Source organism: Salvelinus alpinus, chromosome 16 (assembly GCF_045679555.1).
Source record: "Salvelinus alpinus chromosome 16, SLU_Salpinus.1, whole genome shotgun sequence".
Taxonomy (NCBI): Eukaryota; Metazoa; Chordata; class Actinopteri; order Salmoniformes; family Salmonidae; genus Salvelinus; species Salvelinus alpinus.
The window spans coordinates 54,500,832-54,572,920 of NC_092101.1; the positions used below are offsets into that span (position 1 = coordinate 54,500,832).

Sequence of the window (72,089 nt, forward strand, 5' to 3'; positions counted from 1 at the left end):
TGCATATACACCCTGGCCCTGATCTACTGTTGCTAGCCCCAATTCTGATTTGTGCTCTGATATCTGCTTCACTCTCATAAAAGCCTGGGTTTTCTGCATGTTAACACTAGAAGCTTATTACCTAAAATGGATCAATTGAAAGTGTGGGTTCACAGCTCCAATCCAGATGTGTTGGTCATTACTGAGACGTGGTTAAGAAAGAGTGTTTTGAATACTGATGTTAACCTTTCTGGATATAACCTTTTTCGGCAAGACAGATCTTCCAAAGGTGGGGGAGTGGCAATCTTTACCAAGGATCACCTTCAGTGCTCGGTTGTCTCCACCAAGTCTGTCCCTAAATAATTAGATTTGCTGGTTTTACGCCTTAAACTTTCAAATACCTCTTTGTTGAATATTGCTGGGTGTTATCGCCCACCATCAGCACCGGCCTGTAAATGCCCTGTAGCTCTCTCCTGGCCCCTTATACTAAATACACTAAGTCTGAATTTGTCCTGCTAGGTGACCTAAACTGAGACTAGCTTAAACCACCTGACCAAGTCCTAAAGCAATGGGACTCCCTAAATCTTTCGCAGATTATTACCAATCCCACAAGGTATGACTCCAAACACCCAGAAAAGGCTACTCTCCTCGATGTTATCCTCACAAATAATCCTGATAGGTATCAGTCTGGTGTTTTCTGTAATGACCTTAGTGATCACTGTTTTACAACCTGTGTTTGTAATGGCTGCTCCGGTGAAACGACCTGTCCTGATTTGTCATAGACGCATGCTAAACAACTTTAATGAGCCTTCCTTCATGACCTGGCCTCTGTAAACTGGTATAGAATCAGCTTGATCCCCTCTGTTGAAGACGCTTGGACCTTTAAAAAAATATTTTCTGTGGTATTGTTAACAAATACGTGCCCATGAAGAAAATAAGAATTTAAAACAAGTTCAGCCCCTGGTTCGCCCATGATCTGATAGAGTTACTCCAGCTCAAGAATTCCATTTGGCAAATCGCTCTGTACACGCATACTCAGGCTGACTGGCTCTCGTTCAGGCAAATGACAAATAAGTGTACTCAGACTATCCAGAAGGCCAAGGTTAGTTACTTTAAGGAGCACTTCTGTCTCTGTGGGTTTAACCCCAAGAAGTTCTGGAAAATGGTTAACGACGTGGAGAATAAACCCTCCTCCTCACAGCTTCCCCTGTCCAACATTTCCTCATCTTCCTTCTTATGTCTATTATCCCCGATGCTTCTCCCTCTATTTCCCCTGCCCCGCTACAAAATTTCTCCCTGCAGGCGGTCACTGAGTCCGAGGTATTAAAGGAGCTCCTTAAACTTGACCCCAAAAAATTATCTGGGTCAGATGGTTTAGACCCTTTCTTCTTTACATCGCCAAGCTTTTTTACATTTTTTTAACGTTTTTGTATTTTTTATTAAGCCCCTTTTTCTCCCCAATTTCGTGGTATCCAACTGTTAGTAGTTACTGTCTTGTCTCATCGCTACAACTCCCGCACGGACTCGGGAGAGGCGAAGGTCGAGAGCCATGCGTCCTCCGAAACACAACCCAACCAAGCCGCACTGCTTCTTAACACAGCGCGCATCCAACCCGGAAGCCAGCCGCACCAATGTGTCGGAGGAAACACCATACACCTGGCGACCGTGTCAGTGTGCACTGCACCCGGCCCGCCACAGGTGTCGCTAGTGCGCGATGAGACAAGGATATCCCTGCCAAACCCTCCCTAACCCGGACGACGCTAGGCCAATTGTGCGCTGCCCCACGGGCCTCCCGGTCACGGCCGGCTGCAACAGAGCCTGGGCTCGAACCCAGAGTCTCTGTTGGCACAGAGATGCAGTGCCTTAGACCACTGCACCACAAGGGAGGCCAAATCTCTGACCTTTTTAACATGTCTCTCCTCCTTCCCATTGCTTGGAAGGCATCCACGGTATGTCCTTCATTTAAAGGGGGAGATCAAGCTGCTTGTAACTGTTATAGGAATTTATCTATTTTGCTCTGTTTATCAAAAGTGTTGGAAAAACTTGTCAATAATCAACTGACTGGCTTTCTTGATGTCTATAGTATTCTCTCTGGTATGCAATCTGGTTTCCGCTCAGGTTATGTATGTGTCACTGCAACCTTAAAGGTCCTCAATGATGTCACCATTGCCCTTGATCCTATGCAATGTTGTGTTGCTATTTTTATTGACCAAAGCTTTTGATACGGTCGACCATTCCATTCTTGTGGGCCGGCTAAGGAGTATTGGTGTCTCTGAGGGTTCTTTGGCCTGGTTTGCTAACTACCTCTCTCAAAGAGTGCAGTTTATAAAGTCAAAACATCTGCTGTCTCATCCACTGCCTCTCACCAAGGGAGTACCCCAAGGCTTGATCCTAGGCCCCACTCTCTTCTCAGTTTACGTCAACAACATATCTCAGGCAGTAGGAAGCTCTCTCATCCATTTATATACAGATGATACAGTCTTATACTCAGCTGGCCCCTCCCCAGATTTTGTGTTAAACGTTCTACAACAAAGCTTTCTTCCTGTCCAACAAGCTTTCTCTACCCTTAACCTTGTTCTGAACACCTCCAAAACAAAGATCATGTGGTTTGGTAAGAAGAATGCCCCTCTCCCCACAGGTGTGATTACTACCTCTGAGGGTTTAGAGCTTGAGGTAGTCACCTCATACAAGTACTTGTGAGTATGGCTAGATGGTGCACTGTCCTTCTCTCAGCACATATCAAAGCTGCAGGCTAAAGTTAAATCTAGACTTGGTTTCCTCTATCGTAATCGCTCCTCTTTCACCCCAGCTGCCAAACTAACCCTGATTCAGATGTCCATCCCAACCATGCTAGATTACGGAGATTTAATTTATAGATTGGCATTTGGCCGTCAGATTGGCCACCAATTCTCCTTATAGGACACATCACTGGACTCTATACTCCTCTGTAAACTGGTCATTTCTGTATTGGTTGATGCTTATTTATAAATCCCTCTTAGGCCTCACTCCCCCCTATCTGAGATATCTACTGCAGCCCTCATCCTCCACATACAACACCCATTCTGCCAGTCACATTCTGTTAAAAGGTCCCCAAAGCACACACATCCCTGGGTCGCACCTCTTTTCAGTTCGCTGCAGCTAGCGACTGGAACGAGCTGCAACAAACACTCAAACTGGACCATTTCATCTACATCTCTTCATTCAAGACTCAATCATGGACACTCTTACTGACAGTTGTGGCTGCTTCGCGTGATGTATTGTTGTCTCTACCTTCTTGCCCTTTGTACTGTTATCTGTGCCCAATAATGTTTGTACCATGTTTTGTGCTGCTACCATGTTGTTCTGCTGCCATGTTGTGTTGCTACCATGTTGTTGTCATGTGGTGTCGCTATTATGCTGTGTTGTCATGTGTTGCTGCCTTGCTGTGTTGTTGTCTTAGGTCTCTCTTTATGTAGTGTTGTGCTGTCTCTCTTGTCGTGATGTGTATTTTGTCCCTTATTTTTAATCCCAGCCCAAGTCTCTTGTTGTGATGTGTGTTCTGTCCTATATCTATATTTTTATTTAATTCATTTTTAATCCCAGCCCCCATCGCTGCAGGAGGCCTGTACCGTCATTATAAATAAGAATTTGTACTTAATTGACTTGCCTAGTTAAATAAAGGTAAACTAAAAAGTTCACAATTTGAGGTCCATACAGAAATATTTAAATAAAAAACATCAATAACATAGGAATCACTACTAAGCTTATTGTATGACCTCTTATACACTATATTAGACCCAGCCTTTGGAACTGTGGTTTTCCTAGATATGGTTACTATATTGTGATCAATACATCAGATGGATCTGGATACTGCTTTCAAACACATTTCTGCAGCGTTAGTAAAGATGTGATCAATACATGTTGATTTCATTCCTGTGCTGTTTGTAACTACCCTGGTAGGTTGACTGATAACCTGAACCAGATTACAGGCACTGGTTACAGTTTGAAGCTTTTTCTTGAGTGGGCAGATTGACGAAAACCAGTCAATATTTAAATCACCCAGAAAATATACCTCTGTTGATATCACATACATTATCAAGCATTTCACACATATTATCCAGATACTGACTGTTAGCACTTGGTGGTCTATAGCAGCTTCCCACCAGAATGTGCTTTAGGTGAGGCAGATGAACCTGTAGACATATTACTTCAACAGTATTTAACATGAGATCCTGTCTAATCTTTACAGAAATGTGGTTCTGAATATTAACAGAAACACCTCCACCATTGGTATTTCTGTATTTTCTGTAAATGTTTTAACCTTGTATTGCTACCACTATAAAGGTTTTGTCTAAGTGAGTTTCAAAGATATCAAATAAAATAAAATCTCATTAGTTACATGCGTCAAATACAACAGGTGTAGTGAATTTCACCTTACAGTGAAATGCTTACCAACCAACAGTGCAGTTTAAAAAAAAATACAGATAAGAATAAGAGATAAAAGTGTAATTAAAGAGCAGCAGTAAATAACAATAGCGAGGCTATATACAGGGTATTACGGTACAGAGTCAATGTGGAGGCTATATACAGGGTATTACGGTACAGAGTCAATGTGGAGGCTATATACAGGGTATTACGGTACAGAGTCAATGTGGAGGCTATATACAGGATATTACGGTACAGAGTCAATGTGGAGGCTATATACAGGGTATTACGGTACAGAGTCAATGTGGAGGCTATATACAGGGTGTTACGGTACAGAGTCAATGTGGAGGCTATATACAGGGTATTACGGTACAGAGTCAATGTGGAGGCTATATACAGGGGGTACCGGTACAGAGTCAATGTGGAGGCTATATACATGGGGTACCGGTACAGAGTCAATGTGGAGGCTATATACAGGGGGTACCGGTACAGAGTCAATGTGGAGGCTATATACAGGGGGTACCGGTACAGAGTCAATGTGGAGGCTATATACAGAGGGTACCGGAGACAGATTATAGAAGGATTTTTAAGTCTTGAGACAAATGAGACATTGCTTGTGTATGTATGTGTGCCATTCAGAGGGTGAATGGGCAAGACAAAGATTTAAGTGCCTTTGAACGGGGTATGGTAGTAGGTGCCAGGTGTCAAGAACTGCACCACCCAAAGGACATCAGCCAACTTGACACCACTGTCGGAAGCATCGGAGTCAACATGTGCCAGCATCCCTGTGGAACACGCTTCCGACACCTAATGGAGTCGATGCCCCGACAAATTGAGGCTGTTCTGAGGGCAAAGAGGGGGTGTAACTCAATATTAGGAAGGTGTTTTTAATGTTTGGTATACTCAGTATATAATTCGTAGAAGGGATATTCAAGTATTTTGTCATAAGAATGTCAGTGAAGACGGAGTTCAATGTTAACATGATGAGAATGACAGTGAAGTGTTAACGTGATGATAATGACAGTGACGTGTCAACATGATGATAATGACAGTGAAGTGTCAACATGATGATAATGACAGTGAAGTGTTAACATGATGATAATGACAGAATTGTTAACATGATGATAATGACAGTGAAGTGTTAACATGATGATAATGACAGTGAAGTGTCAACATGATGATAATGACAATGAAGTGTCAACATGATGATAATGACAGTGAAGTGTTAACATGATGATAATGACAGTGAAGTGTCAACATGATGATAATGACAGTGAAGTGTCAACATGATGATAATGACAGTGAAGTGTCAACATGATGATAATGACAGTGAAGTGTCAACATGATGAGAGTGAAGTGTTAACATGATGACAGTGTCCACAGATACGATCACACAGAGACAGGGTTAAAAATGTATTATTTTATTTTGCATTATGTTGACACATCAAGTGTTTAATTATAATGTTTGTACTTTCCTTAACTTCCATTATAACAAAATAAACCAGGCAGCAAACAACTAAATACATCACCTTCAGAAAGTATTCACAGCCCTAGATTTATTTCCACATTTTGTCTTACATCCTGAATTGAAAATTTATTAAATAGAGATTTTTCACTATGAGGCTAATGGTGATTTTTAAAACAGTTACAGAGTTTAATAGCTGTGATAGGAGAAAACTGAGGATGGATCAACAACATTGTAGTTACTCCACAATACTAACCGAAATGACAGAGTGAAAAGAAGGAAGCCTGTACAGAATAAAACTATTCCAAAACATGCATCCTGTTTGCAACAAGGCACTAAAGTAATACTGAGAAAAATGTGGCAAAGAAATTAACTTTATGTCCTGAACAAAAAGTGTTATGTTTGGGGCAAATCCAACACATCGCTAAGTAAGTACTAATCTTCATATAATCAATATGTGTTATGCATAGTGGCGGTTGCATCATGTTATGGGTATGCTTGTCATCAGAAAGGTCTAGGAAAACATGGTTCAGTCTGCTTTCCAACAGACACTGGGAGACAAATTCACCTTTCAGCAGGACAATAACCTAAAACACAAGGCCAAATATATACTGGAGTTGTTTACCAAGACGACATTGAAGGTTCCTGAGTAACCTAGTTACAGTTTTGACTTAAAAGCTGCTTGAAAATCTATGGCAAGACGTTCCAGTGGCTGTCTAGCAATTATCAACAACCGACTTGACAGAGTTTGAATATTTTGTTTTTAAGAATGTGCAAATATTGTACAATCCAGGTGTGCAGAGCTCTTACAGACTTATTCAGAAATAATCACAGCTGTAATCGCTGCCAAAGGGGATTCTAACACGTATTGAATTAGGGGTGTGAATACTGATGTAAATTAAATATATCTTTATTTAATTTAATGCAATACCCCACAATTTTAGCAAATGTATGTAAAAGGGTGAAAAAAAATGATACATATTGAATCCATTTTGAATTCAGGCAGTAAAACAACAACATGTGGAATACATATAGGGATAGGAATACTTTCTGAAGGGACTGAACTTCCTGCCAAGACTGTTGTACACCTCACAAGATATTAAACCCTTCCTGTCAAGACTGTTGTACACCTCACAAGATATTAAACCCTTCCTGTCAAGACTGTTGTACACATCACAGGATATTAAACCCTTCCTGCCAAGACTGTTGTACACCTCACAGGATATTAAACCCTTCCTGCCAAGACTGTTGTACACATCACAGGATATTAAACCCTTCCTGTCAAGACTGTTGTACACCTCACAGGATATTAAACCCTTCCTGTCAAGACTGTTGTACACATCACAGGATATTAAACCAAAATGTTCTGCATGGCTTGGCAGGCTTTCAGGTGTATAGCATAATGAAAACCAAACCACAGTCACACCAAATCAAAACACCAACGAATAGAAATACTTCAGAGAATAACACACTGTCCAGAGCATTGATGTGGCACATCAATTCAGTGGTATTATTATAAAAACATTTTTCTCCCAAGTCAAAAATTCACATTATATGGGTCAGATTAACTGTGAAGTCAGATTAGGGTTGCAGAATTCTGATAACGTTCCCAAAATTCCCAGGTTTTCCAAAAACTCCTGGTTGGAGGATTCTTGATTTCCTCTTTATTCCCTCCTGATTCTGGGACTCTTCCAACTGGGATTTCTGGAAAAACCAAGGGATTTTTGGGAAAAGCATCCCCCCCCCCCCCTAAAAAATTATTTTGCAACTGTAAGTGAGAGTACAGCTACCAAACGACTAACAATTCACTGGAGCTTGGTAAAGCTAATTATTTACGTTGTGTCTGTAACCATGCATTAAAATAAAATAGAAAAAACTGAAAGCACTCCCGTCAGGGCTAAGAGAGTGCTCTGTTCTGTCCGGCATACAAAATGAATGAATCCCCAAAAAACATCTACGTATTGAACAGCTATTCAACACATTAGAAAGAGTGCTGGACTGCAGCCAAAAGTAGCAGGGAGATTTGCCAAAGAGGCAGCGGTACAGACGATGATGCAACTCCGTCATACAATAGGGGGACGCGTCCCAAATGGCACCCTATTCCCTATGTAGGGGCCCTGGTTAAAAGTAGTGCACTATGTAGGGAATAGGGTCCCACTTGCATAGCTTGTAGAAGAGCAGGAACACTGTATTGGTGTACTGGTTAGAATAGTCCTGTGCCTTAGACGACACCACGCTAATACGTCATATGAACACCCCCCCCCCCTTCAAGTACAGTGGAAAAAGTATTTCACGGTACTTGTGCACGTGACAATAAAACTTGAAACAAAGCATTATAGAGGTCTATGAGCAGCTATAAAACACCTGGCAGGGCATTATAATGCATAGCTCATAAGACATTATAAAATGTACTTTTCAATGCATTATGAAGAGGGTATTATATTAGGAAGTGTTACCGACAACACTGCTGGCATTAAAGAATATCATAAACTAACAAAATGTCCTAAAAACGGCAGTATACAGTAGTGTATATACCATTCGCTAACATTCAGAAGGTCTAGTTAAGTGCACTTCCACAACAATCAATGATAACCTGCTTCTTCTTCTTAAAAGTTTTTACACATCAAAAAATCTTTAATAAAACACATCAAATAAATCCAGCGAGCTCCAGTAAGAATTATAACTGATTTCAACTGTTTGAATAACCTAGAATGTAGGAGAGGTTCTGCGTACATTAAATGGATCTGAGGGGGGGGGGCTAGATCGAATGTCTGCTAGTTGAGTCTAGTTCCTGTTCAGGCACACAGTCTCTGGAGCACTTCCTTGTCGTAATGCCACATTAATTTCAACTGTTGCATCCTTGTATAATTCCTTCCTTCTCCACTACAAAAACATTAAACCATTGAACTGAAGCCAGGAAGTTTGTTTTGTTTTTTTGCAGAGTTGTCATTTTTGTTTGTTTCACAGCATTCCAAATCCTTTGGCATAAGTGATGGCTTTGAGAAGTCTCTCCTTCAGTTTCTCCTTTGAATCGTATTCAGGGAGCAGCAAAGCATTAAAACACGTGTGAGAAGTAGGTAACCTGACGAGAGAGAGAGAGAGAGAGGGATGGACAGAGAGAGAGAGAGACAGAGAGAGAGAGAGAGAGAGAGAGAGAGAGAGAGAGAGAGAGAGAGAGAGAGAGAGACAGAGAGAGAGAGAGAGAGAGAGAGAGAGAGAGACAGAAAGAGAGACAGAGACAGAGAGAGAGAGGGACAGAGAGAGAGAGAGACAGAGACAGAGAGACAGAGACAGAGACAGAGACAGAGAGAGAGGCAGAGAGAGAGAGAGAGAGAGAGAGAGAGAGAGACAGAGAGAGAGGCAGAGAGAGAGAGAGAGAGAGAGAGAGAGAGAGAGAGAGAGAGAGAGAGAGAGGTAGAGAGAGAGAGAGAGAGAGAGACAGAGAGAGAGAGAGAGAGAGAGAGAGAGAGAGACAGAAGTTACAGATCTATCCAAGTCGTCTGGGAGGCCCCACTGAAACAAATCAGGTATAAGGTATGATTCTGCATCCCAAATGACACCCTATTGCAGGGTTCCCCAACTGGTGGCCCGCGGGCTGAATTTGGCCACAGGGTGGTTTTATTTGGCCCCCCAATGTTTTCTGAGCAAAAAATAAAGAAATACTTTTAACATTTTCATTGTTAGACATAAAAGACTGTAAAAACACCAGGAAATCAGCTCCAAGTGATTTTAATTTCTGTATTCCACCCAGAATAGAGAGACACGTGATCATATACAAATGTAAGCAAGGTTTGAAAGAATTAGGTTTTAGTCGTCTTCTTGCGGTGAATTTGCAGACTACAAATTATTGGTCAATATTTTCCAGGCCCCGACCATCCACACACCAAAAAAATGACCCCCGGCTGAATCTAGTAAATGATCCCTGCTCTAGTTGTTATAATCTAGTAGATGATCCCTGTTCTAGTTGTTATAATCTAGTAGATGATCCCTGTTCTAGTTGTTATAATCTAGTAGATGATCCCTGTTCTAGTTGTTATAATCTAGTAGATGATCCCTGTTCTAGTTGTTATAATCTAGTAGATGATCCCTGTTCTAGTTGTTATAATCTAGTAGATGATCCCTGTTCTAGTTGTTATAATCTAGTAGATGATCCCTGTTCTAGTTGTTATAATCTAGTAGATGATCCCTGCTCTAGTTGTTATAATCTAGTAGATGATCCCTGCTCTAGTTGTTATAATCTAGTAGATGATCCCTGCTCTAGTTGTTATAATCTAGTAGATGATCCCTGCTCTAGTTGTTATAATCTAGTAGATGATCCCTGTTCTAGTTGTTATAATCTAGTAGATGATCCCTGCTCTAGTTGTTATAATCTAGTAGATGATCCCTGTTCTAGTTGTTATAATCTAGTAGATGATCCCTGCTCTAGTTGTTATAATCTAGTAGATGATCCCTGTTCTAGTTGTTATAATCTAGTAGATGATCCCTGTTCTAGTTGTTATAATCTAGTAGATGATCCCTGTTCTAGTTGTTATAATCTAGTAGATGATCCCTGTTCTAGTTGTTATAATCTAGTAGATGATCCCTGTTCTAGTTGTTATAATCTAGTAGATGATCCCTGTTCTAGTTGTTATAATCTAGTAGATGATCCCTGTTCTAGTTGTTATAATCTAGTAGATGATCCCTGCTCTAGTTGTTATAATCTAGTAGATGATCCCTGTTCTAGTTGTTATAATCTAGTAGATGATCCCTGCTCTAGTTGTTATAATCTAGTAGATGATCCCTGTTCTAGTTGTTATAATCTAGTAGATGATCCCTGTTCTAGTTGTTATAATCTAGTAGATGATCCCTGTTCTAGTTGTTATAATCTAGTAGATGATCCCTGTTCTAGTTGTTATAATCTAGTAGATGATCCCTGTTCTAGTTGTTATAATCTAGTAGATGATCCCTGCTCTAGTTGTTATAATCTAGTAGATGATCCCTGTTCTAGTTGTTATAATCTAGTAGATGATCCCTGCTCTAGTTGTTATAATCTAGTAGATGATCCCTGCTCTAGTTGTTATAATCTAGTAGATGATCCCTGTTCTATTTGTTCTAATCTAGTAGATGATCCCTGTTCTAGTTGTTATAATCTAGTAGATGATCCCTGCTCTAGTTGTTATAATCTAGTAGATGATCCCTGTTCTAGTTGTTATAATCTAGTAGATGATCCCTGTTCTATTTGTTCTAATCTAGTAGATGATCCCTGTTCTAGTTGTTATAATCTAGTAGATGATCCCTGCTCTAGTTGTTATAATCTAGTAGATGATCCCTGTTCTAGTTGTTATAATCTAGTAGATGATCCCTGTTCTAGTTGTTATAATCTAGTAGATGATCCCTGTTCTAGTTGTTATAATCTAGTAGATGATCCCTGCTCTAGTTGTTATAATCTAGTAGATGATCCCTGTTCTAGTTGTTATAATCTAGTAGATGATCCCTGTTCTAGTTGTTATAATCTAGTAGATGATCCCTGTTCTAGTTGTTATAATCTAGTAGATGATCCCTGTTCTAGTTGTTATAATCTAGTAGATGATCCCTGTTCTAGTTGTTATAATCTAGTAGATGATCCCTGCTCTAGTTGTTATAATCTAGTAGATGATCCCTGCTCTAGTTGTTATAATCTAGTAGATGATCCCTGCTCTAGTTGTTATAATCTAGTAGATGATCCCTGTTCTAGTTGTTATAATCTAGTAGATGATCCCTGTTCTAGTTGTTATAATCTAGTAAATGATCCCTGTTCTAGTTGTTATAATCTAGTAGATGATCCCTGTTCTAGTTGTTATAATCTAGTAGATGATCCCTGTTCTAGTTGTTATAATCTAGTAGATGATCCCTGTTCTAGTTGTTATAATCTAGTAGATGATCCCTGTTCTAGTTGTTATAATCTAGTAAATGATCCCTGTTCTAGTTGTTCTAATCTAGTAGATGATCCCTGTTCTAGTTGTTATAATCTAGTAGATGATCCCTGTTCTAGTTGTTATAATCTAGTAGATGATCCCTGCTCTAGTTGTTATAATCTAGTAGATGATCCCTGTTCTAGTTGTTATAATCTAGTAGATGATCCCTGTTCTATTTGTTATAATCTAGTAGATGATCCCTGTTCTAGTTGTTCTAATCTAGTAGATGATCCCTGTTCTAGTTGTTATAATCTAGTAGATGATCCCTGTTCTAGTTGTTATAATCTAGTAGATGATCCCTGTTCTAGTTGTTATAATCTAGTAGATGATCCCTGTTCTAGTTGTTATAATCTAGTAGATGATCCCTGCTCTAGTTGTTATAATCTAGTAGATGATCCCTGCTCTAGTTGTTATAATCTAGTAGATGATCCCTGTTCTATTTGTTCTAATCTAGTAGATGATCCCTGTTCTATTTGTTCTAATCTAGTAGATGATCCCTGTTCTAGTTGTTATAATCTAGTAGATGATCCCTGCTCTAGTTGTTATAATCTAGTAGATGATCCCTGTTCTATTTGTTATAATCTAGTAGATGATCCCTGTTCTATTTGTTATAATCTAGTAGATGATCCCTGCTCTAGTTGTTATAATCTAGTAGATGATCCCTGTTCTAGTTGTTATAATCTAGTAGATGATCCCTGTTCTAGTTGTTATAATCTAGTAGATGATCCCTGTTCTAGTTGTTATAATCTAGTAGATGATCCCTGTTCTAGTTGTTATAATCTAGTAGATGATCCCTGTTCTAGTTGTTATAATCTAGTAGATGATCCCTGCTCTAGTTGTTATAATCTAGTAGATGATCCCTGTTCTAGTTGTTATAATCTAGTAGATGATCCCTGTTCTAGTTGTTATAATCTAGTAGATGATCCCTGTTCTAGTTGTTATAATCTAGTAGATGATCCCTGCTCTAGTTGTTATAATCTAGTAGATGATCCCTGCTCTAGTTGTTATAATCTAGTAGATGATCCCTGTTCTAGTTGTTATAATCTAGTAGATGATCCCTGCTCTAGTTGTTATAATCTAGTAGATGATCCCTGCTCTAGTTGTTATAATCTAGTAGATGATCCCTGTTCTAGTTGTTATAATCTAGTAGATGATCCCTGCTCTAGTTGTTATAATCTAGTAGATGATCCCTGCTCTAGTTGTTATAATCTAGTAGATGATCCCTGTTCTAGTTGTTATAATCTAGTAGATGATCCCTGCTCTAGTTGTTATAATCTAGTAGATGATCCCTGCTCTAGTTGTTATAATCTAGTAGATGATCCCTGTTCTAGTTGTTATAATCTAGTAGATGATCCCTGCTCTAGTTGTTATAATCTAGTAGATGATCCCTGCTCTAGTTGTTATAATCTAGTAGATGATCCCTGTTCTAGTTGTTATAATCTAGTAGATGATCCCTGTTCTAGTTGTTATAATCTAGTAGATGATCCCTGCTCTAGTTGTTATAATCTAGTAGATGATCCCTGTTCTAGTTGTTATAATCTAGTAGATGATCCCTGTTCTAGTTGTTATAATCTAGTAGATGATCCCTGTTCTAGTTGTTATAATCTAGTAGATGATCCCTGTTCTAGTTGTTATAATCTAGTAGATGATCCCTGCTCTAGTTGTTATAATCTAGTAGATGATCCCTGTTCTAGTTGTTATAATCTAGTAGATGATCCCTGTTCTAGTTGTTATAATCTAGTAGATGATCCCTGCTCTAGTTGTTATAATCTAGTAGATGATCCCTGCTCTAGTTGTTATAATCTAGTAGATGATCCCTGTTCTAGTTGTTATAATCTAGTAGATGATCCCTGTTCTAGTTGTTATAATCTAGTAGATGATCCCTGCTCTAGTTGTTATAATCTAGTAGATGATCCCTGTTCTAGTTGTTATAATCTAGTAGATGATCCCTGTTCTAGTTGTTATAATCTAGTAGATGATCCCTGTTCTAGTTGTTATAATCTAGTAGATGATCCCTGCTCTATTTGTTATAATCTAGTAGATGATCCCTGTTCTAGTTGTTATAATCTAGTAGATGATCCCTGTTCTAGTTGTTATAATCTAGTAGATGATCCCTGTTCTACTTGTTATAATCTAGTAGATGATCCCTGTTCTAGTTGTTATAATCTAGTAGATGATCCCTGTTCTAGTTGTTATAATCTAGTAGATGATCCCTGTTCTAGTTGTTATAATCTAGTAGATGATCCCTGTTCTAGTTGTTATAATCTAGTAGATGATCCCTGTTCTAGTTGTTATAATCTAGTAGATGATCCCTGTTCTAGTTGTTATAATCTAGTAGATGATCCCTGCTCTAGTTGTTATAATCTAGTAGATGATCCCTGTTCTAGTTGTTATAATCTACAGTGTGTTCAGAAAGTATTCAAACCCCTCACCTTTGCCACATTTTGTTACGTTACAGCCTTATTCTAAAATGGATTCAATACAAAAAATCATCATCAATCTACACACAATACCCCATAATGACAAAGTGAAAACAGGGTGAGATTTTTTTGCAAATTTATAAATAATAAAAAACAGAAATACCTTATTTACATAAGTATTCAGACCCTTTAGCTCTGGTGCATCCTGTTTCCATTGATCATCCTTGATATGTTTATACAACCTGATTGGAGTCTACCTGTGGTCAATTCAATTGATTGGACATGATTTGGAAAGGCACACACCTGACTATATAAGGTCCCACAGTTGACAGTGCATGTCAGAGCAAAAACCAAGCCATGATGTAGAAGGAATTGTCCGTAGAGCTCCGAGACAGGATTGTGTCGAGGCACAGATCTGGGGAAAATATTTCAGCAGCATTGAATGTCCCCAATTACAGTGCCCTCCATCATTCTTAAATGGAACAAGTTTGGAACTCTTCCTAGAGCCCAGACAAACTGAGAAATCAGGGGGAGAAGGGCCTTGGTCACAGAGGTGACCAAGAACCCAATGGTTGCCCTGACAGAGCTCCAGAGTTCCTCTGTGGAGATGGGAGAACCTTCCAGAAGGACAACCATCTCTGCAGCACTCCACCAATCAGGCCTTTTTGGTAGAGTGGCCAGACGGAAGCCACTCCTCAGTAAAAGGCACATGACAGCCCACCTGAAGGACTCTCAGACCATGAGAAACAAGATTATCTGGTCTGATGAAACCAAGATTGAACTCTTTGGTCTGAATGCCAAGCGTCATGTCTGGAGGAAGCCTGGCACCATCCCTACGGTGAAGCATGGTGGTGGCAGCATCACGCTGTGGGGATGTTTTTCAGCAGCAGGGACTGGGAGACTAGTCAGGATCGAGGGAAAGATGAAAAGAGCAAAGTACAGAGAGATCCTTGATGAAAAACTAGCTCAGGAAATCAGACTGGGTGAAGGTTCACCTTCCAACAGGACAACGACCCTAAGCACACACCCAAGACAACACAGGAGTGGCTTTGGGACAAGTCTCTGAAAGTCCTTAACTGGCCCAGCCAGAGTCAGGACTTGGACCCAATCGAACATTGCTGGAGAGACCTGAAAATAGCTGTACAACAACGCTCCCCATCCAACCTGACATGAGCTAGAGGATCTGCAGAGAAAAATGGGAGAAACTCCCCAAATACAGGTGTGCCAAGCTGGTAGCGTCATACCCAAGAAGACTCCAGGCTCTATTCACTGCCAAAGGTTCAACAAAGCACTGAGTAAAGAGTCTGAATACTTATGGAAATGTGATAGTTTTTTAAAATTTGTAATAAATGTGAAATAAATTCAAAAAACCTGTTTTTGCTTTGTCATTGTGGGTTATTGTATAAGGGGAAAAAAATAAAATGTACTACATTTTAGAATAAAGCTGAAACTAAACAAAATATCGAAAAAGGGGACTGAATACTTTCCCGAATACACTGTATGGATTAGGGTACCATCTGAGACATCGGTATAAAGTCTGAGCTATGTCCCAAATGGCACCCTATTCCCTATAAACACCCGTTAGGTGCTTTTGACCCAATCTATGGAATAGGATGTATGGTGCACGACTCTGGTCAGTAGTCGTATAGGGAGCAGGATGTCATTTGGGACCCGAGGCCTCACCTGTCTGTGTCGGGACCGTTCTTGGCGATGATCATCTTTAACTTGCCCAGGCCTCCTACGGGTGCTCTGTCAGTCCCCGTCGTAAACTGGAGGAAAAGTCTCTTATCCTCCTCACCAAATGAATGCACCGTCTCCCAGAAGTCTCTATGAGTGAGAAATAGAGGAATACAAATGAAACATTTATTTATTTTTTTATTTTTTTGGTCTGGGTGTATATGGAATCTGTATTACAGTTTTTTCCTAATGAAACAGCAGTAGCTTCGGTATGTGACAAAACACAGACACTAAATTATAGTGTAAACTGGTTAGCAACATAATTAGAGCAGTAAAAATATATGCTTTCTCATACCCGTGGAATTCGGTCTGATATGCCATGGCTTATATACCATATATATAGCGCATTAACGATACAGCATGGTTTGTCGAGATCGGTGTGGAAGAACTTGACTGGCCTCCACAGAGCCCTGACCTCAACCCCATCGAACACCTTTGGGATGAATTGGAACGCCGACTGCGAGCCAGGCCTAATCGCCCAACATCAGTGCCCGACCTCACTAATGCTCTTGTGGCAAAATTAAAGCAAGTCCCTGCAGTAATGTTCCAACATCTAGTGGAAAGCCTTCCCAGAAGAGTGGAGGCTGTTATAGCAGCAATGTTCCAACATCTAGTGGAAAGCCTTCCCAGAAGAGTAGAGGCTTTTGGAATGAGATGTTGGACGAGCAGGTGTCCACATACTTTTGGTCATGTAGTGTATATACTGAACAAAAATATAAATGCAACAATTTCAAAAGACTTTACAGAGTTACAGCTCATATAAGGAAATCAGTCAATTGAAATAAATTAGGGTCTATGGATTACACGTGACTGGGAATACAGATATGCATCACAGATACCTTAAAAAAAAAGTTAGGGGCGTGGATCAGAAAACCAGTCAGTATCTGGTGTGACCACCATTTGCCTCATGCAGCGCGACACATCTCCTTCACATAGAGTTGATCAGGCTGTTGATTGTGGAATTAAATATAAAACGCAACATGTAAAGTGTTGGTCCCCATGTTTCACGAGCTGAAATATAAGATCCCAGAAATGTTCCATACACACAAAAAACATATTTCTGTCAAATGTTGTGCCCAAATTTGTTTACATCTCTGTTAGTGAGCATTTCTCCTTTGCCAAGATAATCCATCCACCTGACAGGTGTGGCATATCAAGAAGCTGAGTAAACAGCATGATCATTTCACAGGTGCACCTTGCGCTGGGGACAATAAATGGTCACTCTTAAATGTGCAGTTTTGTCACACAACACAATGCCACAGTTTTGAGAGAGCGTACAATTGGCATGCTGACTGCAGGAATGTCCACCAGACCTGTTGCCAGATAATTTAATGTCAATTTCTCTACCATAAGCCGTCTTCAACGTTTTTTTTAGAGAATTTCGCAGTACATCCGACAGGACTAAAAAACGCAGCCCACGCCAGCCCAGGACCTCCACATTCGGCTTCTTCACCTGCGGATCGTTTGAGATCAGCCACCCGGACAGCTGATGAAAATAAGGAGAATTTCTGTCTGTAATAAAGCCCTTTAGTGGGTAAAAACTCATTAAGATTGGCTGGGCCTGGCTCCCAAGTAGGTGGGCCTATGCCCTCCCAGGCCCACCCATGGCTGTGCCCCTGACCAGTCATGTGAAATCTATAGATTAGGGCCGAATGAATTGATTTCAATTGAATGGTTTCCTTATATGAACTGTAACTCAGTAAAATCTTTGAAATTGTTGCATGTTGCGTTTATATTTTTGTTCAGCATATATTATTTTATTAAATACATATATAAATATAATGAAAGTGATATATGCAGATCTTTCATTCAAGAGAGAAATTGAAAGAGATCTTTGTATAGAAATATAGAAATCAATGTCACAACACAGTAAAAAATGACATTAAAAAAAAAATGTTTTACTTAATAATGCGACAATCCTTGCTGTAGCCTCCGTCATACTCTGTCGTTTCTTCTAGCGCTTGAAAGTCTAAATTCTGAGAAGGAAGTTGGAACACAGGAGACAGTTAAATCAAGCTGCATCAGGTGGCATAGAAAACAATAGTGCAGCTATGGATTTAATTGTCATATTTTGTTGATGATCTACACAAAATACTCTAATGTCAGAGTGGAAGAAAAATTATAACATTTGAACAAAAAGATCATAAAAAATACTAATATATCTTGATAAGTATTCAACCCCCTGTGTTAATACATGTTAGAATCACCTTTGGCAGTGATTATAGTGGTGAGTCTTTCTGGGTAAGTCTCTAAGAGTGTTCCCACACCTGAATTGTGCAACATTCTTCAAGCTCTGTCAAATTGGTTGTTCGTCATTGCTAGACAACCATTTTCAGGTCTTGCTATCGATTTTCAAGCAGATTTATGTCAAAACTGTAACTTGGACTCAGGAACATTCACTGTTTTCTTGGTAAGCAACTCCAGTGTATATTTGGCCTTGTGTTTTAGGTTATTGTCCTGCTGAAAGGTGAATTAATCTCCCAGTGTCTGGTGGAAAGTAAACTGAACCAGGTTTTCCTCTAGGATTTTTGCCTGTGCTTAGCTTAGCTTTCTTCTCCCCAGTCCTTAACAATTACAAGCATACCCATAACATGATGCAGCCACCACTATGCTTGAAAATATGGAGAGTGGTACTCAGTAATGTGTTGTATTCAGGATAAAAAAGTGAATTGCTTTGCCAATTTTTTTGCAATATTACTTTAGTTGCAAACAGGATGCATGTTTTGGAATATATTTTATTCCGTACAGGCTTCCTTCTTTTCACTCTGTCATTTAGGTTAGTAGTGTGGAGTAACTACAATGTTATTTCATTTATTTATTTAACCTTTATTTAACTAGGCAAGCCAGTTAAGAACAAATTCTTATTTACAACGACGGCCTACCCCGGCCAAACCCTAACCCAGACGACGCTGGGCCAATTGTGCGTCGCCCTATGGGACTCCCAATCACGGCAGGTTGTGATACAGCCTGGAATCGAACCAGGGTCTGTAGTGAGGCCTCTAGCACTGAGATGCAGTGCCTTAGACTGCTCGGGAGCCTGTGTGTTGTTGATCCATCCTCATACTACTAAGCTATACGGAATTGTTTTAATAAGGTCATACCAAGGATCATTCTGCTATTTGATTTGACCTAATTTGACCATACAAACACATTGAATTACAGATTCACAACAGAAAATATTTTTTACAATATCAAAAGGAAGTTTGTTCTGAAGTGTCTTTCCTGTATCTGAGAGATGGAAGATCAGGAAAGACATTTAACGCCTTATTATTGTCACTAGTCTCCATATACAGTGCAATCAGAATGTATTCAGACCCCTTGACTTTTTTCCACATGATGTTACATTCCAGCCTTATTCTAAAATGTATTCAATTGTATTTTTCCTCATCAATCTACACACATTACCCCATAATGACAAAGCAAAAAAATTTTTTGGGGGGGAAATGTTTGCAAATTCATAAACTGAAATATTACATTTCCATAAGTATTCAGACTCTTTACTCAGTACTTTGTTGAAGCACCTTTTGCAGCAATTACAGCCTCGAGTCTTCTTGGGTATGACGCTATAAGCTTGGCACACCTGTATGAGGAGTTTCTCCCATTCTTCTCTGCAGATCCTGTTAACCTCATTCAGGTTGGATGGGGAGCGTCGCTGCACAGCTATTTTCAGGTCTCTCCAGAGATGTTCGATCAGGTTCAAGTCCGGGCTCTGGCTGACCACTCAAGGACATTCAGAGACTTGTCCCGAAGCCACTCCTGCATTGTCTTGGCTGTGTGCTTAGGGTTGTTGTCCTGTTGGAAGGAACCCCAGTCTGAGGTCCTGAGCACTCTGGACCTTTCATCAAGAATCTCTCTGTACTTTGTTACATTCATCTTTCCCTCGATCCTGACTAGTCTTCCAGTCCCTGCCGCTGAAAAACATCCCCACAGCATGATGCTGCCACCACCACTCTTCACCATAGGGATGATGCCAGGTTTCCTCTAGATGTGATGCTTGGCATTCAAGCCAAGGTTTCATCAGACCAGAGAATCTGGTTTCTCATGGTCTGAGAGTCCTTTAGGTGCCCTTTTGGCAAAACTCCAAGCGGGCTGTCATGTGCTTTTTACTGAGGAGTGGTCTCCGTCTGGCCATTCTAGCATAAACGCCTGATCGGTGGAGTGCTGCAGAGATGGTTGTCCTTCTGGAAGGTTCTTCCACCTCCACAGAGGAACTCTGTCAAGAGTGACCATCGGGTTCTTGGTCAAGACCCTTCTCCTCCGATTGCTCAGTTTGGCCGGGCGGCCAGCTCTAGGAAGAGTCTTGGTGGTTCCAAACTTTTTCGCTTTAAGAATGATGGAGGCCACTGTGTTCTTGGGGACATTCAATGCTGCAGAAGTGTTTTGGTACCCTTCCCTAGATCTGTGCCTTGACACAATCCTGTCTCGAAGCTCTACGGACAATTCCTTCGACCTCATGGCTTGGTTTTTGCTCTGACATACAGTGACAGTGTGTGCCTTTCCAAATCATGTCCAATCAATTGAATTAACCACAGGTGGACTCCAATCGAGTTGTAGAAACATCAAGGATGATCAATGGAAACAGGGTGCTCGACTTCGAGTCTCATAGCAAAGGGCCTGAATCTTTTTATTTGTTTTATTTCACCTTTATTTAACCAGGTAGGCCAGTTAAGAACAAGTTCTCATTTACAACTGCGACCTGGACAAAATAAAGCAAAGCAGTGCGACACAAACAACAGAGTTACACATGAGATAAACAAACGTACAGTCAATAACACAATATAAAAAATCTATATACACTGTGTGCAAATTAGGTAAGATTAGGGAGGTAAGGCAATAAATAGGCCGTAGTGGCGAAGTAATTACATTTTAGCAATTAAACACTGGAGTGATAGATGTGCAGATGAGGAATGTGCAAGTAGAGATACTGGGGTGCAAAGGAGCAAAAAATAAATAACAATATGGGGATGAGGTAGTTGGATGGGCTATTTACAGATGGGCTATGTACAGGTGCAGTGATCTGTGAGCTGCTCTGACAGCTGGTGCTTAAAGTTAGTGAGGGAGATATGGGTCTCCAGCTTCAGTGATTTTTGCAGTTGGTTCCAGTCATTGGCAGCAGAGAACTGGAAGGAAAGGCGGCCCAACGAGGAATTGCCTTTGGGGGTGACCAGTGAAATATACCTGCTGGAGCACGTGCTACCGGTGGGTGCTGCTATGGTGACCAGTGAGTTGAGATAAGGCAGGGCTTTACCTAGCAAAGACTTATTATAGATGACCTGAAGCCAGTGGGTTTGGCAACAAATATGAAGCGAGGGCCAGCCAACGAGAGCATACAGGTCGCAGTGGTGGGTAGTATATGGGGCTTTGGTGACAAAACGGATGGCACTGTGATAGACTGCATCCAATTTACTGAGTAGAGTGTTGAAGGCTATTTTGTAAATGACATCGCCGAAGTCAAGGATTGGTAGGATAGTCAGTTTTACGAGGGTATGTTTGGCAGCATGAGTGAAGGATGCTTTGTTTGCGAAAGCTGATTCTAGATTTAGTTTTGGATTGGAGATGTTTAATGTGAGTCTGGAAGGAGAGGTTACAGTCTAACCAGACACCTAGGTATTTGTAGTTGTCCACATATTCTAAGTCAGAACCGTCCAGAGTAGTGATGCTAGACGTGCGGGCGGGTGCGGGCAGCGATCGGTTGAAGAGCATGCATTTAGTTTTACTAGCGTTTAAGAGCAGTTGGAGGCAACGGAAGGAGAGTTGTATGGCGTTGAAGCTCGTCTGGAGGTTAGTTAACACAGTGTCCAAAGAAGGGCCAGAAGTTTACAGAATGGTGTCGTCTGCATAGAGGTGGATCAGAGAATCACCAGCAGCAAGAGTGACATCATTGATGTATACAGAGAAAAGAGTCGGCCTGAGAATTGAACCCTGTGGCACCGCCATAGAGACTGCCAGAGGTCTGGACAACAGGCCCTCCGATTTGACACACTGAACTCTGTCTGAGAAGTAGTTGGTGAACCAGGTGAGGCAGTCATTTGAGAAACCAAGGCTGTCGATTCGTAAGCCTTGGCCAGGTCGATGAATACGGCTGCACAGTATTGTCTTTTATCGATGGTGGTTATGATATCGTTTAGGACTTTGAGCGTGGCCGAGGTGCACCTAAGACCAGCTCGGAAACCAGATCGCATAGCGGAGAAGGTACGGTGGGATTCAAAATGGTCGGTGATCTGTTTGTTAACTTGGCTTTCGAAGACCTTAGAAAGGCAGGGTAGGATAGATATAGGTCTGTAACAGTGTGAGGCTAATGTGTCTCCCCCTTGGAAGAGGGGGATGACCGCAGCAGCTTTCCAATCTTTGGGGATCTCAGACGATATGAAAGAGAGGTTGAACAGGCTAGTAATAGGGGTTGCAACAATTGCGGCAGATCATTTTAGAAAGAGAGGGTTTAGATTGTCTCGCCCAGCTGATTTGTAGGGGTCCAGATTTTGCAACTCTCAGAACATCAGCTATCTGGATTTGGGTGAAAGAGAAAAATGAGGAGGCTGGGGCAAGTTGCTTTGGGGGGTGCAGGGCTTTTGACAGGTGGAAAGCATGGCCAGCCGTAGAGAAATGCTTATTGAAATTCTCAATTATCGTGAATTTATCGGTGGTGACAGTGTTTCCTAGCCTCAGTGCAGTGGGCAGCTGGGAGGAGGTGCTCTTATTCTCCATGGACTTTATAGTGTCCCAGAACTTTTTGGAGTTTGTGCTACAGGATGCGAATTGCTGTTTGAAAAAGCTAGCCTTTGCTTTCCTAACTGCCTATGTATATTGGTTCCTAACTTCCTTGAAAAGTTGCATATCGCGGGGGCTATTCGATGCTAATGCAGAACGCCACAGGATGTTTTTGTGCTGGTCAAGGGCAGTCAGGTCTGGAGTGAACCAAGGGTTATATCTGTTCCTGGTTCTACATTTTTTGAATGGGGCATTATTATTTAAGATGGTGAGGAAAGCACTTTTAAAGAATAACCAGGCATCCTCTACTTCTGGAATGAGGTCAATATCCTTCCAGGGTACCCGGGCCAGGTCGTTTAGAAAGGCCTGCTCGCTGAAGTGTTTTAGGGAGCGTTTGACAGTGATGAGAGGTGGTTGTTTGACCGCAGACCCATTACGGATGCAGGCAATGAGGCATTGATCGCTGAGATCCTGGTTGAAGACAGCAGAGGTGTATTTAGAGGGCAGGTGAGGGTGCCCATGGTTACGGATTTGGGGTTGTACCTGATAGGTTCATTAATAATTTGTGTGAGATTGAGGGCATCTAGCTTAGATTGTAGGACGGCCGGGGTGTTAAGCATGTCCCAGTTTAGGTCACCTAACAGTACGAGCTCTGAAGATAATTGGGGGGCAATCAATTCACATATGGTGTCCAGGGCACAGCTGGGGGCAGAGGGTGGTCTATAACAAGCGGCAACGGTGAGAGACTTGTTTTTGGAAAGGTGGATTTTTAGAAGTAGAAGCTTGAATTGTTTGGGCACAGACCTGGATAGTATGACAGAACTCTGCAGACTCTCTCTACAGTAGATTGCAACTCCACCTCCTTTGGCAGTTTCATCTTGTCGGAAAATGTTATAGTTAGGGATGGACATTTCAGGGTTTTTGGTGGCCTACCTAAGCCAGGATTCAGACACGGCTAGGACATCCGGGTTGGAAGAGTGTGCTAAAGCAGTGAATAAAACAAACTTAGGGAGGATGCTTCTAATGTTAACATGCATGAAACCAAGGCTTTTGTGGTAACAGAAGTCAACAAATGAGAGCGCCTGGGGAACAGGAGTGGAGCTAGTCACTGCAGGGCCTGGATTAACCTCTACATCACCAGAGGAGGAGTAGGATAAAGGTACGGCTAAAGGCTATAAGAACTGGTCGTCTAGTGCGTTCGGAACAGAGAGTAAAAGGAGCAGGTTTCTGGGCGCAGAAGAAGGATTGAAGGCATAATGTACAGACAAGGGTGTGGTAGGATGTGAATACAGTGGAGGTAAACCGAGGCATTGAGGGACGATGAGAGGTTTTGTCTCTTGAGACACCATTTAAACCAGGTGAGGTCACCACATGTGTGGGAGGTGAAACAAAAGGGCTAGCTAAGGCATATTGAGCAGGGCTGGAGGCACTACAGTGAAATAAGACAATAATCACTAATCAAAACAGCAATGGACAAGGCATATTGACATTAGGGAGAGGCATGCGTAGCCGAGTGATCAATGGGACCAGTGAGCTAGACGAGCTGGAGACATGGCGATTCAGACAGCTAGCGGGCCGGGGCTAGCAGAAGGACCTTAGGGGGACGTTGCGACGGAAGACTCGGGTTGTAACCCCCGCGGACGGTTACGTCGGCAGACCAGTAGTGACGGATCGGCAGGGCTCCGTGTAGGTAGTAAAAGGGTCTTGGCAAAATAGGTATTTCAATTCAGGTTGTAACACAACAAAATGTGGAAAAAGTCAAGGGTTGTGAATACTTCCTGAAGGCACTGCATGCATGTATCTTTCTGTTTTTTTTATTTTTTTTTTTATCATAGGCTTAAAGTGAAATTCCTAACGAAAATCCTACTTACTCTGCTTCCACAGATGAGTAGCTCCACCTCTTCAGGTCTAAATAAACAGTTGAGAGGCGACTCGTTGGTGACCATCTGGAAGCCCCTCCTGAAGGCTTTGAACTGGCGCTCCACACTCTTATTTAGGATGTAATCACCATACAGAGACACAAACTCCTGGAGACCAGAAACACACACATAAACACACATAGGAAACAGTAAAAACAACATCATCGTTCACTTCAGTGGTCCTGTGATACACTAAGTCTAGTCTAACACCTTTCGACGGTCCTCCCTAACAGGTATCTCACCTTTCTACGGTCCTCCCTAACAGGTATCTCACCTTTCTACGGTCCTCCCTAACAGGTATCTCACCTTTCTACGGTCCTCCCTAACAGGTATCTCACCTTTCTACGGTCCTCCCTAACAGGTATCTCACCTTTCTACGGTCCTCCCTAACAGGTATCTCACCTTTCTACGGTCCTCCCTAACAGGTATCTCACCTTTCTACGGACCTCCCTAACAGGTATCTCACCTTTCTACGGTCCTCCCTAACAGGTATCTCACCTTTCTACGGACCTCCCTAACAGGTATCTCACCTTTCTACGGTCCTCCCTAACAGGTATCTCACCTTTCTACGGTCCTCCCTAACAGGTATCTCACCTTTCTACTGTCCTCCCTAACAGGTATCTCACCTTTCTACTGTCCTCCCTAACAGGTATCTCACCTTTCTACTGTCCTCCCTAACAGGTATCTCACCTTTCTACTGTCCTCCCTAACAGGTATCTCACCTTTCTACGGTCCTCCCTAACAGGTATCTCACCTTTCTACGGTCCTCCCTAACAGGTATCTCACCTTTCTACGGTCCTCCCTGAACAGGTATCTCACCTTTCTACGGTCCTCCCTAACAGGTATCTCACCTTTCTACGGTCCTCCCTAACAGGTATCTCACCTTTCTACGGTCCTCCCTAACAGGTATCTCACCTTTCTACGGTCCTCCCTAACAGGTATCTCACCTTTCTACGGTCCTCCCTAACAGGTATCTCACCTTTCTACGGTCCTCCCTAACAGGTATCTCACCTTTCTACGGTCCTCCCTAACAGGTATCTCACCTTTCTACGGTCCTCCCTAACAGGTATCTCACCTTTCTACGGTCCTCCCTAACAGGTATCTCACCTTTCTACGGTCCTCCCTAACAGGTATCTCACCTTTCTACTGTCCTCCCTAACAGGTATCTCACCTTTCTACTGTCCTCCCTAACAGGTATCTCACCTTTCTACTGTCCTCCCTAACAGGTATCTCACCTTTCTACTGTCCTCCCTAACAGGTATCTCACCTTTCTACTGTCCTCCCTAACAGGTATCTCACCTTTCTACTGTCCTCCCTAACAGGTATCTCACCTTTCTACGGTCCTCCCTAACAGGTATCTCACCTTTCTACTGTCCTCCCTAACAGGTATCTCACCTTTCTACTGTCCTCCCTAACAGGTATCTCACCTTTCTACTGTCCTCCCTAACAGGTATCTCACCTTTCTACTGTCCTCCCTAACAGGTATCTCACCTTTCTACGGTCCTCCCTAACAGGTATCTCACCTTTCTACTGTCCTCCCTAACAGGTATCTCACCTTTCTACGGTCCTCACTAACAGGTATCTCACCTTTCTACGGTCCTCACTAACAGGTATCTCACCTTTCTACTGTCCTCACTAACAGGTATCTCACCTTTCTACTGTCCTCACTAACAGGTATCTCACCTTTCTACTGTCCTCACTAACAGGTATCTCACCTTTCTACTGTCCTCACTAACAGGTATCTCACCTTTCTACTGTCCTCACTAACAGGTATCTCACCTTTCTACTGTCCTCACTAACAGGTATCTCACCTTTCTACGGACCTCACTAACAGGTATCTCACCTCACTAACAGGTATCTCACCTTTCTACTGTCCTCACTAACAGGTATCTCACCTTTCTACTGTCCTCACTAACAGGTATCTCACCTTTCTACTGTCCTCACTAACAGGTATCTCACCTTTCTACGGTCCTCACTAACAGGTATCTCACCTTTCTATTGTCCGCATTAACAGGTATCTTGTCCCCGTTTTCCTTCAGGTCGTAAGTGATGGGGTCTCCAAACAGGTCAGTCTGTGAGATCTGGAAGGTGATCATCATGTCCTCCTCCACGTCGCCCTCATAGTCCAGCAACTCCTTCAGACTCTGGTACAGAACCTGCGATGGCAGAGAACCACAGAGATAGTTAGAGGACTCAACATTCTATCTGTCCTGTTAAGGCGTCTGTGAGAGCATGGGCAGCGCCATTGAGGTCATCTCCATTTTGAAGTAGTCCATTTTCTTCTTCTACTACTTCTATGAAAGGGTGCATTACTGCGAGTGTGTTGTTTGAACATGTATTTACTGCCATCTGCAGTTATGAAATGTTTGCTCACGAGTATGATTAATTGGCTTATTTCTACTGATTACATGAATGCAATTATGGGATCCTTCATTAATAACGGATGTAACAATTCACCAACAAACATTTGAACCGGGAAACGATGCGTAAGATGTGAGTACATCGGTCCGTGAGACCTCAAAATCATTACAAATGTTACGCATCGCCGGTTCACTGAAATGTTATGCTCAAACTACTTCCTTTCTACCTTCCAAAAATAGCTAATATTTTGTTACAACTGTCCCTCAATAGCCTAGTCAAACTGGGCACTCTGCACAGCTTTGCTCGCTGACCAACGTAGGCTACATGCTGATCGGGGCTTCGATTAAAGATTTTATTTTGACGGTTCACCATCAGCAACTCTGAATGCTCGGCTATGAAAAGCCAACTGACATTTACTCCTGAGGTGCTGACCTGTTCACCGGACGTGCTACCTGTCCCAGACCTGCTGTTTTCAACTCTCTAGAGACAGCAGGAGCGGTAGAGATACTCTGAATGATCAGCTATGAAAAGCCAACTGACATTTACTCCTGAGGTGCTGACCTGTTGCACCCTCTACAACCACTGTGATTATTATTATTATTTGACCAAGCTGGTCAAGCATTTCACTGTAAGGTCTGTAAGGTCTACACCTGTTGAATTTGGTGCACGTGACAAATAAACTTTGATTTGATTTGCTTCTGCCCTAAAGAGTTCTTGCATAGTTTGGAGCTGTGCTTTGGGTCATTGTTCTGTTGTAGGAGGAAATTGGCTCTAATTAAGCACCGTCCACAGGGTATGGCGTGGTGTTGCAAAATGGAGTGATAGCCTTCCTTCTTCAAGATCCCATTTACCCTGTACAAATCTCCCACTTTACCACCACCAAAGCACCCCCAGACCATCACATTGCCTCCACCATGCTTGACAGATGGTGTTAAGCACTCCTCCAGCATCTTTTCATTTTTTATGCGTCTCACGAATGTTCTTCTTTGTGATCCGAACACCTCAAACTTAGATTTGTCTATCCATAACAATTTTTCCCAATCTTCCTCTGTCCAGTGTCTGTTATTTTGCCCATCTTAATCTTTTCTTTTATTGGCCAGTCTGAAATATGGCTTTTTCTTTGCAACTCTGCCTAGAAGGCCAGCATCGCAGTCACCTCTTCACTGTTGACATTGAGACTGGTGTTTTGCGGGTACTATTTAATGAAGCTGCCAGTTGAGGACTTGTGAGGCATCTGTTTCTCAAACTAGACACTCTAATGTACTTGTCCTCTTGCTCAGTTATGCACCGGGGCCTCCCACTCTTTCTATCCTGGTTAGAGACAGTTTGCGCTGTTCTGTGAAGGGAGTAGTACACAGCATTGTATGAGATCTTCAGTTTCTTGGCAATTTCTTGCATGGAATAGCCTTCATTTCTCAGAACAAGAATAGACTGATGAGTTTCAGAAGAAAGTTACTTGTTTCTGGCCATTTTGAGCCTGTAATCGAACCCACAAATGCTGATGCTCCAGATATTCAACTAGTCTAAAAGAAGGCCAGTTTGATGGATTCTTTAAATCAGAACAACAGTTTTCAGCTGTGCTAACATAATTGCAAAAGGGTTTTCTAATTATCAATTAGCCTTTTAAAATGAAAAACTTGGATTAGCTAACACAACGTGCCATTGGAACACAGGAGTGATGGTTGCTGACAATGGGCCGCTGTCATCTGTTTCCAGCTACAATAGTCATTTACAACATTAATGTCTACACTGTATTTCTGATCAATTTGATGTTATTTTAATGGTAAAAAAAAAGTGATTCTCTTTCAAAAACATGTACATTTCTAAGTGAACTCAAACTTTTGAACGGTAGTGTGTATATATATATTCGTTGGCTATGTTTAAAGATAAAATATTGATACATTATATAGCTCTAATACTTTATATCTGCAAAAATGACAAATGTATTAGTGGGTGTGTTCAGATCTAAAGGGTGTGTGTGTGTGGGGGGGAGGGTAACATTGCCCCTCCTAACTGAGTGTAGGGTGGTATAGAATTATACATAATTTACACACGTCAGCTCAGAGAGATCGAATTCAGAGAGGCCCAGCTCATGAGCTTCCATCAGCAGCAGATTTGAATTTAGAAAAGAAAATGGATGCTTTTATGCAAATGTTAGTGCATCGATTCTTCTAAATCAAACCGAATCGCATAGAATCGTTTCAAACTAAATGTATGGTTCCTGTATCATATCGGAGCCCATGTATCTAGATGCGTATCCAATCGATTTGAAAAGGAAAGACGCACATCCCTAATAATATTAACAATAATAATAATAATAATAACAATAATATTATATGACATTTAGCAGACGCTTTTATCCAAAGCGACTTACGTCATACGTGCATACATTTTTGTTTTGTTTTTGATTTTGATTTTGACTTATGGGCAACTCTATTAAAAAATGACATCGGCCTATATGATATTGGCTGCGATAGACGAGTGTCTTGTCCAAGGGGTGTACTTGTATATCGAGCTACTCAGTGGTGTAAAGTACTTAAGTAAAAATACTTGAAAAAGTACTACTTAAGGAGTTTTTTGGGGGGTATCTGTAATTTACAATTTATATTTTTGACTACTTTTACTTTCCTTAAGAAAATATTGTACTTTTTACTTTAACATTTTCCTTGACACCCAAAAGTACTCGTTACATTTTCAATGCTTAGCAGGACAGAAATTGTCAAATTGACGCACTTATCAACGAAACATCCCTGGTCATCCCTACTGCCTCTGATCTGGCGGATTCACTAAACACACATGCTTCGTTTGTAAATGATGTCTGAGTGTTGGAGTGTGCTCCTGGCTATCTGTAAATGATGTCTGAGTGTTGGAGTGTTCCCCTGGCTATCTGTAAATGATGTCTGAGTGTTGGAGTGTTCCACTGGCTATCTGTAAATGATGTCTGAGTGTTGGAGTGTTCCCCTGGCTATCTGTAAATAATGTCTGAGTGTTGGAGTGTTCCCCTGGCTATCTGTAATGATGTCTGAGTGTTGGAGTGTGCTCCTGGCTATCTGTAATGATGTCTGAGTGTTGGAGTGTGCTCCTGGCTATCTGTAAATGATGTCTGAGTGTTGGAGTGTGCCCCTGGCTATCTGTAAATGATGTCTGAGTGTTGGAGTGTTCCCCTGGCTATCTGTAATGATGTCTGAGTGTTGGAGTGTGCCCCTGGCTATCTGTAATGATGTCTGAGTGTTGGAGTGTGCTCCTGGCTATCTGTAAATGATGTCTGAGTGTTGGAGTGTGCCCCTGGCTATCTGTAATGATGTCTGAGTGTTGGAGTGTGCCCCTGGCTATCTGTAAATGATGTCTGAGTGTTGGAGTGTGCCCCTGGCTATCTGTAAATGATGTCTGAGTGTTGGAGTGTTCCCCTGGCTATCTGTAAATGATGTCTGAGTGTTGGAGTGTTCCCCTGGCTATCTGTAAATGATGTCTGAGTGTTGGAGTGTGCCCCTGGCTATCTGTAAATGATGTCTGAGTATTGGAGTGTTCCCCTGGCTATCTGTAAATGATGTCTGAGTATTGGAGTGTTCCCCTGGCTATCTGTAAATGATGTCTGAGTGTTGGAGTGTGCCCCTGGCTATCTGTAAATGATGTCTGAGTGTTGGAGTGTGTCCCTGGCTATCTGTAAATGATGTCTGAGTGTTGGAGTGTGTCCCTGGCTATCTGTAAATGATGTCTGAGTGTTGGAGTGTGTCCCTGGCTATCTGTAAATGATGTCTGAGTGTTGGACTGTGTCCCTGGCTATCTGTAAATGATGTCTGAGTATTGGAGTGTGTCCCCTGGCTATCTGTAAATGATGTCTGAGTATTGGAGTGTTCCCCTGGCTATCTGTAAATGATGTCTGAGTGTTGGAGTGTGCCCCTGGCTATCTGTAAATGATGTCTGAGTGTTGGAGTGTGCCCCTGGCTATCTGTAAATGATGTCTGAGTGTTGGAGTGTTCCCCTGGCTATCTGTAAATGATGTCTGAGTGTTGGAGTGTGCCCCTGGCTATCCATAAATGATGTCTGAGTGTTGGAGTGTTCCCCTGGCTATCTGTAAATGATGTCTGAGTGTTGGAGTGTGCCCCTGGCTATCTGTAAATGATGTCTGAGTGTTGGAGTGTCTGATGTGTCCCTGTATCTGTAAATGATGTCTGAGTGTTGGACTGTGTCCCTGGCTATCTGTAAATGATGTCTGAGTATTGGAGTGTTCCCCTGGCTATCTGTAAATGATGTCTGAGTATTGGAGTGTTCCCCTGGCTATCTGTAAATGATGTCTGAGTGTTGGAGTGTGCCCCTGGCTATCTGTAAATGATGTCTGAGTGTTGGAGTGTGCCCCTGGCTATCTGTAAATGATGTCTGAGTGTTGGAGTGTTCCCCTGGCTATCTGTAAATGATGTCTGAGTGTTGGAGTGTGCCCCTGGCTATCCATAAATGATGTCTGAGTGTTGGAGTGTTCCCCTGGCTATCTGTAAATGATGTCTGAGTGTTGGAGTGTGCCCCTGGCTATCTGTAAATGATGTCTGAGTGTTGGAGTGTTCCCCTGGCTATCTGTAATGATGTCTGAGTGTTGGAGTGTGCCCCTGGCTATCTGTAAATTATGTCTGAGTGTTGGAGTGTGCCCTTGGCTATCTGTAAATGATGTCTGAGTGTTGGAGTGTGCCCCTGGCTATCTGTAAATTATGTCTGAGTGTTGGAGTGTGCCCTTGGCTATCTGTAAATGATGTCTGAGTGTTGGAGTGTTCCCCTGGCTATCTGTAAATGATGTCTGAGTGTTGGAGTGTGCCCCTGGCTATCTGTAAATGATGTCTGAGTGTTGGAGTGTTCCCCTGGCTATCTGTAAATGATGTCTGAGTGTTGGAGTGTGCCCCTGGCTATCTGTAATGATGTCTGAGTGTTGGAGTGTTCCCCTGTCTATCTGTAAATGATGTCTGAGTGTTGGAGTGTGCCCCTGGCTATCTGTAATGGTGTCTGAGTGTTGGAGTGTGCCCCTGGCTATCTGTAATGATGTCTGAGTGTTGGAGTGTTCCCCTGGCTATCTGTAAATGATGTCTGAGTGTTGGAGTGTGCCCCTGGCTATCTGTAATGGTGTCTGAGTGTTGGAGTGTGCCCCTGGCTATCTGTAAATGATGTCTGAGTGTTGGAGTGTTCCCCTGGCTATCTGTAATGATGTCTGAGTGTTGGAGTGTTCCCCTGGCTATCTGTAATGATGTCTGAGTGTTGGAGTGTTCCCCTGGCTATCTGTACATTATGTCTGAGTGTTGGAGTGTGCCCCTGGCTATCTGTAAATGATGTCTGAGTGTTGGAGTGTTCCCCTGGCTATCTGTAATGATGTCTGAGTGTTGGAGTGTGCCCCTGGCTATCTGTAAATGATGTCTGAGTGTTGGAGTGTGCCCCTGGCTATCTGTAATGATGTCTGAGTGTTGGAGTGTTCCCCTGGCTATCTGTAATGATGTCTGAGTGTTGGAGTGTGCCCCTGGCTATCCATAAATAAATAAAAAAACAATAAAATGGTGCCATCTGGTATGCTTAATATAAGGAATTTGAAATGATTTACTTTTGATACTTAATAAGTTTAAACCAAATACTTTTACTCAAGTCAAGTTTTACTGGGTGACTTTTACTTGAGTCATTTTCTAATGAAGGTATCTTTACTTTTACTCAAGATTGATAGTTGGGCACATTTTCCCACCACTGCTCACACTACAGAAACAGGAGAAAATCTCCTGCCCTACGGGCCGTTCTGGCTAGCACAAGTCTACTTCCTATATCATATCTAACAGGTTTAAACATGTTACATTAATGACATTACAAATGACATTGAAACACGTTGAAATATGTTCCAGTACCGGGTTTAAACATGTTACATTAATGACATTGAAACAGGTTGAAATATGTTCCAGTACCGGGTGAGAGTCTGCCAGGTCAAGATAGGTTCCTTTCTTCCCCATCAGTTTCCTGTAGACCACCATGGGGAAGTGAACATCCAGGATGCAGTTGTTGTAGATGGCCAGGCCCAGGACGATGCCTATCAGGGTGAACTGGGCCTCATTTTCCAGAGAGGACGGGTTATACCAGAACAGCTTGGTGGACTCATCATACGTAAACATGCCTGAGGGAAGGAACACATATCATTCATTCATTCATTATTTTTTTTATTTATGTAGCCACAAATTGTCCACTCAGTAAACACTCGCTACTGTCTGCCAGAGTCCTGAGACCCATAAAAATATATATTACAGTGAGTGTCTAAAAAAAGGAACATAACAACACCATGAGGACAGTTGGACAGTTTGCTGGTGAATAATACATGGAAATGCCTGAGCGATCAGTAAGAACTTGTCATGAACATGTCTTGAAATCTTCACAAATGTTCAAGCGGAAGAGTATCTTACCAATATCGGGATTGAACATCTCCTCAAGGACAAGCTGGAAAAACTCTTTAGACACTCCTCCTTCGTCGACGCCCTGCTCTCCTTCAAACTCCACAAACAGCTGCTTCCTCAGGTCCGCTGGGTTCTCCATGGAGATCATCTCTAACTGTAGGACGCAGAAAGCAGGTTAGGAGAAAACAGCAACATACTTTTTTGGTCAAAATGGATTAAATTACTTTTGTCCTCATCAACTTGATTCTTCACCAAGACTCTTCCTAGAGATGGCCGCCCAGCCAAACTGAGCAATCGGAGGAGAAGGGCCTTGGTCAGGGAGGTGACCACAAACCCAATGGTCATTGACAGAGCTCCAGAGTTCCTCTGTGGAGATGGGAGTATCTTCCAGAAGGACAACCATCTCTGCAGCACCCCACCAATCAGGCCTTTATGGTAGAGTGGCCAGGCTCTCCAAAGGGTGGTGAGGTCTGCACAACACATCACCGGGGGCAAACTACCTGCCCTCCATAACACCTACAGCACACGATGTCACAGGAAGGCCAAAAAGATCATCAAGGACAACAACCACCCGAGCCACTGCCTGTTCACCCCGCTATCATCCAGAAGGCGAGGTCAGTACAGGTGCATCAAAGCAGGGACCGAGAGACTGAAAAACAGCTTCTATCTCAAGGCCATCAGACTGTTAAACAGACATCACTAACATAGAGAGGCTGCTGCCAACATTGAGACCCAATCACTGGCCACTTTAATAAATGGATCACTAGTCACTTTAAATAATGTTTACATCTCCTACATTACTAATATCATATGTATTTACTGTATTTTATACCATCTATTGCACCTTGCCTTTGCCGCTCGGCCATCGCTCATCCATATATTTATATGTACATATTCTCCTTCACCCCTTTAGATTTGTGTGTATTAGATAGTTGTTAGATATTACTGCAATGTCAGAACTAGCAGCACAAGCATTAACATCTGCTAACCATGTGTATGTGACCAATAAAATTTGATTTGATTTTGATTTAAAAATAGCTGTGAAGCAAATAGCTGTCCCAATCCAACCTGACAGAGCTTGAGAAGATCTGCAGAGAAGAATGGGAGAAACTCCCCAAATACAGGTGTGCCAAGCTTGTAGTGTCATACCCAAGAAGACTGGAGGATGTAATCGCTGCCAAAGGTGCTTCAACAAAGTACTGAGTAAAGAGTCTGAATACTTATGGAAATATGATATCAGTTTTCTATTTTTAATAAATTACCAAAAATGTCTAAAACACAGGTTTGGCTTTGTCATTTTGGGGTAATGTGTGTAGATTGATGAGGGGGAAATAATGATTTAATCAAATTTAGAATAAGGCTGTAACCTAACAAAATGTGGAAAATGTCAAGGGGTCTGAATCCTTTACGAAGGCACTGTATTTCATGTGTCCTCATTATATCCTGTTATATTCCTATCAGCAGGGAGACATGTAGTCCTCATTATATCCTATCAGCAGAGAGACATGTAGTCCTCATTATATCCTGTTATATTCCTATCAGCAGAGAGACATGTGTCCTCATTATATCCTGTTATATTCCTATCAGCAGAGAGACACGTAGTCCTCATTATATCCTGTTATATTCCTATCAGCAGAGAGACATGTAGTCCTCATTATATCCTGTTATATTCCTATCAGCAGAGAGACATGTAGTCCTCATTATATCCTGTTATATTCCTATCAGCAGAGAGACACGTAGTCCTCATTATATCCTGTTATATTCCTACCAGCAGAGAGACATGTAGTCCTCATTATATCCTGTTGTATTACTACCAGCAGAGAGACATGTAGTCCTCATTATATCCTGTTATATTCCTATCAGCAGAGAGACTTGTAGTCCTCATTATATCCTGTTATATTCCTATCAGCAGAGAGACATGTAGTCCTCATTATATCCTGTTATATTCCTATCAGCAGAGAGACATGTAGTCCTCATTATATCCTGTTATATTCCTATCAGCAGAGAGACATGTAGTCCTCATTATATCCTGTTATATTCCTATCAGCAGAGAGACATGTAGTCCTCATTATATCCTGTTATATTCCTATCAGCAGAGAGACATGTAGTCCTCATTATATCCTGTTATATTCCTATCAGCAGAGAGACATGTGTCCTCATTATATCCTGTTATATTCCTATCAGCAGAGAGACATGTAGTCCTCATTATATCCTGTTATATTCCTATCAGCAGAGAGACATGTAGTCCTCATTATATCCTGTTATATTCCTATCAGCAGAGAGACATGTGTCCTCATTATATCCTGTTATATTCCTATCAGCAGAGAGACATGTGTCCTCATTATATCCTGTTATATTCCTATCAGCAGGGAGACATGTAGTCCTCATTATATCCTATCAGCAGAGAGACATGTAGTCCTCATTATATCCTGTTATATTCCTATCAGCAGAGAGACATGTAGTCCTCATTATATCCTGTTATATTCCTATCAGCAGAGAGACATGTAGTCCTCATTATATCCTGTTATATTCCTATCAGCAGAGAGACATGTGTCCTCATTATATCCTGTTATATTCCTATCAGCAGAGAGACATGTAGTCCTCATTATATCCTGTTATATTCCTATCAGCAGAGAGACATGTAGTCCTCATTATATCCTGTTATATTCCTATCAGCAGAGAGACATGTGTCCTCATTATATCCTGTTATATTCCTATCAGCAGAGAGACATGTAGTCCTCATTATATCCTGTTATATTCCTATCAGCAGAGAGACATGTGTCCTCATTATATCCTGTTATATTCCTATCAGCAGAGAGACATGTAGTCCTCATTATATCCTGTTATATTCCTATCAGCAGAGAGACATGTGTCCTCATTATATCCTGTTATATTCCTATCAGCAGGGAGACATGTAGTCCTCATTATATCCTATCAGCAGAGAGACATGTAGTCCTCATTATATCCTGTTATATTCCTATCAGCAGAGAGACATGTAGTCCTCATTATCTCCTGTTATATTCCTATCAGCAGAGAGACATGTAGTCTTGGTTTCCAAGATCTTATTTTCCGCTCGTATTTCTTCCTTCATTTTATTACTGTAATCCAGTCCTGTTTTTAAGGCCTCAACCTCCCCCAGCAGCCCAGGCAATAGATCCAGTTTTTTCCTTATCTGCTCTCTCATGCTTGTAAGCAATGCTCTATCTTCTGGAGACTAAGTTATAAAATGTCTCCCTCCATTTTGAATTTTAGACGGCGGCTCCCGTTCAGTTGTTTTGCTCGCAGAGGAAAGGTCGTCTCTTGTTCGCCTCAATGTATCAGATTTTTTTTTTTTTTCGAGCGTATCAAAATGCTGATTAATAAATAGTTCAAGGTTCTCTATATTATCAAGAATGTATGTTTTACGGCAGTTATCAGCTAATCCTCAATTTTATGATTAAATAATGGGACAAGCTGCTCTCTTTAGCTAGATAGTTCACATGGAGACTTGTAAGATGTGATGAGTCCTCACCGACAGACAGGCTAGATACTGATGTCTCTGAATGGACAGAGACCTGGCACTCTGACAGACAGGCTAGATACTGATGTCTCTGATACTGATGTCTCTGATACTGATGTCTCTGAATGGAGAGAGACCTGACACTCTGACAGACAGGCTTGATACTGATGTCTCTGATACTGATGTCTCTGAATGGACAGAGACCTGACACTCTGACAGACAGGCTTGATACTGATGTCTCTGAATGGAGAGAGACCTGACACTCTGACAGACAGGCTAGATACTGATGTCTCTGATACTGATGTCTCTGAATGGAGAGAGACCTGACACTCTGATAGATGGGCTAGATACTGATGTCTCTGAATGGAGAGAGACCTGGCACTCTGACAGACAGGCTAGATACTGATGTCTCTGAATGGAGAGAGACCTGGCACTCTGACAGACAGGCTAGATACTGATGTCTCTGAATGGAGAGAGACCTGCACTCTGATAGATGGGCTAGATACTGATGTCTCTGATACTGATGTCTCTGAATGGACAGAGACCTGACACTCTGATAGATGGGCTAGATACTGATGTCTCTGAATGGACAGAGACCTGACACTCTGATAGATGGGCTAGATACTGATGTCTCTGAATGGACAGAGACCTGACACTCTGATAGATGGGGTAGATACTGATGTCTCTGAATGGACAGAGACCTGACACTCTGATAGATGGGCTAGATACTGATGTCTCTGATACTGATGTCTCTGAATGGAGAGAGACCTGGCACTCTGACAGACAGGCTAGATACTGATGTCTCTGAATGGACAGAGACCTGACACTCTGATAGATGGGCTAGATACTGATGTCTCTGAATGGACAGAGACCTGGCACTCTGACAGACAGGCTAGATACTGATGTCTCTGATACTGATGTCTCTGATACTGATGTCTCTGAATGGAGAGAGACCTGGCACTCTGACAGACAGGCTAGATACTGATGTCTCTGATACTGATGTCTCTGAATGGACAGAGAGACTTGGCACTGCATTAAAATTTTACTTGACAACTTTTACTTGTATTGTCTTTTTTTTATTATTGAAGGACATCAGTCAATATGAGGGAGAAACCCTGTGTATTCTACAACAGGATCAGTCAATATGGGGAGAAACCCTGTGTATTCTGGACCAGGATCAGTCAATATGGGGAGGGAGAAACCCTGTGTATTCTACAACAGGATCAGTCAATATGGGGAGGGAGAAACCCTGTGTATTCTGGACCAGGATCAGTCAATATGGGGAGGGAGAAACCCTGTGTATTCTACAACAGGATCAGTCAATATGGGGAGGGAGAAACCCTGTGTATTCTGGACCAGGATCAGTCAATATGGGGAGGGAGAAACCCTGTGTATTCTGGACCAGGATCAGTCAATATGGGGAGGGAGAAACCCTGTGTATTCTGGACCAGGATCAGTCAATATGGGGAGGGAGAAACCCTGTGTTTTCTGGACCAGGATCAGGTATCAGTCAATATGAGGAGGGAGAAACCCTGTGTATTCTGCAACAGGATCAGTCAATATGGGGAGGGAGAAACCCTGTGTATTCTGGACCAGGATCAGTCAATATGGGGAGGGAGAAACCCTGTGTTTTCTGGACCAGGATCAGGTATCAGTCAATATGAGGAGGGAGAAACCCTGTGTATTCTGCAACAGGATCAGTCAATATGGGGAGGGAGAAACCCTGTGTATTCTGCAACAGGATCAGTCAATATGGGGAGGGAGAAACCCTGTGTATTCTGGACCAGGATCAGTCAATATGGGGAGGGAGAAACCCTGTGTTTTCTGGACCAGGATCAGGTATCAGTCAATATGAGGAGGGAGAAACCCTGTGTATTCTGCAACAGGATCAGTCAATATGGGGAGGGAGAAACCCTGTGTTTTCTGGACCAGGATCAGGTATCAGTCAATATGAGGAGGGAGAAACCCTGCGTATTCTGCAACAGGATCAGTCAATATGGGGAGGGAGAAACCCTGTGTATTCTGGACCAGGATCAGTCAATATGGGGAGAGAGAAACCCTGTGTATTCTGCAACAGGATCAGTCAATATGGGAAGAGAGAAACCCTGTGTATTCTGCAACAGGATCAGTCAATATGGGGAGGGAGAAACCCTGTTTATTCTGCAACAGGATCAGTCAATATGGGGAGGGAGAAACCCTGTGTATTCTGGACCAGGATCAGTCAATATGGGGAGGGAGAAACCCTGTGTATTCTGGACCAGGATCAGTCAATATGGGGAGGGAGAAACCCTGTGTATTCTGGACCAGGGAACTCCTGTTGTGTACGGGACATCACACAGGAAGAACACTTCTTCTATGGTATTATGTAAAGGGTTGTTTATTCTACATTGACCTGTTACTACATTTGAAAGTTATCAAAACACTTAGTTTAGAATATCTACATACATTTAGGAATTGCATTATTCTCATATTACTCTGTAGACTACTGACTTATTAAACACTTCCTCTGGCATCTCACCGTACATCTGCCTGTAGTTACTGATCTCAACCGGCAGGAGGTTTGTTTGTGGTTATTGAGGAAACCGCTGTGGACAAGGTTCTGACAGAGGGGCGTGTCTTGGTGGTGGCAAGGACACACCCACATCAAACCACACCCCCAAGCCAACTCACGTTTGGCTTCTGTTATGGCCCGCCAGCATTTCTTAAGGAGCAAGTCCCCCCCCCTAAAAAACGAGGCCAAATCAGCAGGTGCAGTTCCCCTTCAACATTACACCAACAAGTGTCTGTGTGTGTGTGTCTGTGACTCACCCTGACGAGGGCGTCGTCGATGATGTGGTCTCGTCGTACTTTGAGCCTGAGATACGGGTTGAGCTGCTGTCCTTGTACCAGGCTGTAGAGCGCCGTGATCCTCCTCTCGCTGTACATGCTGATGCGGTTGTCGTAGTACAGACCCAGGCTCTTGGTGCAGGCGTTGAGGATGAAGGGACAGCTCTGGAAGGAGAACTTACTCTCCGAGTCCACCTTGAAGAAGGTAAAGTCCTTGTCCATCTCCAGAACATCGTTCAACGGCTCGTTGACAAACTCCTCGAAGGGGATGAGGGGTCGTCTGCAGTCCAGGGTCCTGACGCCCAGCTCCTTTTAAAATGATTTGAAAATCAGAAAAGTATTTAAATCGTTGTGGATAACACAGAAACTTGAACAACATATGTCCATTGTGGTCGTCTCACCTTCTCCAAAGGGTCGACCCGGGGCCCCTTCTTGTTACTCCTCTCCTCCCCCAGGAGCTCCTGCAGGGTGAGCTCGCTGGACTCTGACGCAGGCTCCTCCTCCTCATTGTGACCCGTATCCAGGTCTCCTCCCAGGACGTTGGCGTAGAACACCAGCTTCAAATACAATCAAACTTTATTTAACATGCTTTTTTTGTTTTTATGCAAAACGCTTTACAGTAAAAAAAATTAAACCTATGACCTTGGTTCTACCACTAGGTAATGTTAATATACCTTGGTTCTACCACTAGGTATTGTTAATGGACATTGGTTCTACCACTAGTTAATGTTAATGGACCTTGGTTCTACTCCCAGGTAATGTTAATGGACCTTGGTTCTACTCCCAGGTAATGTTAATGGACCTTGGTTCTACTCTTAGGTAATGCTAATGAACCTTGGTTCTACTCCCAGGTAATGCTAATGGACCTTGGTTCTACTCCCAGGTAATGCTAATGGACCTTGGTTCTACCACTAGGTAATGTTAATGGACCTTGGTTCTACTCTTAGGTAATGCTAATGAACCTTGGTTCTACTCCCAGGTAATGCTAATGGACCTTGGTTCTACCACTAGGTATTGTTAATGGACCTTGGTTCTACCACTAGACATTGCTAATGGCCATTGGTTCTTCTCCTAGGTAATGTTAATAGTTTGTATGGAACGAGCATGTCAGATCAGATTGACCAAGGCAGTTTCGAATCAGAACAGTACCTTCAGACACTTGGCTGCAGCCACCACACACTCGTCGTCGTTGACCAGACTGTCGCTGTCGTACTCGTTGCTGATTACCTGAATAAAAATGTGAATAATACATAAAAATAAAAAAATTGTATAACAGCTAAGCATTTCACTGTGCTGTTTACACCTGCTGTATCCTGTGCATGTGACAAATCACTCCTGGTTTAGATTGAGTTAGCACTATTCATTACAGAGGAATCAAACTCTATCTCTATCTAGGTAGCTAGGTAGAAAATGACAAAATGCATAAAGAATATTGAGCATGTAACTGTGCATTCTGTATAAATCAGTCTTGTCGACTGCGAGCATGAATGAAAAAAAAAAAAAAAACTAAAATCCGATAAAGGATGTAAGGTTACCGTGTAGGTGATGAGTTGCTGGAAAGTCTCCATCATACGCCTGATGTGCTCTACACTGTACCGAGACCACAGGCGCGTCAGCTTGGCCAGGGCAGGCAGAGGGAGTTTACTCATACACTTACAGAACAGAGGCATGGCCATCTCCAGGTACTCTGGGCTGTGGAGGCTGCTGTTCTCCATCACGATGACGAAGATGTTCAGGTAGTCTGGGTTGGTGTCGTACACGTCCAGATAGGTTAGATCCAGCTCTACGTTGGGAGTGAGGTAGACCAGGGCGTTGAGTAAGGCTGATTCCATCTTCTCGTTGGAGAGGAGTCTGTCGTACACTCTCCTCACAGCTTCTATGTCCACTGAGACCTCCACAGGACCCAGTCGGTTCTCCGTCGATCCCGTCGCTCCTTCCATGGACGCCGAGGCCTCCGATTCCTGCTCCATGGCGGTGGTTCTCTCCTTGTCGTCCTCGTCCTTGTCCTCGTCTTTGGCCTGGTGGGTCTTGCGCTGCTCCTTGGTGTCGGGGTGTTGCTCCTTGTCTTTCCTGAAGCTCCGCACCAGGCCGTCAGCGCTGGAGAAGATCCTCCCGATGACTCGGATCAGAGGAGAGTAGTCCTTCTTCCCCTCACAGATACTCAGGATCTCATACACCTTCTCCTCGGTCAGGTAATGCACCTCTGGACACAGAGCAATCACAGAGAAAATTAATACATGAGCAACCATTTGATTCTCTCTAAAATGAATACATGAGCAACCATTTGATTCTCTCTAAAATGAATACATGAGCAATCATTTGATTCTCTCTAAAATGAATACATGAGCAACCATTTGATTCTCTCTAAAATGAATACATGAGCAACCATTTGATTCTCTCTAAAATGAATAAATCAGCAACCATTTGATTCACTCTAAAATGAATACATGAGCAACCATTTGATTCTCTCTAAAATGAATACATGAGCAATCATTTGATTCACTCTAAAATGAATACATGAGCAACCATTTGATTCTCTCTAAAATGAATACATGAGCAACCATTTGATTCTCTCTAAAATGAATACATGAGCAACCATTTGATTCTCTCTAAAATGAATACATGAGCAACCATTTGATTCTCTCTAAAATGAATACATGAGCAACCATTTGATTCTCTCTAAAATGAATACATGAGCAACCATTTGATTCTCTCTAAAATGAATACATGAGCAACCATTTGATTCTCTCTAAAATGAATACATGAGCAACCATTTGATTCTCTCTAAAATGAATACATGAGCAACCATTTGATTCTCTCTAAAATGAATACATGAGCAACCATTTGATTCTCTCTAAAATGAATACATGAGCAACCATTTGATTCTCTCTAAAATGAATACATCAGCAACCATTTGATTCACTCTAAAATGAATACATGAGCAACCATTTGATTCTCTCTAAAATGAATACATGAGCAACCATTTAATTCACTCTAAAATGAATACATGAGCAACCATTTGATTCTCTCTAAAATGAATACATGAGCAACCATTTGATTCTCTCTAAAATGAATACATGAGCAACCATTTGATTCTCTCTAAAATGAATACATGAGCAATCATTTGATTCTCTCTAAAATGAATACATGAGCAACCATTTGATTCACTCTAAAATTAATACATGAGCAACCATTTGATTCACTCTAAAATGAATACATGAGCAACCATTTGATTCTCTCTAAAATGAATACATGAGCAACCATTTGATTCACTCTAAAATGAATATATGAGCAACCATTTGATTCTCTAAAATGAATACATGAGCAACCATTTGATTCACTCTAAAATGAATACATGAGCAACCATTTGATTCACTCTAAAATGAATACATGAGCAACCATTTGATTCTCTCTAAAATGAATACATGAGCAACCATTTGATTCTCTCTAAAATGAATGTATCAGCAACCATTTGATTCACTCTAAAATGAATACAATGGTGGAACAAACTCCCTCACGACGCCAGGTCAGCGGAGTCAATCACCACCTTCCGGAGACACCTGAAACCCCACCTCTTTAAGGAATACCTAGGATAGGATAAAGTAATCCCTCTAACCCCCCCCCCCCCCCCCCCCCCCTTAAAAGAGTTAGATGCACTATTGTAAAGTGGTTGTTCCACTGGATATCATAAGGTGAATGCACCAATTTGTAAGTCGCTCTGGATAAGAGCGTCTGCTAAATGACTTAAATGTAAATGTACATGAGCAACCATTTGATTCACTCTAAAATGAATACATGAGCAACCATTTGATTCTCTCTAGAATGAATACATGATCAACCATTTGATTCACTCTAAAATGAATACATGATCAACCATTTGATTCTCTCTAAAATGAATGAACATTGAATAGAGAGAAAAGGGTCACACAGGGCAGTGTACTATACAGGGTGCCATTTTGGGACTGTGAAAAGTATTGTGTTTACCTCTGAAGTCTTCCCTAGGAGGAAACAGGTTGTCTTCGTGGTCTGGCATCTTCCCGTGACGGTCGCCCAATAAGGCAGGGTGGGTTTCTTTGGCACTGCTATTGTCAGGGAAGGCAGCAGAGTGACGACCACACAGTTTGGCATTCATTTTATAGAGCTCCAGGGCTCTGATGGCCGCCGTGTTGTGATCCAGCGGCTGAAAACCAAGACACGAAGCACACAACTCATTCGTGCAGGCCCCATTTCCACAGCCCTCGGTTAACTGGCGAAAGTAGCGCTCAATTAGATGCTTTGCAGCCGCTCTCTTCCTGTACGGGACATTCAAACAGGAAGTGACAAGGTTTTAGTACGATGACCATCGAAAAGGAAGCGTGCTCATCACATGACTAACAAATCACACACAGAAGATAGATCAAGCACAAAAACAATCAAAACAGTCAGAATAAACTAGCGATGCAACAGTTACAATAAATGTACTAATCGTAAGTTAATCACAGCATTGCATTGCATTTGGAGGAAAATGTACTAGGCCTATGATTTGGCTCCAATGTTGCAAATTGATCCATGTGAAAAATGATGACATGTTAAAAATGAACTGACTGAATCACCACAATGTCATATCATATCAGACTAATGATCTATCCTTATATCACAATGTCATATCATATCAGACTAATGATCTATCCTTATATCACAATGTCATATCATATCAGACTAATGATCTATACTTACATCACAATATCATATCATATCAGACTAATGATCTATCGTTACATCACCATATCATATCAGACTAATGATCTATCCTTACATCACAATGTCATATCAGAATGATAATATATATCATAACATCACAATGTCATATCATATCAGACTAATGATCTATCCTTACATCACAATGTCATATCATATCAGACTAATGATCTATCCTTACATCACAATGTCATATCATATCAGACTAATGATCTATCCTTACATCACAATGTCATATCATATCAGACTAATGATCTATCCTTACATCACAATGTCATATCATATCAGACTAATGATCTATCCTTACATCACAATGTCATATCATATCAGACTAATGATCTATCGTTACATCACAATGTCATATCATATCAGACTAATGATCTATCCTTACATCACAATGTCATCACAATGTCATATCATATCAGACTAATCATCTATACTTACATCACAATGTCATATCATATCAGACTAATGATCTATCCTTACATCACAATGTCATATCATATCAGACTAATGATCTATCCTTACATCACAATGTCATATCAGAATGATAATATCTATCCTTACATCACAATGTCATATCATATCAGACTAATGATCTATCGTTACATCACAATGTCATGTCATATCAGACTAATGATCTATCGTTACATCACAATGTCATATCATATCAGACTAATGATCTATCCTTACATCACAATGTCATATCATATCAGACTAATGATCTATCCTTACATCACAATGTCATATCATATCAGACTAATGATCTATCCTTACATCACAATGTCATATCATATCAGAGTAATGATCTATCCTTATATCACAATGTCATATCATATCAGACTAATGATATATCCTTACATCACAATGTCATATCATATCAGACTAATGATCTATCCTTACATCACAATGTCATATCATATCAGACTAATGATCTATCCCTACATCACAATGTCATATCAGACTAATGATCTATCCTTATATCACAATGTCATATCATATCAGACTAATGATCTATCCTTACATCACAATGTCATATCATATCAGACTAATGATCTATCCTTACATCACAATGTCATATCAGACTAATGATCCAGCCTTACATCACAATGTCATATCAGACTAATGATCTATCCTTACATCACAATGTCATATCATATCAGACTAATGATCTATCCTTACATCACAATGTCATATCAGACTAATGATCTATCCTTACATCACAATGTCATATCATATCAGACTAATGATCTATCCTTATATCACAATGTCATATCATATCAGACTAATGATCTATCCTTACATCACAATGTCATATCATATCAGACTAATGATCTATCGTTACATCACAATGTCATATCATATCAGACTAATGATCTATCATTACATCACAATGTCATATCATATCAGACTAATGATCTATCCTTATATCACAATGTCATATCATATCAGACTAATGATCTATCCTTATATCACAATGTCATATCATATCAGACTAATGATCTATCCTTATATCACAATGTCATATCATATCAGACTAATGATCTATCCTTACATCACAATGTCATATCATATCAGACTAATGATCTATCCTTACATCACAATGTCATATCATATCAGACTAATGATCTATCCTTACATCACAATGTCATATCAGACTAATGATCTATCCTTACATCACAATGTCATATCAGACTAATGATCTATCCTTACATCACAATGTCATATCAGACTAATGATCTATCATTACATCACAATGTCATATCATATCAGACTAATGATCTATCCTTACATCACAATGTCATATCAGACTAATGATCTATCCTTACATCACAATGTCATATCATATCAGACTAATGATCTATCCTTATATCACAATGTCATATCATATCAGACTAATGATCTATCCTTACATCACAATGTCATATCATATCAGACTAATGATCTATCCTTACATCACAATATCATATCATATCAGACTAATGATCTATCCTTACATCACAATGTCATATCAGAATGATAATATATATCATAACATCACAATGTCATATCAGAATGATAATATATATCATAACATCACAATATCATATCAGAATGATATCCTTATATCACAATGTCATATCATATCAGAATGATAATATCTTTCCTTACATCACAATATCATATCAAAATGATAATCTTTCTTTACATCACAATGTCATATCAGAATGATAATATCTTTCCTTACATCACAATGTCATATCATATCAGAATGATAATATCTTTCCTTACATCACAATGTCATATCAGAATGATAATATCTATCCTTACATAACAATGTCATATCAGACTAATGATCTATCCTTATATCATAATGTCATATCATATCAGAATAATGATCTATCCTTACATCACAGTGTCATATCATATCAGACTAATGATCTATCCTTACATCACAATGTCATATCATATCAGACTAATGATCTATCCTTACATCACAATGTCATATCAGAATGATAATATATATCCTTACATCACAATGTCATATCAGAATGATAACATATATCATTACATCACAATATCATATCAGAATGATATCCTTATATCACAATGTCATATCAGAATGATATCTTTCCTTACATCACAAAATCATATCAGAATGATAATATCTTTCCTTACATCACAATATCATATCAGAATGATAATATATATCTTTACATCACAATGTCATATCATATCAGAATGATAAAGCTTTCCTTACATCACAATGTCATATCAGAATGATAATATCTATCCTTACATAACAATGTTATATCAGACTAATGATCTATCCTTATATCACAATGTCATATCATATCAGACTAATGATCTATCGTTACATCACAATGTCATATCATATCAGACTAATGATCTATCCTTACATCACAATGTCATATCATATCAGACTAATGATCTATCCTTACATCACAATGTCATATCATATCAGACTAATGATCTATCCTTATATCACAATGTCATATCAGACTAATGATCAATCCTTACATCACAATGTCATATCAGACTAATGATCTATCCTTACATCACAATGTCATGTCATATCAGACTAATGATCTATCCTTACATCACAATGTCATATCATATCAGACTAATGATCTATCCTTACATCACAATGTCATATCATATCAGACTAATGATCTATCCTTACATCACAATGTCATATCATATCAGACTAATGATCTATCCTTACATCACAATGTCATATCATATCAGACTAATGATCTATCCTTACATCACAATGTCATATCATATCAGACTAATGATCTATCCTTACATCACAATGTCATATCATATCAGACTAATGATCTATCCTTACATCACAATGTCATATCAGACTAATGATCTATCCTTACATCACAATGTCATATCAGACTAATGATCTATCCTTATATCACAATGTCATGTCATATCAGACTAATGATCTATCGTTACATAACAATGTCATATCATATCAGACTAATGATCTATCCTTACATCACAATGTCATATCATATCAGACTAATGATCTATCCTTACATCACAATGTCATATCAGACTAATGATCCAGCCTTACATCACAATGTCATATCAGACTAATGATCTATCCTTACATCACAATGTCATATAATATCAGACTAATGATCTATCCTTACATCACAATGTCATATCAGACTAATGATCTATCCTTATATCACAATGTCATATCAGACTAATGATCTATCCTTACATCACAATGTCATATCATATCAGACTAATGATCTATCCTTATATCACAATGTCATATCAGACTAATGATCTATCCTTACATCACAATATCATATCAGAATGATACTATCTATCCTTATATCACAATGTCATATCAGACTAATGATCTATCGTTACATCACAATGTCATATCATATCAGACTAATGATCTATCCTTACATCACAATGTCATATCATATCAGACTAATGATCTATCCTTACATCACAATATCATATCAGAATGATACTATCTATCCTTAGATCACAATGTCATATCAGAATGATAATATCTATCCTTACATCACAATGTCATATCAGAATGATATCAGTCCTAATAGGAATAGCAGAACAATTGTGTGAAAAAAATTGTGTGCCAAATGAGGTGGCTCATGGGAATATGGGGTTATTAGTAGTAGTAACATGCCTGGACCTGACACTTACATTCGGCTTGGTTTAGTGTCCTCTATGATGTAGGTAACTGTACTCTGAAACGGACAAGATGGGAGGAAGTTAGAGAACTAACCTTCGAGGATCATCTTTATATTAGGCTTCCCAAAATAAACGTCCATAAGAAGGCCAACTCTGTTTCGGGAATTATAACGAACGAAAAAGACAGATATAAAAGAGCTATAACAGTTCAACTACCTCATATTCATTTGCTTCCTTTGACATAGTAAAGTCTTGCTTAGTCAGTCAGCATATGGTTCGTTCTGCCTGGAAGATAATATTCTACAGCACCCTGATGTCAACAAACTCATTACAATTGTTGCAACATTATTATATTTCGGTTGGGGTGTATTCATTACGGAAACCGTTTACCGTTTAAGAACCAAACGGAAACTAACGGAACGACACGGGGAGGGACCTACTGGGAATTTGTCCAATGGAAACTCTTGTTTGCGTTTCCCATTTGGAGTAAACAAAATGCTTTGCAACGGTACCGGCGTAATGATTACACCCCAGGCTACAGGTCATGTTGCAACGGTATCGGCGTAATGATTACACCTCTAGTTACAGGTCATGTTGCAACGGTATCGGCTTAATGATTACACCTCTAGTTACAGGTCATGTTGCAACGGTATCGGCGTAATGATTACACCCCAGGCTACAGGTCATGTTGCAACGGTATCGGCGTAATGATTACACCTCTAGTTACAGGTCATGTTGCAACATGGTTGCAATGTTGACAAACACAAGCTAGTCAGACGTTTATTCACGTCAAACGTGCCCTGAACTGTCACCACAGCAGCAGCGAGTTGAGAAGAAGCTAGATGATTCTAGTTCAATCTAAGTAAAACCCATATTATGTCAAACTGGAGATGTCAACAACTGGAGGGTGGATACTGAATAAAATAAAAAGTAAAATCACTGCAAACGTGTATGAATATTTTGGCGATGTTTATACACGCTGTTCACGGAATCACCTCGGACACGATTGACAGTAAATTGCAGTCCAATAGTATCCCCGGTGTTAGCTAGCTAGCGTTAGATGATATTGTATACTACCGACCTGTGAGCGGTAGCCGAGTCATTCAGGGGCGGACTTTCTGTCTGTGGCCAAATCAGCTTCCCTTCGCCAGTCTTGCTCTCACGTGTCCTTGCTATAACACTATATTCGGCACTTACTATATACTACTCGAATGGATGTTCTGCGTGCCAAATAATACGATACAAGTTTGGTTTTTAGGCCTGCTAAACTCCCAGGTCACAAAACATACTCGACCATTTTGTGTCAACACGGAGATGTATCCCGGCATGCAGCGCATGGTCATCCCAAACAGAACATTTGGAATTAGAATACTAGAAGGGTCGTGACCCTTGTTATGACTGGATGTAAACCATTTTGGTCAGGGAGTTGATCAATCATAATTTGCCAGTGCTGTGATCATATATTTGTGCTAAGAATTAATCTGACCTTTATGTTTGTTAGCTAGCCAGACAGTTTTAGAAGAATGATTCCATTCACGTTTTTAATTAACTGCCAAGATTCTGTTCAAACAATGCAATCAATAGATGAGGTAAAGTGGTCAATGGACAGTAGACAACTTCATAGTTAGGTGGGACTTGCGAATAATTATACTACTTATTCTTCTGCACGCTACTGCTCTTACACTCTGTAAACTAGAAATGCCATTCAAAACGTTAAAGCGTGCAGACTAGTCTGGAATAGTGTGCTTGCAATACAACTTTTTTTTCTCATATGATTTAAACTTTTGTTTGTCTCTATTTTCTAAAGTTCCCCATTGTGACGTCATCACTTCCAACTTCCGTTCACCGTAAATACAACAATGCAACTTTTGACACAAATCAGCTACTTTGACCACTTTGCCAAACACTTACACAAAACAAATGAGAGAGTGTGACATCTCTGTCCACTTCTGGCCGGGGTAGGCTGTCATTATAAATAAGATTTTGTTATTAATTTCATTTTTTTATTGATATATATATATAAAAATATATATATACACATACACATAAACATTCATACGTATACACATATATATACCACAGGAGTTTGGTGCACCTTAATTGGGGAGATATGTATATACAATACTTGTTCTCCCCACTGTATATATACATACCTTTTTATAGAATATACCATTATTATTCCCCAAACCCTACCACCCTTCCCCCAATTGGAGAAACCAATAAACAATAACACTTAGGCTTCTACCTTCAGTTTATACATACCATACACATTTTACAGACACAATCTATTTTACAATAGTTATATTTTGTTTGTTTTTAGTCCTGGCCTTCCTCTATTTCTGATGTCCCTCCAGTTTGATTTCTATTTGCCATATATTTGTAACTGTGCTATTTCACACAATTTCTGAACCTATATACATTTTACAGACCCTGTATTTTTTTTTTATTACATGTGTTACCTTGTTGTTATTAGTCCCACCCTTCAGCTCCACTCAACCTCTCCCATCTATCTCTCAACACCATCCATATTGGATTTCTATTTGCCTTATATTTTTCAACTGTGCTGTGATGCTTCACAAAAGTACTGAACCTTTCTATTCTCATAATTTCTACAGATTGTAAAATTAAAGATAAACATTTTTGCTAAAATAATTATTATATTATTGTAAATAAGAATGTGTTCTTTAACTGACTTGTCTAGTTAAATAAAGGTTAAATAACAAATAATTAAATAAATGTAAAACATTTGATGGCTCCAGTTGTCATTGAAGTAGATTTCACTTTATACATTCATTTTCTAAATCTCATTCCAACCCAGAGATTCATATAGGGAATCATATCCTACAGTAATTAGACTTTTACATCAGTAAACTCAGTCCCAACACTCATCCACAATGGACAGGAACCATGGTCTGTGACAGTAACTTGGACAGGAACCATAGTCTGTGACAGTAACTTGGACAGGAACCATAGTCTGTGACAGTAACTTGGACATTTATATCCTTCCTGTTTGGCCCTGTCCGGGGGTATCATCGGATGGGGCCACAGTGTCTCCTGACCCCTCCTGTCTCAGCCTCCAGTATTTATGCTGCAGTAGTTTATGTGTCGGGGGGCTAGGGTCAGTTGGTTATACCTGGAGTACTTCTCCTATCTTATCCAGTGTCCTGTGTGAATTTAAGTATGCTCTCTCTAATTCTCTCGTTCTCTCTTTCTTTCTCTCTCTCGGAGAACCTGAGCCCTAGGACCATACATCACGGCAAACCGGGCATGATGACTCCTTGCTGTCCCCAGTCCACCTGGCCTTGCTGCTGTTCCAGTTTCAACTGTTCTGCCTGCTGTTATGGAACCCCTACCTGTTCAACTCTTAATGATCGGCTATGAAAAGCCAACTGACTTTTATTCCTGATTATTATTTGACCATGCTTGTCATTTATGAACATTTTGAAAATCTTGGCTCTCTCTAATTCTCTCCTTCTCTCTCTCTTTCTCTCTCTCGGAGGACCTGAGCCCTGGGACCGTGCGTCGGGGCTGCCGGGCGTGATGGCTCCTTGCTGTCCCCAGTCCACCTGGCCTTGCTGCTATTCCAGTTTCAGCTGTTCTGCCTGCGGTTATGGAACCGCCACCTGTCCCGGACCTGCTATTTTCAACTCTTGATGATCGGCTATGAAAAGCCAACTGAAAATTATTCATGATTATTATTTGACCATGCTTGTCACTTATGAACATTTTGAACATCTTGGCATAGTTCTGTTATAATCTCCACCCAGCACAGCCAGAAGAGGACTGGCCACCCCTCATAGCCTGGTTCCTCTCTAGGTTTCTTCCTAGGTTTTGGCTTTTCTAGGGAGTTTTTCCTAGCCACCGTGCTTCTACACCTGCATTGCTTGCTGTTTGGGGTTTTAGGCTGGGTGTCTGTACAGCACTTCGAGATATTAGCTGATGTACGAAGGGCTATATAAAATAAACTTGATTTGATTTGATTTGACATGAACCATGGTCTGTGACAGTAACTTGGACAGGAACCATGGTCTGTGACAGTAACTTGGACAGGAACCATGGTCTGTGACAGTAACTTGGACAGGAACCATGGTCTGTGACAGTAACTTGGACAGGAACCATGGTCTGTGACAGTAACTTGGACAGGAACCATGGTCTGTAACAGTAACTTGGACAGGAACCATGGTCTGTGATAGTAACTTGGACAGCAACCATGGTCTGTGACAGTAATTTGGACAGGAACCATGGTCTGTGACAGTAACTTGGACAGGAACCATAGTCTGTGACAGTAACTTGGACAGGAACCATAGTCTGTGACAGTAACTTGGACAGGAACCATGGTCTGTGACAGTAACTTGGACAGAAACCATGGTCTGTGACAGTAACTTGGACAGGAACCATAGTCTGTGACAGTAACTTGGACAGGAACCATAGTCTGTAACAGTAACTTGGACAGGAACCATGGTCTGTGACAGTAACTTGGACAGGAACCATGGTCTGTGACAGTAACTTGGACAGGAACCATGGTCTGTGACAGTAACTTGGACAGGAACCATGGTCTGTGACAGTAACTTGGACAGGAACCATGGTCTGTGACAGTAACTTGGACAGGAACCATGATCTGTGACAGTAACTTGGACAGGAACCATGGTCTGTGACAGTAACTTGGCAATCAATTGATCTCAGCTCTGCTATCAATTTCTGGAGGACTGGTCAAACAGAGAACCTCAAAAGGGCTGTTGTCAAATTAGCCTCGGCTTCCAGGCTTCGCTCATGGTGTATGAGAACTTTGGACTTCCGAGGCTATGGTCAAATAGAGGAAAACACAAGGAGTTGGGAAGAGAGTGTTGAATTATTTTGGAGGGGAATCCATCAGGTTATGAGGATTACTGCTGTAGAACAACATAAATAAAGATAACCCACCCCCCACCTCCTCCTCCTCTCCTATTGAAAATGCATGTTGAAATATGCTACCATTGACCTTTCAGTAAGAGAAGACAGCTATATTTATCAGGTCCTCTATTACTTTGCATTAGTGTGAATGACCTTTTAAGGACGGCATATTTGACAATGAGGTCTATGGTCGAGGCTAAGGCCTATAATTTAGCCAGAGGATCAGTAGCTTCTTGCCTAGCTGTGGATTGTGTGTAGCCCAATAACAAGGCGTAGCCTAACAGGCCTTTGGAAATATTTCAAATATAATAGTGGGAAAACACAGCTTGGAAAGCAAATGGCTCCTGCTGAAAAGATAAGACTCCAATTCTTATGCTGTAGGCTACCAACATATTTGATCAATTATTTTGAGATAGGGTTTTGACACGAATGTATCGGCCATCACCGGCGAGTGAGCTGCGCATAATTGGGTGAGTGAGTGAAAGAGGAAAGCATTTTTAGGACTATAATTTCCTCCTCATATTGTAGTCTACACTATACGTCTCCACACACATCAAGGCCTGGGCTGTTGATGGATCAAGACAAGGTGGTTTTTATTGATCTCAGATCCTCAGTTTGTCAGTGTCAAAGTAGCCTGTCAATTCGATCCTTTGTGCTGTATTAAAAAAGATTCTGCCCGAAGTCTCCAGTCATGTAAAATGACTTAGAATTACATGAAATTAAATGATAAAAGGCCCCCAAAAAATTGGGATCCTAGGCTACGAAAAATATTCCACACGTGTGCAAATTCTGTAAGTGACTCTACTACTCTATGCAAAATGTGATAATATGCATGCAATGCTTTATCATAGAGGTGATTTTTTCTCTCTCATGCCTCAGAGCTCCCCAGGTCACCCCCCTCTTGAACTCACTTTTTGTTCTGGGACCTCTCGATTTACGAATTAAGCACTGGCTATAATATAACCTGTCAAACACAGCCATTACTCGTTTGTCCTCATGTGGTTGATTGGTTGATTGATTGATTGAATTTCTTTGATAATTTGTCAAATCCATACATAAGCGTGTTCCAGCTGGTGATGCCTCCACATAAAATGTAAGAAAATCATGAAGGATAACACATTAAACCGTAACAGCTTATTTCCATTGCGGTCCTTTTGAAGAGGGAAAGGGGGAATACAGGAAGGTTAGACGGCGATCGTAATGACAACAGACAATGACAGACACAATTTTGGTTTGTTTCACAGCATCCGATAATTAATATAATTTCTGTTCCTAATAATAATAATAATAATAATCTATGGACAGGTACATCTTTCTTGTCTCACATACCCTTAATATATAAACAATCGATCCACAATATATACACACACACAGATATACATATAGTTGAAGTTGGAAGTTTACACACACTTAGGTTGGAGTCATTAAACTCATTTTTCAACCACTACACAAATGTCTTGTTAACAAACTATAGTTTTGGCAAGTCGGTTAGGACATCTACTTTGTACATGACACAAGTAATTTTTCCAACAATTGTTTACAGACAGATTATTTCACTTTATAATTCACTGTATCACAATTCCAGTGGGTCAGAAGTTTACATACACTAAGTTGACAGTGCCTTTAAACAGCTTGGAAAATTCCAGAAAATTATGTCATGGCTTTAGAAGCTTCTGATAGGCCAATTGACATCATTTGAGTCAATTTTAGGAGTACCTGTGGATGTATTTCAAGGTCTACCTTCACACATACACATATATATATATATACATACTGTATATACATACACACACAAGACAATCACATTGTAATTAACAACAGGCACCAAACAGCAGACCATATGCTATCCTGGGCATTTCCTTCTCTGACACCTACTTTAATCTTACCCCTCCCTTTTAAGACATGCTACTATTTAGCCATTTGTTTCAGTGAGAACTTGAAACTACCTATGGAGGTTGTAAGTTTCAAATTCTTTGGAAGATTATTCCAAAGAATGGCAGCCGAGAATGTAAATGTTTCTTTCCCCCCACATACCACTTTTAAATCTTAAAGGAACAGCGTCCGTTTCACTCCTTGTGGTTGAATAGTTACGGATATCTCTCACTCAAGTTAAAGTAATTACACAGGTACCTGGGGACCATAATGTGGACAATCTGATGTACAAGACACACTTTTATCTGAGCGACTCTCTCCTCCAATTTAAGCCGTCTAAAAGGCTTTCAAAGTGGGAATAGTCAAGATGCGTAAGTGCTGGAAGTTGAAGAATAATCCTGACTAATTTGTTCTGAGATGTCTGCAATACATTTTTTAAATTACTTGCGGGCACTATTGTACCAGGAAGAGCATGCATAGTCGAAGTGGTACTGAACAAGAGCCCCTGCCAATGTCCCCATTGCAATCTTATCCAGATATTTGGAGGTTCTAGCCAGGAATCTAATTTTATGGTTCTCTTTGGAGATAACGCTTTGTGCCATGCTGTCCCCTGTCCGATGGTTATCTAGAACACATCCAAGATACTTAACATCCAAGATACTTAACATCCAAGATACGTAACATCCAAGATACGTAACATCCAAGATACTTAACATCCAAGATACTTAACATCCAAGATACTTAACATCCAAGATACTTAACATCCAAGATATTTAACATCCAAGATACTTAACATCCAAGACATTTAACATCCAAGATACTTAACATCCAAGATACTTAACATCCAAGATACTTAACACCCAATATACTTAACATCCAAGATACTTAACATCCAAGATACTTATTAACATCCAAGATACTTAACAGAGTCTTTTGCTGCGACTACTATGTCACCTACTACCACCTTAAAAAATCGGGGGATTTCCTCAGTTTCACTTTGGACTCGAACAAGATGAACTCTGTTTTTCCAAAAGTGAAGTTGACATCTTATTTATTGTTATATAGCCATTTACTGACATTCAGAAGATCATCGCTGAGGGCTTTCTCAACCACATTTTTGTCTTTGTGGGAAACCAACATATAAGTTGCTTAGCTTTTGTCAAAGTCTATGTGGATGTATTTGATGGCATAGTGTAAACAGTCCTTGAGGAATGACGTCACTTTAGCCAGGATCACTGGATGTTATTCTCTACTATCCGGTGGGTGGGTTTAAACAGTACTTGATCCCACAGAGCAAAGGGTTAATTCAGTGAACACACCTTGATATAGGGTAGGCACATGCAAGCAGATGAGGACCTAGTAAAACCTGCAACAACCACAACAAAGCTCAGGTTTTCTGGAACAGGGACTAGGGACTTGTGAAAGACGATAGGAAGCTTAAAGACACACACAGTGCAAATAGGACATATTTCAATGATACAATTAGAATCCCAAATGACTCCCTATTCCCTATATAGTGCACTGCTTTTGCCCACTATTTTTGGACCAGATCTGGGATCCTATGACCTCATCGGTCACACTGACAGGCTTCTGGTGTGACAGAGCCAGAGAGACTGTATTTCACAACTCTGTCAGACTGTATTCCACCACTCTGTCAGAGCCAGAGAGATCCTACACATATAATGCTATATGCCATTATATGGACACAACATTCATTACAATGTGGTATCTGCATTGACTGTGACTGTAGTTTTACTATTCGCGTTCCTCTCACCACGACTGGCAACGTGCCCTCTGTCATACGGTACATTGAAGATGATCTAGGTACAGATGTTAGGAAATGACATAATGTGGCTTGAAATATCTGATTCCATGGGCTTTTTTTGGCTGTTTTGAGTCACTTCAAACTGCCAATGTGAACAAGGCTTTAGAGGATCTGTGGACAGAGCTGCCTTATGTGACACACACACACACACACACACACACACACACACACACACACACACACACACACACACACACACACACACACACACACACACACACACACACACACACACACACACACACACACACAATGTGTCTTCAATGTTGACTGTCTGGCAGAGCTGTGAAATACAGTCTGACAGAGTTGTGAAATACAGTCTGACAGAGTTGTGAAATACAGTCTGACAGAGTTGTGAAATACAGTCTGACAGAGTTGTGAAATACAGTCTGACAGAGTTGTGAAATACAGTCTGACAGAGTTGTGAAATACAGTCTGACAGAGTTGTGAAATACAGTCTGACAGAGTTGTGAAATACAGTCTGACAGAGCAGAGATGAAGCAACTGGAGAGAACTATACAATGGTATTTTTACGTAGGATCCCGGTCAACCGTAGGATCCTGGTCAACCGTAGGATCCTGGTCAACCGTAGGATCCTGGTCAACCGTAGGATCCTGGTCAACCGTAGGATCCTGGTCAAACGTAGGATCCTGGTCAACTGTAGGATCCTGGTCAACGGTAGGATCCCGGTCAACTGTAGGACCCTGGTCAACCGTAGGATCCTGGTCAAACGTAGGATCCTGGTCAACTGTAGGATCCTGGTCAACCGTAGGATCCTGGTCAACTGTAGGATCCTGGTCAACTGTAGGATCCTGGTCAACTGTAGGATCCTGCTGTAGGATCCTGGTCAACCGTAGGATCCTGGTCAACTGTAGAACCCTGGTCAACTGTAGGATCCTGGTCAACTGTAGGATCCTGATCAACCGTAGGATCCTGGTCAACCGTAGGATCCTGGTCAACCGTAGGATCCTGGTCAACTGTAGGATCCTGCCGTAGGATCCCGGTCAACTGTAGGATCCTGATCAACCGTAGGATCCTGGTCAACCGTAGGATCCTGCCGTAGGATCCTGGTCAACCGTAGGACCCTGGTCAACCGTAGGATCCTGGTCAACCGTAGGATCCTGGTCAACCGTAGGATCCTGCCGTAGGATCCTGGTCAACCGTAGGATCCTGGTCAACCGTAGGATCCTGGTCAACCGTAGGATCCTGGTCAACTGTAGGATCCTGGTCAACCGTAGGATCCTGCCGTAGGATCCTGGTCAACTGTAGGATCCTGGTCAACCGTAGGATCCTGGTCAACCGTAGGATCCTGGTCAACCGTAGGATCCTGGTCAACCGTAGGATCCTGCCGTAGGATCCCGGTCAACCGTAGGATCCTGGTCATCCGTAGGATCCTGCCGTAGGATCCTGGTCAACCGTAGGACCCTGGTCAACCGTAGGATCCTGGTCAACCGTAGGATCCTGGTCAACCGTAGGACCCTGGTCAACCGTAGGATCCTGGTCAACCGTAGGATCCTGGTCAACCGTAGGATCCTGCCTTAGGATCCTAGTCAACTGTAGGATCCTGGTCAACTGTAGGATCCTGGTCAACCGTAGGATCCTGGTCAACTGTAGGATCCTGGTCAACCGTAGGATCCTGGTCAACTGTAGGATCCTGGTCAACCGTAGGATCCTGGTCAACTGTAGGATCCTGGTCAACCGTAGGATCCCGGTCAACCGTAGGATCCCGGTCAACTGTAGAACCCTGGTCAACTGTAGGATCCTGGTCAACTGCAGGATCCTGGTCAACAGTAGGGGCAACAGAATACACAGCAGTATTGTCCGTATACAGGTGCATGTTACATTTTATTTTTTTACAGACAAACCAATAATGTTTAGGTATACAGTAAAATGTACTGGTCCAGTACTGACCCCTACAGGACAGAAATGAGAAAGGACAGAACAAAGACATATTCATTCAAACATAGTATGAATAGAAATGGATCAAATGAAACAACATAATTCCTCTGATTCAGAGGGGTCGAGTTAAATGCGGAAGACACTTTTCAGCTGAATGTATTCAGTTGTCCAACCCCCCCCCCCCCTTTCTGTCCTGTGTATAATCATGGTGTAAATCTGTAGTGAGAAAGACAACCTGCAGTTCTCCACATGGCCACTAGGAGGCTCTGTCGTCTCATAGAATCACAGGGTCCTATTCACTGGAATTAGACAAATCCAACCTCACTGTCTACCCTGAGGCCTCGGTGAATAAATGTCAGCTTTGAAATGTTATCCCGTGAATGATCACACGTAATTTGTTTCAATACAGTTTGATCTGAATTGTAGTGTAGTGGACTCAGCATCAAATCCTGTGGGTCACCCGAGGAGACCAGAGCAGATATACACCAGCTGTCTCAGTAGGAGTGATAATCTAGGCCAGGTCCCCATTAGATTACCTATTCAGTAGGAGTGATAATCTAGGCCAGGTCCCCATTATATTACCTATTCAGTAGGAGTGATAATCTATACCAGGTCCCCATTATATCACCAACTCAGTAGGATTGATAATCTAGGCCAGGTCCCCATTAGATTACCTATTCAGTAGGAGTGATAATCTAGGCCAGGTCCCCATTATATTACCTATTCAGTAGGAGTGATAATCTATACCAGGTCCCCATTATATCACCAACTCAGTAGGATTGATAATCTAGGCCAGGTCCCCATTAGATTACCTATTCAGTAGGAGTGATAATCTAGGCCAGGTCCCCATTATATTACCTATTCAGTAGGAGTGATAATCTATACCAGGTCCCCATTATATCACCAACTCAGTAGGATTGATAATCTAGGCCAGGTCCCCATTAGATTACCTATTCAGTAGGAGTGATAATCTAGGCCAGGTCCCCATTATATAACCTATTCAGTAGGAGTGTCACGCCCTGACCTTTGAGAGCCTTTTAATGTCTCTATTTTGGTTTGGTCAGGGTGTGATTTGGGGTGGGCATTCTATGCTTTGTTTTCTATGTTTCTTTATTTCTATGTTTTGGCCGGGTATGGTTCTCAATCAGGGACAGCTGTCTATTGTTGTCTCTGATTGGGAACCATACTTAGGTAGCCCTTTTTTCCTCCTTTCAGGGTGGGTAGCTGACTTTTGTTACACTTAGTCCCTGTAAGCTTCACGGTTATTTTCTTCGTTTGTTGTTTTGTTGGCATCATTTTTCTAACATAAAAGGAATATGTACACTCACCACGCTGCACTTTGGTCTTCCTTCAACGACGGCCGCGACAGAACTACTCACCACCAAAGGACCAAGCAGCGTGGTCAGGAGAGGCAGCCCCTCAAATTCTTTTGGGGGGGGGGGGGGGGGGGGGCACATGGGATGGTCGGCGAAGCCGAGGATGGAACTAGAACCAGTCGGGGTGAACTTGGAGGGGAGCGAAGGTAGTGAAGCAGAGACAGTGAAGGAGTTAATGGGGAGATTGGAGGAGAGAGCCATGAGAGAGCTGCTGTGTTGGTGCATGCGGCGTGTCCTCGGTTTGATGTCACCTGAGTCAGCTCTCCATACTCATCCTGAGGTGCGTGCTAGCCGTCTGGTGAGGACTGTGCCAGCCCCATGCACCAGGCCTCCTGTGCGCCTCCCCAGCCCTGCACGTCTTGTGCCAGCTTGGCGCTCCAGACCTCCAGTGCGCCTCCACAGCCCGGTGAGTCCTGCGCCGGCTCTACGCACGGTTTCCCCAGTTCGCCAGGAGAACCCAGTGCGGCCTGTTCCGGCTCCCCGCACGTGCCGGGCTAAATTGGGCATGCAGCCAAGAGGAGCGGTGCAAGTGCTAAGCACCAGAGCTCCAGTGCTCCCCTACAGCCCGGTTCGACCTGTGCCTGCGCTCTGGAGGTGCCGGGCTAGAGTGGGCATTCAGCCTGGAAGAGTGGTGCCAAGGCTACGCACCAGATCTCCAGTGCTCCCCCACAGCCCGGTTCATCCTGTGCCTCCTCCACGGACCAGGCCTCCAGTAGGTCTCCACAGCCCGGTTCATCCTGTGCCTCCTCCAAGGACCAGGCCTCCAGAAGGTCTCCCCAGCCTGGTGAGTCCGGTGCCTGCTCCACGGGCCAGTCCGGGGCCCCCAGCGAGGGTGCCCAGTCCGGGGCCCGCAACGAGGGTGCCCAGTCCGGGGCCCGCAACGAGGGTCCCCAGTCCGGGGCCCGCAACGAGGGTCCCCAGTCCGGGGCCCGCAGCGAGGGTTCCCAGCGAGGGTGCCCTTGTCTAGGTTGTCCACGCCACCCTTGTTGCAGTTGTAGTCTAGGATGAAGGCCGGCTTCCTGTCGTGACGATCGCTGACTTGGAACTCTGTGTGCAGCGTACTCAGAAGTAGGACGTTCTTATTTTTCTTTGCCAGGTAGGACACTAGAGTGGAGGTGGGCGTGAAGGCAAACCTGGAGGACAGGACCTGTCTGCAATTTGACTCGAGCAGCGCCGGCGGGAGCTCGGCCTTGTTCTTTCTCACCGTGCCCACCATGGTGAGGTTCCTCTCGAGGAGCCGCTGGCCCAGTTTGTAGGAGGTGAAGAAATTGTCACACGTGACATTGTGACCGCTCAGTCCCGTTGTCAGATCGAGGACGATGCGCATCCCCTGGTTCTTCTCGGGGCCTCCGCTGGCCGCCTTGCCGGTGTACACTTGCATCTTCCAAGCGTAGCTGGACTTGGCGTTGCAGGCCACCCACGACTTGATGCCGTATTTCGCCGGCTTGCTGGGAATGTACTGACGGAAAGGACAGCGGCCTTTGGCAAGGGGAGAAGAGATTGGCGTCATTGCCGGCTCATGGGGGGCAATGAGTGCTACGTTATACATATACTAGCTCTCTACACACACACACACACGCACACGCACACACACGCACATGCACAGTACCTCTGAACAGGACCAGTTGCTCGTCCACTGTCACGTCAGGCCCCGGGTTGTAGAAGGCCGGCAGATGCGCCTCCCAATGGCCCCAAACCTCTCGTATGGCTGCGAGTTTGTCCGTGGCGAGCCTCGCGGGTCTCGACTGGCAATCGTCGAATCGCAGCAGCCTCGAGTACTTATGAAAGACCTTGAGCGGCATGGTGGCTCGGAACACGGTCCTGCCACTCACAGGCTGGCAGCGGCCTCGCCTCGGGACCTGTAGACGCCCGCTAGGATCAGCAGGCCTACGTAGGTGCGCAGGTCGGTGACGTCAATGGCTCGGCAGCCTTCGCCGTATTTTCACGCCCCGTGCAGATTTGTCATTTCCAGAATTATCCTTTCTATCGCTGGTGTGACGAACATGTGGAAGGTGGACGCGATGTCGCGGGCTTGAGTCACGGATAAGGCCGTGAGGCCCGGAACTCGTCCGGCCCGGCGTGGCAGCCGTAGGCCATGGGGGACCATTTGATTTTGCTGTTTTCCGACAGCAAAGGCGTCTCCCTGTGGGCTCGAGCCGAAGCCATCTCTTCCTCGTGTTCGTCCTCTTTTTCGTCCTCGGGGGCTTCCTCCGGGTCTTCCTCTGAAGAGCGCGAAGACGCCTGGTCGGCCTCGCGCTCGGGGTTGTATTCCTCCCCGTCTTCCGAAACCTTTTCCTCCTCCTCCTCCTCGGAATCGGAGTAGTCTTCTTGGTCGACGCAGGAGAAGATCTATTCTAGAACATGCGCAGCGGTGAAACGCACGGCCATGGCGGTTTGGGTCCACTGATCGGGTCCACTGAGCAGCGAGGAAGAGCACACGGCACGGGGGTAGCGATGACTTTGTGTGCCGCTGACAATATTAGTATCCTCTTTACGGGCCAGCTTACACGCGCGTGTTCGCCCCTGTTGCGCCGCTGGGCGTGTGTAGCCGTGTGTGCAGTTCACCCGTGCACCACTGGGCTGTACTCTTGCACACACAGCGGGGTATGTCTGGCCCTGGCTGGGTCACTCTGACCCCGAGCACAGCGGGGGAGCCCCCACCTCACACAGTACACACAATAGCATACACCTCCCTAGTGGCTGGCTGGGTCACGCTGACCCCCAGCACAGAGCACAGAGAGGGAGCCCTCCAAACACAGGGCATGAGTCACTCTGACCCCGAGGACCACGGGAGGGTTATTAAAAAAAATACTGGTTATATATATAAAAAAGACCTTCACTTGAAAAACCAGAAAAAAGCGTCAATAGTTCTGTTTGTTCATTTTGAGACGCCGTAGCCAGCACCCATTTCCTCAAAGTAGTCAGAATAAATCTTTTTTTTTATTATTTATTATTATTTAACTAGGCAAGTCAGTTAAGAACAAATTCTTATTTACAATCACGGCCTACCCCGGCCAAACCTGGACGGCGAAGGTTCTGTAGTGACGCCTTTAGCACTGAGATGCTTTAGACCGGAGCCCCTAAGGAACCACAATAACTATGTCATACATTTTTACGTTTTTGATGAAGAGATCTTAGTTGCGCAATTTTACATCTAGCTAAGATGTTTGGTGCAGTATTTCTCAATGAAAAATGTGCATGAGAACGAGTCAAACACTTAATTGAAGAATCCCTACTGTTGACCAATCACAGAAGGGGCGTAGACGTCGACTTCTGAACTTTGGCTTGCCTCGAGATAGAATGTTGTGCACTAACAGACCAAAAAAAACTTTCCAAAGACGAAAATGAACTAAAACGACAAAATGTTCAACCTGACAGAGTTTGAGAGGATCTGCAGAGAAGAATGGGAGAAACTCCCCAAATACAGGTGTGCCAAGCTTGTAGCGTCATACCCAAGAAGCCTCGAGGCTGTAATCGCTGCCAAAACAAAGTACTGAGTAAAGGGTCTGAATACTTATGTAAAAGTGATATTTCAGTTTGTTATTTTTAATAAATTACCAAACATTTCCAAAAACTTTTTTTTGCTTTGTCATTATGGGGTATTGTGTGTAGATTGATGAGAGAAAAAAAACAATTTAATCAATTTTAAATAACGTAACAAAGTGTGGGAAAAGTCAAGGGGTCTGAATCCTTTCAGAAGGAACTGTATGTACTCTTCCGAAGTGTTTTGGATGGGAAGCTTGCGGATGCCTTTAGAAGTTCACAACCAGAAGGTGTAGGCTGAATAGAAAGAATTAGGCTCAAATGGAAAAATATTCAACTAAATAATAAGGATTTCTTGCATCCTAATAGAGGTGTGGATTACATCTCACATGACAGTGTTGGAACTTGTAAACAAGGCTACATGGGATTTCTGTTAATACAACTCCATGCAGCCAATGGCAATGTCCGCTTGATGTATAATGCCGGGAGCCGCTTGTGGATTTGACAGCTCTAAGACAGTTTCACCTCCAACACCGTCAGAACAACCGCTGTGCGGACGTCGACTAAAGCGGATCTGATTGAATAAAGCCCTAAATCAGCAGCCCTATAGTATATATATATATATATATATATAGGTACAGTACTGTTATGAGGGCACAAGGCAAGACCCAGATGCAGACACGGGAGGCAGATGGTTTGAGTCTCTGATATTTATTAAATCAAAAAAGGGGTAGGCAAGAGAATGGTCGTGGAGAGGCAAAAAGTTAAAACCAGTTCAGAGTCCAGGAGGTGTGGCAGGCAGCCTCGAGGTCAGGGCAGGTGGGTACAGAGTCCAGAAAAACAGGCAAGGGTCAAAACCGGGAGGACTAGTAAAAGAGAATAGAAAAGGCAGGAGCACGAGAAAACCACGCTGGTTGACTTGGAACATACAAGATGAACTGTTACAGACAGACAGGAAACACAGAGATAAATACACTGGTACAGAGAGACAGGAAACACAGAGATAAATACACTGGCACAGACAGACAGGAAACACAGGGATAAATACACTGGTACAGAGAGACAGGAAACACAGAGATAAATACACTGGTACAGAGAGACAGGAAACACAGGAATAAATACACTGGTACAGAGACAGGAAACACAGGGATAAATACACTGGTACATAGAGACAGGAAACACAGGGAAATATACACTGGTACAGAGAGACAGGAAACACAGGGATAAATACACTGGGGAAAACAAGCAACACCTGGAGGGGGTGGAGACAATAACGAGGACAGGTGAAACTGATCCAAATCAGTCAGGTTTCAAGACTAGTCATTCAACTGAGACTGCTCTTCTCTGTATCACGGAGGCGCTCCGCACTGCTAAAGCTAACTCTCTCTCCTCTGCTCTCATCCTTCTAGACCTATCGGCTGCCTTCGATACTGTGAACCATCAGATCCTCCTCTCCACCCTCTCCGAGTTGGGCATCTCCGGCGCGGCCCACGCTTGGATTGCGTCCTACCTGACAGGTCGCTCCTACCAGGTGGCGTGGCGAGAATCTGTCTCCTCACCACGTGCTCTCACCACTGGTGTCCCCCAGGGCTCTGTTCTAGGCCCTCTCCTATTCTCGCTATACACCAAGTCACTTGGCTCTGTCATAACCTCACATGGTCTCTCCTATCATTGCTATGCAGACGACACACAACTAATCTTCTCCTTTCCCCCTTCTGATGACCAGGTGGCGAATCGCATCTCTGCATGTCTGGCAGACATATCAGTGTGGATGACGGATCACCACCTCAAGCTGAACCTCGGCAAGACGGAGCTGCTCTTCCTCCCGGGGAAGGACTGCCCGTTCCATGATCTCGCCATCACGGTTGACAACTCCATTGTGTCCTCCTCCCAGAGCGCTAAGAACCTTGGCGTGATCCTGGACAACACCCTGTCGTTCTCAACTAACATCAAGGCTGTTATGCTGGTGAATGAGGACCCAAAAGCGACGTAATAGAAACAGAGTCTTTATTCCAGTATTAAACAAACAATGATTCTCCTGGATATTATCAAAGGTAAATCCAAAACAGGAAACTGAAATCCTCTCGTCAGTAGAGAGGAACGACTGGAGACGCGACCACAGACTGCAGGTCGCTTCAGGAAGGCACAGGCCGTAGCTGACATAGACACCTGCTCACACGCAGCATCTGAAGAAGGCAAAAACACGACAGGGCGGAACAAGGACACAGAACAGCAAACATCAAACAAGAATCCGACAAGGACAGAAGCGGAAAACAGAGGGAGGAAATAGGGACTCTAATCAGAGGGCAAAATAGGGGACAGGTGTGAAAGAGTAAATGAGGTCGTTAGGAGAATGAGAAACAGCTGGGAGCAGGAACGGAACGATAGAGAGAGAGAGCGGGAGAGGGAGAGAGGGAGGAGGAGAGAGAGGGATAGAAAGAGGGAAAGAACCTAATAAGACCAGCAGAGGGAAGCACAGGGACAAGACATGATGATCAAAGACAAAACATGACAGTACCCCCCCACTCACCGAGCGCCTCCTGGCGCACTCGAGGAGGAACCCTGGCGGCAACGAAGGAAATCATCAATCAACGAACGGTCCAGCACGTCCCGAGATGGAACCCAACTCCTCTCCTCAGGACCGTAACCCTCCCAATCCACTAAGTACTGGTGACCACGTCCCCGAGAACGCATGTCCATGATCTTCCGTACCTTGTAAATAGGTGCGCCCTCGACAAGGACGGGGGGGGGGGGAGGGAAGACGAACGGGGGCGCGAAGAAAAGGCTTGACACAAGAGACATGGAAGACAGGGTGGACGCGACGAAGATGTCGCGGAAGAAGCAGTCGCACAGCGACAGGATTGACGACCTGAGAGACACGGAACGGACCAATGAACCGCGGAGTCAACTTGCGAGAAGCTGTCGTAAGGGGAAGGTTACGAGTGGAAAGCCACACTCTCTGACCGCGACAATACCTAGGACTCTTAATCCTACGTTTATTGGCGGCTCTCACAGTCTGCGCCCTGTAACGGCAAAGTGCAGACCTGACCCTCCTCCAGGTGCGCTCACAACGTTGGACAAAAGCCTGAGCGGAGGGAACGCTGGACTCGGCGAGCTGGGACGAGAACAGAGGAGGCTGGTACCCAAGACTACTCTGAAATGGAGATAGCCCGGTAGCAGACGAAGGAAGCGAGTTGTGAGCGTACTCAGCCCAGGGGAGCTGTTCTGCCCAAGACGCAGGGTTTCGAAACGAAAGGCTGCGTAATATGCGACCAATCGACTGATTGGCCCTTTCTGCTTGACCGTTAGACTGGGGATGAAACCCGGAAGAGAGACTGACGGAAGCACCAATCAAACGACAGAACTCCCTCCAAAACTGTGACGTGAATTGCGGGCCTCTGTCTGAAACGGCGTCTAACGGGAGGCCATGAATTCTGAACACATTCTCAATGATGATTTGTGCCGTCTCCTTAGCGGAAGGAAGCTTAGCGAGGGGAATGAAATGTGCCGCCTTAGAGAACCTATCGATAACCGTAAGAATCACAGTCTTCCCCGCAGACGAAGGCAGACCGGTAATAAAGTCTAAGGCGATGTGAGACCAAGGTCGAGAAGGAATGGGAAGCGGTCTGAGACGACCGGCAGGAGGAGAGTTACCTGACTTAGTCTGCGCGCAGTCCGAACAAGCAGCCACGAAACGGCGCGTGTCCCGCTCCTGAGTAGGCCACCAAAACCGCTGGCGAATAGAAGCAAGCGTACCCCGAACGCCGGGGTGGCCAGCTAACTTGGCAGAATGAGCCCACTGAAGAACAGCCAGACGAGTAGAGACAGGAACGAACAGAAGGTTACTAGGACAAGCGCGCGGCGACGCAGTGTGAGTGAGTGCTTGCTTTACCTGTCTCTCAATTCCCCAGACAGTCAACCCGACAACACGCCCTTCAGGGAGAATCCCCTCGGGGTCGGTAGAAGCCACAGAAGAACTAAAGAGACGGGATAAGGCATCAGGCTTGGTGTTCTTATTTCCCGGGCGATAGGAAATCACGAACTCGAAACGAGCGAAAAACAACGCCCAACGAGCTTGACGTGCATTAAGTCGTTTGGCAGAACGGATGTACTCAAGGTTCTTATGGTCAGTCCAAACGACAAAAGGGACGGTCGCCCCCTCCAACCACTGTCGCCATTCGCCTATGGCTAAGCGGATGGCGAGCAGTTCGCGGTTACCCACATCATAGTTGCGTTCCGATGGCGACAGGCGATGAGAAAAGTAAGCGCAAGGATGGACCTTATCGTCAGACTGGAAGCGCTGAGACAGAATGGCTCCCACGCCCACCTCTGAAGCGTCAACCTCGACAATGAATTGTTTAGTGACGTCAGGAGTAACAAGGATAGGGGCGGATGTAAAACGCTTCTTGAGGAGATCAAAAGCTCCCTGGGCGGAACCGGACCACTTAAAGCAAGTCTTGACAGAAGTCAGAGCTGTGAGAGGGGCAGCCACTTGACCGAAATTACGAATGAAACGCCGATAGAAATTAGCGAAACCGAGAAAGCGCTGCAACTCGACACGTGACTTAGGAACGGGCCAATCGCTGACAGCCTGGACCTTAGCGGGATCCATCTGAATGCCTTCAGCGGAAATAACAGAACCGAGAAATGTGACAGAGGAGACATGAAAGGCGCACTTCTCAGCCTTCACGTAGAGACAATTCTCTAAAAGGCGCTGGAGTACACGTCGAACGTGCTGAACATGAATCTCGAGTGACGGTGAAAAAATCAGGATATCGTCAAGGTAAACGAAAACAAAGATGTTCAGCATGTCTCTCAGTACATCATTAACTAATGCCTGAAAGACAGCTGGAGCATTAGCGAGACCGAACGGCAGAACCCGGTATTCAAAATGCCCTAACGGAGTGTTAAACGCCGTTTTCCACTCGTCCCCCTCTCTGATGCGTACGAGATGGTAAGCGTTACGAAGGTCCAACTTAGTAAAGAACCTGGCTCCCTGCAGAATCTCGAAGGCTGACGACATAAGGGGAAGCGGATAACGATTCTTAACCGTTATGTCATTCAGCCCTCGATAATCCACGCAGGGGCGCAGAGTACCGTCCTTCTTCTTAACAAAGAAAAACCCCGCTCCGGCGGGAGAGGAAGAAGGCACCACGGTACCGGCGTCGAGAGAAACAGACAGATAATCCTCGAGAGCCTTACGTTCGGGAGCCGACAGAGAGTATAGTCTACCCCGAGGGGGAGTGGTCCCCGGAAGGAGATCAATACAACAATCATACGACCGGTGAGGAGGAAGAGAGTTGGCTCTGGACCGACTGAAGACCGTGCGTAGATCATGATATTCCTCCGGCACTCCTGTCAAATCACCAGGTTCCTCCTGAGTAGAGGGGACAGAAGAAACAGGAGGGATAGCAGACATTAAACACTTCACATGACAAGAAACGTTCCAGGATAGGATAGAATTACTAGACCAATTAATAGAAGGATTATGACATACTAGCCAGGGATGACCCAAAACAACAGGTGTAAAAGGTGAACGAAAAATCAAAAAGGAAATGGTCTCACTGTGGTTACCAGATACTGTGAGGGTTAAAGGTAGTGTCTCACATCTGATACTGGGGAGAGGACTACCATCTAAGGCGAACATGGGCGTGGGCTTCCCTAACTGTCTGAGAGGAATGTCATGTTTCCGAGCCCATGCTTCGTCCATAAAACAACCCTCAGCCCCAGAGTCTATCAAGGCACTGCAGGAAGCAGCCGAACCGGTCCAGCGTAGATGGACCGACAAGGTAGTACAGGATCTTGATGGAGAGACCTGAGTAGTAGCGCTCACCAGTAGCCCTCCGCTTACTGATGAGCTCTGGCTTTTACTGGACATGACATGACAAAATGTCCAGCAGAACCGCAATAGAGGCAAAGGCGGTTGGTGATTCTCCGTTCCCTCTCCTTAGTCGAGATGCGAATACCTCCCAGCTGCATGGGCTCAGTCTCTGAGCCGATGGGAGGAGATGGTTGAGATGCGGAGAGGGGAAACACCGTTAACGCGAGCTCTCTTCCACGAGCTCGGTGACGAAGATCTACCCGTCGTTCTATGCGGATGGCGAGTGCAATCAAAGAGTCCACGCTGGAAGGAACCTCCCGGGAGAGAATCTCATCCTTAACCTCAGCGTGGAGTCCCTCCAGAAAACGAGCGAGCAACGCCGGCTCGTTCCAGTCACTGGATGCAGCAAGAGTGCGAAACTCTATAGAGTAATCCGTTATGGATCGATCACCTTGACATAGGGAAGCCAGGGCCCTGGAAGCCTCCTTCCCAAAAACTGAACGATCAAAAACCCGTATCATCTCCTCTTTAAAGTTCTGATAAACGTTAGAACACTCAGCCCTTGCCTCCCAGATAGCTGTGCCCCACTCCCGAGCCCGACCAGTAAGGAGTGATATGACGTAAGCGATCCGAGCTCTCTCTCTTGAGTATGTGTTGGGCTGGAGAGAGAACACAATATCACACTGGGTGAGAAAGGAGCGACACTCAGTGGGCTGCCCAGAGTAACATGGTGGGTTATTAACCCTAGGTTCCGGAGACTCGGAAGACCAGGAAGTAGCTGGTGGCACGAGACGAAGACTCTGAAACTGTCCTGAGAGATCGGAGACGTGAGCGGCCAGGGTCTCAACGGCATGACGAGCAGCAGACAATTCCTGCTCGTGTCTGCCGAGCATTGCTCCCTGGATCTCGACGGCAGTGTTGCGAGAATCCGTAGTCGCTGGGTCCATTCTTGGTCGGATTCTTCTGTTATGCTGGTGAATGAGGACCCAAAAGCGACGTAATAGAAACAGAGTCTTTATTCCAGTATTAAACAAACAATGATTCTCCTGGATATTATCAAAGGTAAATCCAAAACAGGAAACTGAAATCCTCTCGTCAGTAGAGAGGAACGACTGGAGACGCGACCACAGACTGCAGGTCGCTTCAGGAAGGCACAGGCCGTAGCTGACATAGACACCTGCTCACACGCAGCATCTGAAGAAGGCAAAAACACGACAGGGCGGAACAAGGACACAGAACAGCAAACATCAAACAAGAATCCGACAAGGACAGAAGCGGAAAACAGAGGGAGGAAATAGGGACTCTAATCAGAGGGCAAAATAGGGGACAGGTGTGAAAGAGTAAATGAGGTCGTTAGGAGAATGAGAAACAGCTGGGAGCAGGAACGGAACGATAGAGAGAGAGAGCGGGAGAGGGAGAGAGGGAGGAGGAGAGAGAGGGATAGAAAGAGGGAAAGAACCTAATAAGACCAGCAGAGGGAAGCACAGGGACAAGACATGATGATCAAAGACAAAACATGACAAAGGCGGTGGCCCGTTCCTGTAGGTTCATGCTCTACAACATCCGCAGAGTACGACCCTGCCTCACACAGGAAGCGGCGCAGGTCCTAATCCAGGCACTTGTCATCTCCCGTCTGGATTACTGCAACTCGCTGTTGGCTGGGCTCCCTGCCTGTGCAATTAAACCCCTACAACTCATCCAGAACGCCGCAGCCCGTCTGGTGTTCAACCTTCCCAAGTTCTCTCACGTCACCCCGCTCCTCCGCTCTCTCCACTGGCTTCCAGTTGAAGCTCGCATCCGCTACAAGACCATGGTGCTTGCCTACGGAGCTGTGAGGGGAACGGCACCTCAGTACCTCCAGGCTCTGATCAGGCCCTACACCCAAACAAGGGCACTGCGTTCATCCACCTCTGGCCTGCTCGCCTCCCTACCACTGAGGAAGTACAGTTCCCGCTCAGCCCAGTCAAAACTGTTCGCTGCTCTGGCCCCCCAATGGTGGAACAAACTCCCTCATGACGCCAGGACAGCGGAGTCAATCACCACCTTCCGGAGACACCTGAAACCCCACCTCTTTAAGGAATACCTAGGATAGGATAAAGTAATCCTTCTCACCCACCCCCCCCCCTTAAAAGATTTAGATGCACTATTGTAAAGTGGCTGTTCCACTGGATGTCATAAGGTGAATGCACCAATTTGTAAGTCGCTCTGGATAAGAGCGTCTGCTAAATGACTTAAATGTAAATGTAAATCAGGGTGTGACAACTCTAATACGGCCCCTGAGCATGTCAACCCCGAGTCACACAGCTCATCAAACTGACAGCTATTAAACAGTGTTTTATGACA

The 72,089-nt window shown here is 43.0% G+C and overlaps 1 protein-coding gene across 3 annotated transcripts; it reads right to left on the reverse strand.

Annotated features, from left to right (window-relative positions):
* Positions 1-8,659: 8,659 nt before the first annotated feature.
* On the reverse strand, positions 8,660-49,947 carry LOC139541689 (ubiquitin-protein ligase E3A-like). 3 transcript variants are annotated; one of them, XM_071346622.1, is made up of 14 exons: positions 49,662-49,947; positions 48,593-48,636; positions 43,640-43,947; positions 41,191-41,858; positions 40,805-40,882; positions 40,057-40,212; positions 39,638-39,964; positions 33,340-33,484; positions 32,851-33,056; positions 26,557-26,721; positions 24,518-24,673; positions 17,841-17,914; positions 15,885-16,028; positions 8,660-8,930 (listed from the first exon to the last, which is right to left on the reverse strand). In XM_071346622.1, coding segments are annotated over exons 2-14 (2,550 nt in total). In that variant the 5' UTR covers positions 48,595-48,636; positions 49,662-49,947; the 3' UTR covers positions 8,660-8,809. The 3 variants fall into 3 exon arrangements, with proteins under 3 accessions (XP_071202723.1, XP_071202724.1, XP_071202722.1); XM_071346623.1 differs by having other exon boundaries at positions 48,593-48,629; positions 49,658-49,903; XM_071346621.1 differs by lacking the exon at positions 49,662-49,947 and adding an exon at positions 48,797-48,881.
* Positions 49,948-72,089: the final 22,142 nt, after the last annotated feature.

Bases quoted from the DNA above. Each gene is read 5' to 3' on its own strand.
- LOC139541689 (XM_071346621.1), bottom strand. From the start codon at position 48,823: ATGTCAAAGGAAGCAAATGAATATGAG. The intron at 40,213-40,804 runs GTACTGTTCTGA...TTGTATTTGAAG, and splicing joins CTGCAGCCAAGTGTCTGAAG to CTGGTGTTCTACGCCAACGT. The intron at 33,057-33,339 runs GTAAGATACTCT...TCCTTCCCTCAG, and splicing joins GATGTTCAATCCCGATATTG to GCATGTTTACGTATGATGAG.